The sequence below is a fragment of the Carya illinoinensis genome, chromosome 7 (assembly GCF_018687715.1).
Source record: "Carya illinoinensis cultivar Pawnee chromosome 7, C.illinoinensisPawnee_v1, whole genome shotgun sequence".
NCBI lineage: Eukaryota > Viridiplantae > Streptophyta > Magnoliopsida > Fagales > Juglandaceae > Carya > Carya illinoinensis.
Window position 1 is genome coordinate 32,797,229 of NC_056758.1, and position 66,601 is coordinate 32,863,829.

The window sequence follows — 66,601 nt, forward strand, 5'->3', positions numbered from 1 at the left end:
GAGGGGTGTAGTTGGGTTTGGCGATGGTGGGCCTGGGCCAAGGAGTAAAGTAGATGAATGAGATGAGTGTGGTGGAGGGCCCAAAATTGAGGGTAGGATAGGTAAAAAGGCAAACTATGAGTTGGATGGAATATTGGTGGGTTTGGGCCGAGACTTGGACATGGGAAAGGAATACTCATTAAATTGGACATCTCTAGAAATATACAGCCGATTGGTTTGAATATCTAAGCATTTGTATCCTTTGTGGGCTAGGTTGTATCCAATGAAAAGGCAATGTGTTGACCGAAATTGAAGTTTATGAGAATTGCAAGTAAATTGGTCCAGTACTCACACTCAAAGACTTTGAAAAAGTTGTAATCGAGTTCTTTTTGATAGACTAAATTGTTTGGTGATTTGTTGCCAAGAACCGATGTTAGTAAAATATTAATAAGGAAAATGGCCATTTCAAAGGCTTCGACCCAATATGAGAAAGGAAGGGAAGAGTGGGCCAAGAGTGCGAGGCTCATTTCGACTATATGAAGGTGTTTTCGTTCAATTAACCTGTTTTGTTGGTGAGTGTGAGGGCATAAGAAATGATGGAAAATATCAAGTTGTTTGCATATAGTGGTGATGTGTTTAAACTCACCACCACTGTTTGTTTGAAGAGTAAGTAACTTTGTATTAAAAAGGCGTTCAATAAAGGGTAAAAATGATGAAAATATTTCAATGACATCAGATTTTAATTTAATGGGAAATAACTAAGTGAAACGAGTGTAAGCAGCTATGAAGGGATTGTAGCATTTGTAACCATTTCTTGAAATATGATGGGCTAGACTCCATAAGTTTGCACATAACAATTGTAAAGGTCGTGTATAGTGGACCTGTTTTGAAGAAAAATGAAATTGGTGTGACTTAGCTAAAGGACACTGAGAATACTTAAAGTCGACTCAGTGGGGGAAAGGGGCAAGCACTTGGTGTGCAGTACATGGGAGACTAAGGAAAGTGAGGGATGTCCAAGTCGTACGGTGCCACTGATCGATGGTGGTTCTTTCACCAATGTGAGCTGAGGGAGAAGATGAAGAGGAAATGGTGAAGGGAACATGTAATAGATTTTGAAGGAGAAAAGAAGAAGATTTAAGAGTAATAGAAGAGTCACTGAAGGACTGAATGGGAAGACCAGTCCCGTTGCCCACTCTAATTGTCTCTACACTTGCATATGCTTCAGAAGACATATTCAAATTAGAGAAATCATTAGTGAAGTGGTGAATTGCCGTAGAATCAAGATAGCAAACCGAATCAAGTGACAGAGCTTGAGCTGAGTAATTTGCAGAGAAGGTCCTAGGGGTTTCATATTGATAGGAGTGGTTGAATCGCTGGCAGCATTGCAATAAAACATGACCTACCTTGTTGCATACTTGGCATATTGAGTGCTGCTCATTGTACAGTTGTGATGAGTTTGAAGCAGAGGGTGGTTGACCACCATGACCATTATAGGGGTAACAACCACGACCATGCCCTTGTCTTCCTCCTAGTGAGTAACCACGACCACGTTGGTCACGGGTCAAGAAAGTGAAATTAGTAGATGGCTCAAAGGGGGTTGGGGAAGATCTGGTGTTATGAGCAAGTCTGGTTTCGTGAATAAGAAGGAGTTGGTAAAACTATAAAAGGAGAGTGGGTTGAATCTCGTAGAAATGGAAGTGACAACGGATTCATACAAGGGACCTAGTCCATTGAGTACGTTACTAATCAAGTATTTGTCTGTGACAGGAGAGCTACTGGTGGCGAGAGAATTAGCGAGTTGGTGGCGAGAGAATTAGCGAGTAGTCTAACTTTGTCAAAATAATTGGAGATGTTTTGGTCACCTCATGTGAGGTTGGTGATTTGAATTTTGACCTGGAATTCTTTGGCTTGTGAGTGAGAGGAAAACATGGAGGAAATTGAGGACCATAGTTGATGGGTTGAGGTGGAAGATAAGACATGATTGAGAATAGATTTAGAGATGGAAGAGAAGAGTATACTTAGGACAAATTGGTCAGTTCGACGCTATTTTTGGAATTCAAGATTGAGTTTGGGAGCAATGGAGGTGGAATCTGGAAGAAATTTGGATGGAGGGGGGGAAGAGCTATCGACGAAAGAGAAAAGGTCCAAACCACTTAGTTAGGTACTAATTTGAACCTTTCATAGCAAATAGTTATATGCAGGGAGTTTTCTAGTGACAAGATGAGAGAAAGAAGAACGAAGGTTTGAGGGAGAGGAGGAAGCTATGGATCAGACGTTAATTGAGATGCTCTAATACCATGTTGAATGAAACAAAATTTGAGAAAATTCTTCTTTAATTTTCATTGAATAGTGTTGTCCTTATATAGATGAAAGAATTGAATAAATAAAGAATAATAGTTTGTTACAATACTGTAGAGAACAATAAAAAGTCATCTAGAACATTTTGTCTATGGTTCCTCTCCAATATACATATTAACCGTTTGATCATTTGTTTGCTTATCATGCTGCTTGGGTATGCTGCTAGATGGCTCTGAGTTGTGTAGCTTGATATTACTTATCATGTATACACCATATACTTGTTATAAAAAAAAAATATTAATAAAATAAGTATAGTGTGTGGTGTGTGGAGATGATATGTAAAATTATTTAGCAACTATGTATCGTACGAGATGTGTGCTAAGCCATGGTATTGCTGTTTTCCGGTAGGTTTTTATTAGTTATTGCTTAACTCATTTAAGAAAGAGAAGAAGTTGGCGAAAAGGCCATAAAGGGAAGGAAAATGTGCAAAGGCCATATGACTCCATTGTTGTCCTTGATCATGCAACTCCAACATTAGTCTCTCCACTCGTTATCTTCAGGTCACCGATTTCCATATTTCATTTTCTTTGTTATACTTATCTTCCGTACTCGAGATGACCTTCCGGATGCTGAGGATCAAAAACTTATCTTTCGTAGTCTGTCCATTGTCTATATTTGGACTTGCTATATTCCATTACTAAAATAATAAACAAAAAATTATTTTAAAATATTTTATATAATTATATTTTTAAATGAGAAATATGTTTATAAAATACCATAAAAAAGTATGATATTTTACCCAAAAAATTTATTACAAACGTGAAAAAATTACATAAAGTAAAGTTATTATGTATACTTTATAATAAATATAACTTTATAATATGACGTATCACATCAATTTATGAATTTATTTTTATATAATTTTTTTGTGGCTAAAGTATTTTCCTTTACAAAAATACATCTTATTTAAAAGTATTATTTTTAAATGTATTGTGAAAAGTATTTAATGGATATCATTACTCGCCTTCATCGACAAGGACCTTATGAACAAATATATGTTCTGTTTTATTTTGGAAAAATTACTGATAAATAGTCATCTTGTTTTGAGTATTCTTATATATATTCAACTAAGAACTACCAGGTGATAATAATGTGATTAAAGTAAATTTATTAGAAAATATATCCACCATTATGGTGGGTGATAAAAAAACGGTTGACCCAATACAAATCTCAATGATCTAATCACGACTAATGACTCAAATCCAACCAACACATTTAGTTAGTTGGGTTAGACTAAGCTTAGTTCATTATGTCACAAAATAAAACCCAAATGATTCCAAAGGAATTATGAACCCATAACAGTGGTCCAAACCAAGCCTCTTCTCATACCAAATCACAGCTGGCTCCAAGCAAGCAAGGTGGCATATGAAATTTGTAACTTTTCCAAAGTGTGGGGATGAAGATACATAACGGATTATTACTCTAAAAATGGGAATAAAACAATAGGGAGATAGTGATCACATACCTTTTTCTTGACTATTGTAGTAGAATACGCGCTAATTCTCATCTCATTTCACTTTCCAAACGAGTCATAAGAAGAATGTAGAATGCTAGTAGTTTTTTCTTCCCTCTTGGTCAGGATCAAGAAATAATGACCAGACAATATCATCATCCTTCTGTGTGAGATGATTAGGCATAACTCTCTTTTTGGGCTTAATGTTTCCAAGGTCTGTACGAACCTAAGTAGGATATTGGGTCAAACCCATATAAAGAAATCCTTTTAACTGGAATCTCAATAGTACTTGAGTTCGTCGAGTTAACTCAACAGCTTTTTAGGTAAGATGGATTGGGCACGAATTTACGATGTTTTATATTCTATTTTCTGGGCCTAATGTTTCCAAGGCCCGTATAAATTAAGTAGGACGCTAGGCCCAAACCCGAATGGAGAAATCGTCTTAACTGGAGTCTTGATATTATTTGGAGAAGGAATGTAGCAGCTGGCAAGCAGCTGGCAATTGGCAAAATCTATCATAGCGTGAAGGGTTCGTTCTCTCTCCAAGCTCAAGCAATAGAGAAGAAGCAAACCTCTGTCGTAGCATCCTGATCTGTAATAACTATTCTTAACCCTAGTCCTCGTTCTCGTTTTCCTCTGAAGATTAGTAGATCTAAGAGATCGGATAAACTCTTTAATCTCTCTCAAATTTCTTAAATTTAAAGCCGGTAATTAGGGTTTCGTGGTAGATTAGAATCGGGATTGGCTTGTTTAGGGTCTCCTGTCCTCACTTCCTCTCGGTGCAGGTTATTTCCTGAGAACATGGTTTCCTCAAGAGCCCTTCTTCATGAACTCGACCCTAATTTTGTCTTCAGAAAACGGCAGAAGGTTTCGGATTTCGAATACCAAGATCAAGATGCACATACATGTTTAGGAAATCATGTTGATACTGCCTCGTCTATGCAGCCTGCTGCTGAAGGATGCTCTTCTCATGGGTATTATATGAATTACGTGATGATTTCGTATTCCTACTTGTCATGCTTCTTTTGTATTCGATTCTATTGTTGTTATCATATTAACGAAGCTTCTTCAGGTGTGTGGACCTCAACCACGTTTCTTCATCTTGCTGCAATTTGGATGAAAAATTTACTTCATGTTCTGCAACGGAGATGAGCGGCCAATCTAATGGCAATGGTGGCGAGATTCCGCAGTCATGTAATAGTGGGGGTACTTCATACCAGGAGAAGAGTTACTCTGCGTATGGTACAACTGCTTTTGTGAGTGGTTGGATGTATGTTAATGAACAAGGGCAAATGTGTGGTCCTTATATTAAGGAACAGTTATATGAGGGTTTATCAACTGGTTTCTTGCCTGACGAGCTTCATGTGTATCCTGTGGTAAATGGGACATTGATAAACCCTGTACCGTTGAAGTATTTCAAGCAGTTTCCTGACCATATCGCCACTGGTTTTGCGTATCTGAGCATGGGCATCCCAAGCACAACCACTCCAACGAATTGTATTACCTCTGGCCCTACTGTTTATTCGGAGTTGCAGTCAGTTTTCCAATTACCTGCCAACAGCAGTTATAACTCAAATCAGCTGACGTTAAACCTTGATGCAGTTAATTCTACATATCAGCTACCGGTAACACCCCCCCTCTCCCCCCCACACACACACAAGGCATTTGATTTGGGTTCTCCTTTATGAAGCACCTTTCGGAAAGTTGCCTACATAGTTTAATTTTTTTTTTGTTTTCTAATTTTAATTTTCTATTCCAGTCAGGAGATGAATCTTGTTGGTTGTATGCGGACGATGAGGGGAGGAAACATGGACCACATTCTCTTTCAGAACTACATTCTTGGCATCGCTATGGATATCTCCAAGACTCATTAATGGTAGACTGAATTTGTTTCATTATTTCAATAAAAAAAAAATAATAATTTGTGATGAGAAAGGGGGAATGTATTCAGTTTAGAGGCCGTTTTTACAATATGTGGTGTTCTCTCTATTTGAATGGTTAATTATATTAACTAACTTGTTTGCGTGCATGATAGTAATACCTATAAAGTGAATTTGAATCTCTCAGTATTATACTTGTATTTTATTTGGAATAAAAGAAGCATATTAAGATAAAGAGAAGCATGCTGGACCTCTCTGCCCAATTTGGGTTACAGGAATTTTCATTGAATATTGTCACCTGATTGCCTTGACTATTGGACAAAGATAAACGTGCTAGAGCGCTTGGGAACAAATATCCATTAACCCCTCCTATTTCAGTAAAGGAAATCACACTCTACCCCTTCCCTCAAACTGCAGAAGTTGCAATTATCCTCAATTATAACTGTTAAGATGATGAAAAATAGGTGATGAGGCATGATCTAAACATTAGATCTTAAAGGAGGCAAATTGCAAACAGAGCAATAGGTTTTTTTTGGGGCAGGGGTGTTAAAATGAAAACTTGGGTAGTTTCGTGGTCATATCGAATCAGTGGTAGTTTGAGGTGCAAAGGGAAATTTTCACTAAAGAAACTTCCTGCTCAGCTTAGGGGGTTTTGGGTCAGAAAATATGTTTGGACACATTACTCTGAAAATTCACTGATTGAAAAAAATAAAATAAAATAAAAATTGGACACATCATTTTGTCAATGATTTCTATTATGTGGTCAGTTATTGCCCATTGGGAAAATCTTTTTGTTGCTTGGATCTATTTCCCACTACCTGTAATCTTTGCTGCTTCTCACTATGGTACTTTGGTCAATTTCATTTTGCAGATTTATCATATTGAAAATAAGTTTAAACCCTTAACATTGCTATCTATTATGAACGCATGGAATACTGGTGGCTATGATATTGTCTCCACAGCTGTTTCCGAAAGCAACGAGACTGGCTCGTTGCAATGCTTCATTTCTGAAATTTCTGAAGGAGTATCTTCCCAACTGCACTCAAGCATTATGAAAGCGGCTCGTAGAGTTGTGTTAGACGAAATCATCAGCAATATTATTGGAGAGTTTGTTCCTACAAGGAAAGCTGAAAGAAGACTGAAGCATGAATCAGTTAATCATGCTGCCCAAAGTTTCCCTTTGAAAGGCACAACGGTAATTTATTCAATTGCTGAAGAAGATACTGATGCTACATATTTTTTTTCTTGCCCGATAATTTATTATGTTCTGCTTTGACAGTATGAAATTTCTGGGGAAAGGAAGGATTTTACTGCCTTTGCTTGTGAGGCTTCGGCCTCCACTACTATTGCTGACCAGACATGTATTAGTAAAATTTCAGCACAACCTCTCGCAAAAACTAGATCTGTTGGGAGCGTTGAAAATTTTTGGGGTTCTTACACAGTTGTTTGTGGAATGCTCTTAAATTATTGCATGGAAGTCATGTGGAATGCTGTGTTTTATGATACTGTAGCAGAACACTCCTCTGCCTGGAGAAAGAGAAAACTTTGGTCAGGCTATCCAAAATTTAAGATACCTGGTAGTGAACTTAGGGATCGTGGAGAGAAGCCCGAAAGACTACCTGATGAAAAGGTAAGTTATTAGCATACTTGAGGTTCCTTTTCTTATTTTCTTTGCACTGTTTTTGTTGTATATATTACAATTTTTAATGGTTTTACAGTTACTGCCCTGGAAAGAATCTGCTTATGATGTTGATTGCCCTCCTGGTTTTGAAGTGGTGGCAATGGTTACAGATGATCATGCCCAGTCATCATCTATCATGTCCTCATTGGCTCTTGTGGGGGGAAAGTCATTGGCAGAGAATAAGCTGCTATACACTGACCATATGCATGCAAACGTGACATCCGTTTTAGAATGTGTGGAACGTGAGCTTCATTTTTCTGCAAAGGAATCTCTGGAGGAGTATCTTGAAAGCATTGTTGTTGAGGAATTGAGGGACTACTTCAACCCTGTTGAGAATGACAATCTGAATGAGGTAATTCGGAATCTATTTTTTTTCCTTATATTATTTGAAACAATAAAATTCCCCCCACCCCCCCAAAAATCCAAAGAAAAAAAAAAAAAACAACGCTATTACAATTTTAGTTTCCAGTCATCTTCCTTATGTATATTCTGGTCATGAGAGTTGAGAGTCTGGTCATTTTCCCTTATGTGGAACAAACATGCTGTTGCTGCAGAATGCTGTTGCTTCTCCTATTCAGTGCCCTCATCCAAGTGAGTATGATTCTTCACACATGGGTGATGAACTAAGAACTAGTGCAAATGAAACATCTAGCAATGATCCATCGCAAGCAGCTAAACCCATGAATCAGCGTTTGTCTGAAAGTTGTATGTCTAATTTGTTGGCTAGTGTGTTTAAGGATTTGTGCACGGACGTTGACCATATAGTTGATTATGAAGAAATGAATGAGCCACCAACCCCTGGATTTGAAGATAATCCAAAGATTCCTGCTCCATTGACTACTTGTAAGTTTCGACCCTCAAGGTCAGATGAGTTTACCCCTATGATTGGAGATTATGTTGCAATGGCAATGTGCCGGCAGAAGTTGCATGGTGACGTTCTTAGAGAATGGAAATCCTTGTTCCTTGATGTTTGTCTTCATCAGTTTATTACATCGTGGCGTGCTTCAAAGAAACCCTATGAACCTGATGCCAATAAGGTACACAAATGTTGATCTAATATGTGTGTGCTGGAAGATCCATTTTTTCCAAACTAATGCTTATACTTTGTTTTAGGAAAGAGAATTTAATGCAAGTAAAGAACGTTCTGGAAATCCTCCTACTTTAGTTGGCAAGCACATTCATGATGCAGGCACTCTGAATGTATCCCAGGCGGTTGGTAACTATACATATTACCGCAAGAAAAAGTTGTTGAAGAAAAAATTGGGATCTGCTTCTTTCTGTCTGACTCCAACTAATGTTGGAACAAGCAATCAATCTGTGGAAAAGTCTAGGAAACATGCTGCTGGCGATGTATCTAAGACTGTGGAAGTCCAAACTGCTACCATTAGTCCTAAAAGACTGGTACCAAATAAAAGACGGACTAAGTCAGTCCTTGTTAAGAGTAGTTTGCCCGGTGATCGGTCATTGAACAAGAATGCAAGTAGCCAGAAAGGACTGAAGGTTGCTCATACAATTCAGAGTATGTCGCTCTGTTTATTAGTTATTTGGTAGTCTCAATTTTCTAACTGTTATGAATATATCTGATATCCGCACTGTTAACGTTTTGTCAGATAACAAGGTCTCGAAAGATGCTGCTGTTAAACGTAGCAGGGATAGAGCTTTGTCCTTATCGAAGAATCATAATGATATTGAGAAGGTCGTTGAGAGCAATATCCATGATGTTGCAATTCGAAAAGAATGTAATGGTAATTGCTAAAAAAGGCTGAAGTGTTAAAAGAGTTTTTTTTTTTTTCAATTATTCCTATTCAGTTTTATCTATACAAGCATTTCTCTTTTTAATAATATTGTTTGAAACGCATGCATAATGCTTGATCATATATGGATTTCTCTTCATGTGTGCAGCAACTAAAGTGTTAAATATAAAAAGAAAGCATATAACGGACAATGTGCCATCGTCACGTCCGACTAAGGTTTCAAAAGTAGCTGATGGTCCTTCCAAACAAGCAGCATGTGGAAAGGTTGCTGTGAAAAAGATGAAGTCCACTAAATCAAGGGCATTAAAGACCTACCCTAGATCTGATGGTTGTGCTCGGTCATCAATCAATGGCTGGGAATGGCATAGATGGTCCCTGAGTGCAAGCCCTGCTGAAAGAGCTCGTGTGAGAGGTGTTCCGTTTAATCATTCCAAGTATGTTGGTTCTGAGATAAATGCTTCTCAGTGGTCAAATGTCAAGGGTCTTTCAGCAAGAACAAACAGGGTGAAGCTTCGCAGTCTTCTCGCTGCTGTGGAGGGTGCTGACCTTTTGAAAGCTACTCAATTAAAGGTGATTGGGGACTTAATTGTCTTGGAATTTATTCTTTTGCTTTCTATTAGCAATATAAAGTATCCATTGTTACTTTGCAGGCAAGGAAGAAGCGCCTACGTTTCCAACGGAGCAATATACATGATTGGGGCCTTGTTGCCTTGGAGCCAATTGAGGCAGATGACTTTGTCATTGAATATGTTGGAGAGCTAATTCGTCCCAGGGTAAATTTGACTTTATGTTTTCTGTACCAATTGTCGTTTTGTCTTTTCTCTATGGCATGTCTTGTGCAATTCTTAGATTATTTAGTTGTTAAACCGAGTTTCTTGGTTTTGCAGATATCTGATATACGGGAACGCCATTACGAGAAGATGGGAATTGGCAGCAGTTATCTTTTTAGACTTGACGATGGTTATGTGGTTAGTAGAGCAACATTTAGTCTCTGTAGATCTTGCAAATTTGTTGCTTTATGGCCTTGTTTAGGGTAATATATATATATAGATTGTGGTAAATGTAATTCCTCTGCATGTTTCTGAAACTATTAAGCTTTTAATTCCCCCCCCCCCCCCCCCCCCCCCCCAAACAAGGGAAAAAAAAAAGGCAAACCACTTCCAGAACAGATGCAAAGATATACAGATAAAAATTTAAAGACAAAAAAAGGCACACACTACCCTTTTCTTTTCTTCTCTTCAAAAGCTTCAAGAAATACACTCCTCAATGGCGGGGGCACATCATGTTCTGTTGGTATGTTTTAATAGTCTGGTTCATTGGTAGCCTTTTTCCAATACCTTTTCTTTGAAATCTGTGTAGGTCGATGCTACAAAGCGTGGCGGAATTGCTAGATTTATAAACCATTCGTGTGAGGTAGCTATATAAAATATATGCGAGTTAGTTTTATCAGACATTATGTGATTTCTTGCAGAAAAATATAATATGTGATTTCTTTGCCCTCATATTTTAAGTTATATATACTTTTCAGCCAAACTGCTACACCAAGGTTATAACTGTTGAAGGACAAAAAAAGATCTTCATTTATGCAAAACGGCATATAGCTGCTGGTGAAGAAATTACTTACAATTACAAGTTTCCGTTGGAGGAGAAAAAGATCCCCTGCCACTGTGGTTCTAGGAAGTATGATTAATGTTTCACTTTCATTACTCTGCCTCATTCTTGAAGGTCTTGGTTGCTACTGAGCAAGAGTTATTATAACTCAATGAAATCCTTGTTTTACTGATAAAAAAAAGAGTTACTATAACCTTTTTTTTTTTTTTTTGCAAAATAGATCTTGCAAGCTATAGTTGCTGATTGTAGCAAGACTTTAAGAGTATCTAAGAGTTGAAATTACTTCGGCTTACAATTCGAAGTTTTATCATTTTTGCCATGCTGCATTAAAAAATATTCTCATTGTACAGGTGTCGTGGATCATTGAATTAAGTTGTTTGAGTTGCCAATCCTGGTATGTTCTGTGGATAATAGTTTCAATTGAGTTGTACTTATAAAAAAAAAATAGTTTCGATTGAGTTTTGTGCTAAAATCACTTTATAACACATCCATTTCTCAATGCTTTTGTAGGCCATTCTTGAGCTTTGCTTCTCATATTGTTGAGTTGGCCATGATCTTTGCCATGGGTATGCTATTTTAGTCTTCAATTCATAATCCTTTTAATTGCATCTCCCTTTATTCTGTGCTGCTGCTTGCCATTCTAATGATTGGGCTTATCTTTAGTTGAGAGTGTTTAGCACTGAAGATACAGCTTTTATTCCAATGTTTAGCGCTTTTGATGCGGATGTATTTAGGCCTCTGGAGAACTCTTGATACTTATAATAATCGGACCATGTGCTGATTGATGGCTGAATGCTCGATTGAGGGCATATCCCAAGGCAGAGTTGTACTGTTGGTTTCATTTCAAGTCTTATGACATACACTTAATGGAACTGGCTGGAATATTATCTTCGATAATGGGCAGAAGGTTTCCACGGCCATGTAGGCATCATGCAATATACTCTGGAGGGTCTGTTGGAATTTTATTGCTATAGAGGCCTAGAAGGTGTTTCTTGTGATGTTGAAAAGTTGCTTTGGCCGCAAATTTTGGTTGACCCGACCATCTCTCGAGTCCTTTTTCAGATAAAATAGTTCTTAATGAAATTTCGAAGTGAAATTAGCATTGAAAAGTGAACTAAAATAAAAGATAAGAACACTACTCATTCACGATGATTAAAATAGAACCACTTTGGGCCTTTGGATGAACAGTGTGCAACCCATTTGAAAATGTAGTATATTTCTTGTGTTTTTTTTATGGTATTGAAATGAGTGATGATTGCAATGGTCGAAATTCTTAAGTCATTTTTGCCAATCAAAAAAAAAAAAAAAAATTCTTTAGCCATTTTTTTTGTACAGGCAGTTGCATTTTCTCGATTCTTTGGGATGCAATTTTGTCAGTGCATGTCTAGAAATTTCTTTTTAGTTTTTTACATGAAATATAGGGATCTATAGGGGAAAACCAGCTAATCTCCTTCCATATAGGCCTGAAAAATGTTGTGGTTGCAGGAGAGATTGTGTTGACTGTTATTGTTTTTTGTTGTGTTTATGTCCAAGACATATTCTTGTGTTTAATCTTCTTTATTTATCTTTTCTTTATGTTTAGTTGGATATGAGCGAATGTGGAATCAATGGGCATGCAATTTTTTCATTACTGTAGCTTGGCAGTCTTGGAGGTGTTTCGATATTAGCTTGTCGTCAGTAGTTTCAAAATAACAAGATGATGATTTGGAGCGGGGTCCTTTGGTAGGGTTTATCATCGGTTGTATGTTTCCAATCACCACGCAGTTTAACTGAAGGTGAATATTATAATTTTTTTTCAAATTGCCTGTTTTTTATAAGATGTACAATCTTTACAATATGGGGTTATAATTAGCGTACATTCTGTTTCTTATTTTACAATCGGGTTTTAGTGTTCATATAAACTTGTCTGTCCACATAAGTAAGTGCTTCCCTTGTCTGTATGTTTACTCCTAGTAGCAGGCCTTCCCCTTGTCTTCGTACTCTTTTTGTTTATCCCAATTAATTTATTGATTTCATAAACCCCAAGGGGTTGGCCTAAGTGATGAAGGCCTTGGTCTTGGGGTATCATGCCCTTCAAGGTCCAAGGTTCAACACTCTATGGGTGCAAACAATCTTTTGGTACCACACCTCCTGGTGAAAAGCCAGTAATTTAATCAGTTCCGTGTAGGGAAACTTTCGAGGGTGCGCTGCACGGGACCAGAGTTTACTCTGCAAGGGTGTGTCTGAAGGGCCCTCACTTGGAGAGGCTCCCCGACATTAAAATTTTTTTTTTTATCGATTTACATTGAGCGGTTTGGGCACAATATTGTTTAATCTGCTATGTGCAATAGTTCTCATCTGAATGAAGAACATGCTGGGTTGTGCCCAATACTTTCAGTGCATTGTGTCATATGCTTTGTCTGCGACAATAAGTCCATTGCCGCTAGTATGCTATAGTTGCGAGAGCGCTGCACCAATTTTGCAACAAGACTGGAAGGCTGACATTGTTAAATCTGCCCACCTCCTAAACCTAGTTATTATTATTATTATTATTATTATTATTATTATTATTATTATTATTATTTTTAATTTAATTTAATTTTATTTATAACATCGAGGAACCTTTCCAAGGCAGGGCCCTTCGGACCCATCCCTGTAGAGTAAACCAAGGTCCCATGCACCACACCTTCGGAGGTTTCCCTACACAATATTGGTTAAATTGTTGGCTTTTCACTAGGGGGTGTGGCCCCAAAGTATTGTTTGTAGCCATGAGGTGTCGAACCTTGGATTTTGAGGGGAGTGATACCTCAAGACCAAGGCATTCACCAATTGGGCCAACCTAGTTTTCGACACCTTTATCAGCTTACTTGCCATCTCTACCACACAATTGCACCAGAAGCCAATGAGTGGTTTTTATTTTCTAGTGGCATTTTGCAATAATCTCTATAGTTTATTCTTCTTTGGCTTGCCATTGAGATTTGAGACATTATTTAAGATGACCACTTAGCTTCTGTTGTCTATTGAAAACAATACCAATCCCCCCGATTGGGTGTCAATTCAATAATTGGCTTTGACATCCAACATTTTCTTTTGTCTGAAATGGGTATTACTGATGTGCGTTTAAAAATATCAACTGCATGAATCGGCATTGATGCAAAGGTTATGTTTTTTCAGGCTAAAAAGCTTATAGGTGTCAACAAAAGCTGGATAATGCGATTATGGTGACCACTATGGTTTAGACTTCTGCCTACTTGCGAAGATGAATTACTGACCCAATGTGCATTCTTGTAGATATCTCTCTGTTGCAGATGAGTTTCTTCCCTTAGAAACTGTAAATCAGTCTTTTGTTTCTTTACCACATGACATTTTGGAATATGGATTTTTTGTACAAACATGCATTATTCTTTGTTTTCCAATATAAAGAAAATAAATTTATTTGGCAAATACTGGAAATGATACCAACGTCTCTGTTGGTGATTTATAGTTGTAAGAATCTGTTCCCAGCAACTTAAAACCCTGTTTCAGAATTTCTTCCTTGTGTTGTATGATGAATAAGAAACCAAAAAAGAAAAATAAAAGTAAACTGGAATTCGTTTTCCTCTGTCCAATAGCTAGAGTGTTAAAAGGAAGGCCTCTGGGGCAAGCCACCAATTATTTAATTTATCTGACGGTTTGCATTTTGAGCAGCTAATTGATTGCTGGAATTAGTCGTAATCTGTATGGTGGACCCGATTCAAGTCTAGCATTTGTTGAGATGATTTCCTATTAATGCCCTTCAATAAATTCCCATTTATGAAGCATGTTTGTAGATGAAAAATTAAAAAAATGAAAACTAGAGAAATTCGTTTTAACTTTTTACTGCTAGTTTCATGGGCTATAGTCTATACTCGATACTCGTACTATATGCCAGGTCCTTTTTGTTATTTATTGAAAGAGTGGGTGGCTGAATTCAAGTGGAAAGAGATGGCTTATTTTTTTATTTTTTATTTTATAAGTGGAAAGAGATAGTTTAGTTATATTTTGCAAAAACAACTCAATAATATTTGATTGTTGTTGAAAAAATCATGTAACTCCGAATCGCCAGTTGTGTTAAAAGTGGTCAATTGATCATGCAACTCTAAACCCTTACTGGGATGTAGGGTTAGTCTAGAGAAGCTACTTGGGAAAATATTTTTTCATGTGCTCTTTTTTCCATGCAAATTCTATAGATCCATGCGAGTACCCAGACTTGCCCTTCTTTTTTTTTTTTTTTTTTTTTAAAGTCCTAGTTGGTTTCTCTTTTCATTAGTTCTTATGGTTGCAGGAGTAGATCAACTAGGAACGCCACCTTAGCTGCTGGTCGGAGGTTTATTTATGTCCTCTGGTATGTTTCCTCCCCCCTTTATCTTCACTGGTACTATATTTCTTGAAACACCCAATTTTCTTGACTTGTATAAACAGTGAAGGTGGGGTCCGTAATGGGTATTCAACTGGGCAATTTTCAAGCAAGATACTACGTTTGATGAGTTTAAACCAAGTAACAAACAAAACAAAAAAGATTGGCCATCTTATACATTGAACAGTATTTATTATGCCTTTGAACCACTGGTCAGGCGTGGCTTATCTCAGACCAGCTCATGAAGAACATAATTTTTGTAAAAGGATAAAATAAAAAAGAACTAGCTTTGATGTGATCCAAAATATTAGTCATGCTTAGGGGAACGGATGATTTTTGTTTTTCTTTTTCTTTTTATGGGTACTTAGTGAAAATCCCGAATGTATTTTCTAATTTTTAAATTATTATTCATGCTTTTAAATATACAAAACATATTTGTAATATTTTATAATTTTTATTAAAATACTAATTAAGATTCAAACTACACGGACCTTAACAAATATTCCAAGTAAATGAAAACAAAGTTGGAAATGGTGTCAATTTGGTTCGGCTCTTATCTTTGGACCACTCTTTAAGGTTGTTTTAGGAACTATTCTGTAATTGGACTGTTTAGTTGCCCGCCACAACCATTAGAAAACTAGGAGGCTGCAATAAGGAGATGCCCACTATAGAATATTGAAGGGAAGCATTCGTTGATGAGCTGTCATCTTTGTTGGTGAAGCATGAAGCTCTTGGACTGCAATAATACTGCATTTGGTAATGGCGTGTAAGATCCATGTGTGCCTTAGACGGCACGTGTGGTTCACGGGCTGGTTTGCAGGTCGAGGGTTGGTGGGATAGGAGGAGCATGACGGGAAGGAGCTTTCTTGGGGGCTGACTGAGGGCTGTTGGACAAGATAGCCCTCTTCAACAAGAAGAAGAAAAAACGAAGCTATATTTTTCCCCTTTCAATTGGTTGGACGGGCTCCACAGCGTGCACAAGATGGCTGTTTTATGCCCCTTTTTCGGTTCTTAGTATATTTCACACCATTGTCTTACACCTTCCTTTACGTATCACATTAGGCGTGACTTTTCTCGCATTGACTGAGCTTAAAGGTGAGTTTGAGTCAAAAAGTAAACAATTCGACAAGCCCAAAAAATACTATCATGTTTTGGCCTATAAATGATTAGATTTCAGGCCATTTCCACGTACATATGTTACTTTGAACAGCATGCTGCATGCTGGTCGTGCTAATTACTTCACTCGTAATTGTTTCTGGCTGAGTTGATTGGGTGAAATGGCTGCACTATGCAGGTTCTTAATCCTTGTACCATTCAATCCGTAAATTCCTTTTGTTCAAAGTGAGCATATCCATGTGATGTTCCTCACAATTTTTCTTTGGCTCATTATAAGTAACTCCGCCTGTGTTCTCTATAACCTGTTGCAATCACACAGCCGGTCCCAAGCCCGGATAAAGGAGGAGGGTTGTGAATTGTGATAGGTGGCGATCCATAAGAAAATTGTGATAGATTTCATAATACATGCTGAAGTATTTATATTTTGTTCGTACAAGAGGAGGAATTGAAAGTATCCATTTAGTTTAAATGTGAGGTAGTCTGGTCATTTCATTTGTCAAATATAGTGTGAGTGATCAAAATAATCCGTGTTTTACACTAAATATATACACAATTCATTTCACTAGAAGTGGGTAAGATCCTATTTTATGTTGTACGGAATATCCATAAGGATAGTAATAAATGCTATGAGATTCAGACAAAAAAAAAAAAAAATGAGATAGATGATGAATTGAGTGTGTACTTCCAATGAAAGGAAGGGGTTTTAATTTCTGTGTGGAATTATCTAGAGTCAATGAAAGTGGGAGGAAAGAAAAACAAAATATCCCTAACTTTTTTAGAAGATGTACATTCGAAGGAGTAATTCCATGGTTTGAACTAAAATTCCTTGAATAAGGACTGGCTAATGTCGTGTTCCTTGATGATTATTATTTCAGGCAATAATAAAAATGCACGCATTGCTTTCTCGTCCCTGTTCCTATCCTCGGTGGTGACGAAACGATGCTGACCCCCCTCCCCCCCCCCTCTCTCTCTCTCTCGTACACATACACGTGGGTTGCTAGAGATCTAAATGGCTGTCATCTTGAGCAATATCGAGTGGGCGAGCTTGATTTTGAAGTTTCTTATATAAAATTATGTGGGTTTAATTCCAATAGATGTCCCTATTTTTGGTTAAAGATGGAAGTGCTCCTGTATTAAACACGTAGCAAGCAGGGATGGGGAGGAAGAGACCGAGGCTTTGAAGCTTCGTGAAGAGCGAGTTAATGTGGCAAAGGCAGTGAATTATCTTTGTCTTGCATGCTGTCTTTATGTGGGTGTAATATCACGAGAGAGAGAGAGAGAGAGAGAGAGAGAGAGTTCACGGCTTGAGGTAGTAGTGCTCGACTTGTGTTGTCTTGCAACTAATTCCAAGATATGATAAAAGAGGCATGGTTAGAGCAAAGAGACATCATTCGACTATAAATAGACTTTTAAAAACTGAAATCATGGATTAATGTTGTGTTATGATGTTATCAAGATGTTTTGCACTTCTTTTCCCCCAAGTTTTGCAAACGAATCGATCATTTGTATCATGAAATTGTGTTTGAATCTTTAGGCATGCATTTTGCAAACTCAAAATACCCAATTCTCTTTATGTACATTTTGAATCTTGATGAAATTAATTAATAGAAGGTTGGATGGACAGTCACCCAAAGAAAGGGATTCCAGGGCTAGATGAAATTAAGAGGAAAGATGAGGGATCCAAGTGTAAACATTGTTTTTCTTTTCTTCTTTCCGGACGTGTCTTTATTTGTATGATCAAAAGCAGCCCAATCTTCATGCACGAGGTCTGACCGAAATAAAACGGGGGAAGATAAAGAAAAGGGTAAAAGGGCAAAAAATTAAAAAAAAAAAAAAGGAAAAAGAAAAGAAAAAAAATTAAAAATGCTTCTTGCCACCATGCAACAGCTTGATAAGAACAAATACAAGCTGTTTAAACTGAGAATAATTTGTTAATATGAATGTAGGAAGAATGATAACGTAAACATGTCCAATTATTTGTCAAAATCGCAATTTCAAATAAATCTTATTGAATTATATTATGTATTTATAACTTGTAATTTCATATTTTAAGGATGTTTATGGAGATTCAAGTTCGACTTATTTGTATCATCCAAGAATGTTGTCATGATCTATAATGTATTAATGAGTTAAAAATGTCAAATCTAAAGATAATATGCCGATCCATAAATCTTAGATGTGATACCCTAAAAAGTACAAACAGCTTGGAGATTTGGATTTAGGAGGATGGGGTCTTTGAGTTGGGCAAGGTAATCCTTTTTTTTTTTTTTTTAGCAGTACGTATGAGTGAATAGCAGCAGGAAGAACATATAATAAAGGAGCATATCATCATCTTTCATGTTTCATCTTTCAGCTATCCAGCCGGTCCCACGAGCAGGCCACCACCTCCACCACCACCTCCCTAAAAGCTCTAACTTTAATGTAATGCAATGCAATGGTGTTTCTTTTCCCATTTTCTCTAACCCCCTCTCTCCCTTTCTTGCTTATAAATAAAGTAATCAAATTTCTCCATTTCCAGTTTTTCCAAACCCCTTAAATGCATATCGCCATGTTTCTGCATTATTTCAGATGAATAAATCTCACGATTTTGAGGGTAAAAATTAGGAAGAATTGCTTGCAGAGAGCATTGAGATTTCAGATTGTATTGTGTGTGTGTGTGTGTGTGTGACAGTGTGTATGGGGTTGTCTCTCTGTCTCTCCTAACAGTAACCCCTAACACGCTGGGGTCACTTTCTTTTCTTATCTCTCCCATCTCTATCACTTGAATCCTTTTCGCTTTTGTCTTTCCTTGTCCTGTAATTAGGACTACTTGGGAGTAATTAAGTAATTTATTTAGCATCGTTTTCCTTTTTTTATTACTAGTACTATCATATCACTTATATAAATATATATTTTGATCCATCTTTCTCTCCCTCTTTTCTTTTCTATTCTTTTCGTTTCTTCTTCTCTCTCCCTCCCCCCCTCTCTCTGTCTCTCTCTCTCTCTCTCTCGCAAAATCTAAAATGGTGTCAGCTTCTGCTTAAGGAATGTGAGGATGGTTTCTAGGTGTAAGTTGCTGGACCCTAACTGAAAACAGTAGCATATGAGACCCATTATTAACTGTTAACCGAAGAAGAAGAAGAAGAAGAAGAGAAAGAAGAAGAAGATACTTTCTTACTGCGCTCTCTATATATAATATATGGGTTCGGAGCAGAATAGATTCCCTCAGCAGGAACGGGTAATGTCTCTCTCTCGATTTCCTTTCGGTCTTGGGTTTTTGTTCGTTCCTTTTTTTTTTTTTGTTAGTATTGGACCCTCCGGGAGCTTGATTTGGTATCAGATCTGGGTCGTTCTGAGCACAATTCCACACATTTTCGATTTCGTTTATGCATTCGCAAGTTCTTGCTCAGATCTGGGGTGGTAGCCATTTGAGTAATTAGAAAGGAAAAAAACCTCTAACTCCACTAATTGCTTATGTAATACTTTCAATTTGCTAGTATTAGCTGAAGAACAAATGTATCAGTTACCCAAAGACTTTCAGGAACTGGATTACCCTTTGAAAGGATTTACCTTTGCTCATTTTAGTTTATCATGCGAATGAATGCATAGGTTTCTCAGACTGGCTGTCAGATCTGACGAAAACTCTTATTGGTTTTTACCCACGGTTGTACTCTGAAAAAGTCAAGATCAGGTCATCCTGGGTAACTTTGATTTCGTTTTTGTATTTTTACAAAAGTTAATTAGTTTCTTTCTCTCAGTTCGATCTCCAAATTATACTCAGAACGTTTCATCTTCGAAAGGATGAATACAGCTGGCTGAATTGTGAAAACCATGATCCCAGCTCTTAAGTGCGAGCATATTTTAAGTCAATTATTAACTATTACAAAGCGTATTTTTTCTTTTTTCCATTACAATTTTAGCATGAAAATTATTGCCCATCGATAGCTATGATATTGTTTTACAAGTTCTTTTCTTCTTCGTTTGATTGGGTTCTGGTTTTTAAACTGCTGATTGTGGCATCAGTTTCCATTTCGGCTTGATGACTGGGATGAAGTTGGTGAAAATTATTCCTCCATTTCAAATCAATAGTTTTCGAAATATTCCTTACATAGGTTGATACACACTCACGCACGCAATACAAACACATGATTGATTGAAGCCAAGCTTTTTCTGTGAGGATGGCCTGATGAACAAAATGAATGCATGTAGTTATGCTGGCTGATTATTTAGCGAAATAGGAACCATTTATTTAGATGGAAAAAAGTATTAATATCTTGTGCAAGCTAAATTCAGACACAAGCTCACATCAAGACCAAAGGCTTTTCCACTACAAATGTTAACATGATTTTGACACGATTCTTCTGTCTGTTCACAGCGAAAGAGATGGGGAGGATGTTTGGGTGCATTATCTTGTTTTGGCATGCAGAAAGGTGGAAAGCGCATTGTACCTGCATCTCGGATTCCTGAGGGGAATGCAGCAGCTACCCAGACAAATGGACCTCAAGTAGTTGGGTTGACCAATCAAGCTACTGCACTAGCTCCGTCTCTTCTTGCTCCGCCTTCATCACCTGCATCCTTTACAAATTCCGCACTCCCTTCAACGGCTCAATCGCCAAGCTGTTTCTTGTCATTATCTGCCAACTCACCTGGAGGTCCTTCATCCACAATGTTTGCCACTGGGCCATATGCTCATGAAACTCAGCTTGTTTCTCCTCCTGTTTTTTCAACCTTTACAACTGAGCCATCTACTGCTCCCCTCACTCCTCCTCCAGAGGCACACCTTACTACTCCCTCATCCCCAGATGTGCCTTATGCTCAGATCCACATGGATCTGAAAGGCACTGAAAAAACTAAATACATCGCTGCGAATGATCTTCAAGCAACATATTCGCTCTATCCAGGAAGTCCAGCTAGTAGTCTCAGGTCACCAATTTCAAGGACCTCAGGTGAATGTTTATCATCTTCTTTTCCTGAGCGGGACTTTGCCTCACAATGGGATCCTTCAATTTCTCCCCAAAATGGAAAATATTCAAGGAATGGTTCCAACAGGCAATTTGGGCATGAAACAAATGGTGTCTCCATGGCATCTCAAGATTCTAATTTCTTCTGCCCTGCTACTTTTGCTCAATTCTACCTGGATCATAATCCACCGTTTCCTCATACTGGTGGGAGGTTAAGTGTGTCCAAGGAGTCGGATGTTTACTCCTCTAGTGGAAATGGACATCAGAACAGGCACAATAAAAGTCCCAAGCAAGATGTGGAAGAATTAGAAGCATACAGAGCATCCTTTGGGTTTAGTGCAGATGAAATTATAACTACCACTCAGTATGTGGAGATTTCTGACGTAATGGAGGACTCATTTACCATGACTCCTTTTACCTCTAATAATCCACCCATGGAAGAAGATATAGAACCTGCATCAGTAATTGAAGGACTGAAGGCTCAGAAAACGCAGACAAACTTGCTGAGTCCGAAAGGCCTTAAATCAGGATCAAATACCGTTAATGAGGGTGGATGCCGAGATGTGCCTGCTTACTGCAATGGTCATGGAGGTAAAGTTTCTGTGCTTAATTCAAACTTACGCTATTGCTCCAGTGCTTGTCAAGAAATCATGGGAAGGAAAAAAAATACTTATAGAAAAACCAAGTTTAATCAGAAATAATAATAATAATAATAATAATAATAATAATAATAATAATCTGTCCTAAGCTTTCACTCCTATGATTTCTTAGATGTCAAGTACCTGTTTTATGCTGTTATTATGTTTACCTGAATTTATTTCTCATGCCTGAGTCCCCCCTTCCTCCCTACTCCCAAAAAAACAAAACATTTATCATGCGTTAGGCTTCATGCAAGAACTTTAAGCATTTTTTTTTTTTTTTTGCACCTTCTCTGCAAATGATACAAACTTTTTAATACTCCATCAAACCCACAGTCTTTGTCATGCTGGGAACTTATACCTATTAAGATATAACATAAATCTAAAATCTACTTCATTCCATGAGCTTAACTTTTGGGATAAGTGGTGATTAAAATGACCACTTGTCCCAAAAGGTTAAGCTTATGGGAAGAGGTAGATTTTATTATTTATATTATATTTTAACAATACCTTGCTTAGAAACTCCAGCAATATATGTTCTGTAACTGTTCAATTGTATCTGTGCATGTAGATCACTTTTCTCATTAGGTGTCTTTGGCTCATTGGCCCCATCTTATCGTACTATCCCTTCCTTGGTCTCCCTGTCATATTGGCAATAATGTTCCTTTTATATATGACAGATAACATATCGTGGAGAAAATCTGGGAATGTCTCTGGATCCAGCACGCCTGGTAATGATACTCTGACTGATGAAGAGGACATTTTTTCAAAGATGGAGTTATCCAAAAGCAATAGGAAGTACCATCTGGGTTTGTCTTGCTCTGATGCAGAAGTTGACTATAGGAGAGGAAGAAGCTTAAGAGAAGGCAGAGGAGATTTTGCATGGCGTGACTAAGAATTAGTGCAAAAGTAGATTGTCAGTTGGTTTCCCATGTGAATTAGTTTGCAGGTTTCTTTCGTCAAACACTATTGTTTCCCATGTGAATTAGATTTGTCAGTTGCTTCCCAGGTGATTGATCTCTTTCTGGTTGATGAATGTATATCTACGTTCCTATTTCCTGCTAAGGTACATAGGTGATGCATCTAATTATATGTATTGGGCGAATGCTACTGCTTTATACTATGGAACAACTATTGCAACATCGGTTTTGATGTTTTCTGAAGCATTTTCTGTTCCATCTCCTGGGGATGTTTACCTCGGTCTCGGTCTGTTTTTATTCAGATGGAGATGGGGAAGCTTGAATGTGTATATCTGGTGGTTGCTTACCCGAGTGTCTTTATACATCATGGTCATGTCCACATCATGATGCAATGCTTGGATTCAATTGCTCCACCTAAATTCACGTGAGCTATCAATTTGTCGTCATTTTTTATTTGATCCCTTACTTTTGCCATTTACATGCAGTGGTCGGTGGTGGCTGCTGTAAAGATGTAAGAATGGTGCCTTTTTGGTGCCAAATCTATGTTTATTTTGGAGGGAAAGTGATAAACGATGTTGTCTTGCCATACACCCCCCCCCCTTCTCTTCCCTGTCTGTCTGTCTGTCTGTCTCTCTCTCTCTCTCTCTCTCTCTCTCTCTCTCTCCAGCTACTCGACACCACCTGCCCAGAAAGAGCCAACTACTTCTAACTGCCATGTTTGTGCAATGCAAGTTTAGTCAATAGAATTCTGTTTTATAGTCATTTTTTAGTACTTTTTGTGCACTACAATCATGTAATTGATCAAAGCAATTATTTTATATTAAAAAAAAGAAATGCAGTTAATTATATGAATGAAGTGTACAAAAAGTACACAAAAATGACTGCATATAAAAATTTTGTTATTTTGTTAGTTTCAGTGTGCACGTGCCGAAAGGGGTTGATGGTAGACCACAAAAGCATATTACATGATATGCGAAGATGACAAACACAAGAATAATTGTTCAAAGAGGGGAAAATGCAAGCGCTCCGACATAATGTATGTATCATGGTAGACTTATCATCAACAATATCATGGTCTATCCATTAAATACTACCCAAAACTGCTATAATGTACTGCTGCTACTCAAACTTTACAATCGTTGAAATATGCACAAAGATGGCAAGAACTAATAGCTCGTGCTTCCAATGGACCATTTCACGCTCATTCATAAATAAGTTTTCAAACACCCACATCATAGAAGCAGTGTAACAATGCCTTGAGTAAATCCACTATAACTACAAGTGAACATATATTGCACGTCAGTGAGGAATGCTGGACATCCTTGGTCACGAGTTCATCTCAACGTGTTGATCGGATGGTTTGTTTGAGTTATTCTGCTCCACTTTGATGCGTGGCTCATCTATTGCCATCATATTAGTTGCCTGAAAGTGAAAAGCAGTTAATTATTGCCATAAAGGGGGTGTTGACTCAAAGGACTTCCAAAGTAAAGACATTACATTGAAGCATGCATGCAACGTAACAATGAATTATGAGAAAAAAATTTGGTAATTACAGCGCAAAAAGATGATAGAGCTGGACATACTGAGTCAGTGCGTCCAGGTTCGATGTATTCTTTCTTCACTTGACTTGGCAAAGGCTTACTGTATGACAGAGAAAGACAGTTGTTAGCATCCTCGAGTCAGAGGAGGAGGAGAAGATGATGATGAACAAGAAGAAACTGAATACCAGTCGTCATCAGACTCCATGTCAGAATCAGGATCCCATCTTTTATCTCTGTCGTTTTGATCTTCATCCACCTGAATACAAAACACTTCCGGCCATTAACTTACATGCAAACTCTACATATGCAGCAGTGAAGCCACCATACACCAGGGTGGCCATGAACTCAAAGTTTGAAAAATTTCAACTACACGTCATATTCTTGTTAGGGTATAAACAGCCCAATTACTTCCCCCATCTACCTCCGAACAAAAAAAAAAAAATAATAATAATAATAATAAAACAAGCACAACAGTTATCAAAATAAAAACTCAGTACAATGAAGGAAAAGAAAAAAAAAATAAGAAAGACTTCAAAGCAATGTAATGATTATATGAGATGCAAAGACAAACCTCTGGAAGCTCTGTATCAGGTGGTCGCTCTTGAAACTGGACACTTGGGGCATGTTGCAACGTTGATAGATAATCAAGAAGTTTTACCCTAATATCTTCCAGTAAGTGACGAGAGTTTTTGTTTTCCATGTTACTTGGAGCTACATGAAGATTATATTCTGGGCCAAAGTACTCATAATATTCATGCTGCGGCATCTTATCATCAAGTTCCATCCCAAGTGCAACACCTGTCTGCTCAACAGATAATATGATATATATATATATATATAAGTGGAGAGGAGGTAAACAAAATACAAGCAAAAAGTCTTATACAGCAAGCACATGACTTATTAATGTGGGTTGGAGACATCAATATAAAATTTCTGCCTCTCGTTCATTCAAATGTCAAGAATCTACATATTGAACTTCCACCCAGAGAGATCTGGAATGCAACAGCAGCAAGACCACCTTACGGAATAGAACTGCCTATTCAAGAATGAAGCTTAAGGACAATCAAACCCCAAAAGTACGATTAATGCAACACTCATAAAATAAAATAAAATTTGTACAAATTCAAATATTCAAATTTTCATTATATTTTCCAATACGCTCCTCAGTGTTAGGATACTTGTAAATCATACTGCACGTATTTCGTAACATTAGAATTAGAATAGTGTTTCCAAAATTATATGTCATACTGCACCATTTTACGAAGTATCAGTTAAATGTGTTTATCATGCAGCAACCAAAACTAGACATCCAAAATTAAGCTGCTTCCATCAATCAGGTATAAAGGTTCATCTAAAGGACATTTAATAATTGCATCAAAACATAGATTACCTCATAACACCAGCATCGAGCAACATTTCGTATCGTATAACCACCTCCACCCAGCAATAGGAGCGGAACATTGAAAGATCTCATAAATCTGACACAGTCCGCATGGCCCTTAATTGATAGATTGAAACACCCTAATCTGTCACCAGATAGAGAGTCAGCACCACATTGTAGAACCACAGCACCAGGCCGAAAAACTTCCATCACTTTCCCAATTATTGGCCGAAACAAGGAATGGTAGCTCTCATCATCAATGCCATCGTCAAGGGGTACATTGAGAGAATAATATTTCCCTTTGCCATATCCAATATCACGAATATCACCCGTACCAGGGAAATAGTCTCCAAATTTGTGAAATGAAACCGTCATGACCCTATCAGTTGTGTAAAAAGCCTCCTCCACACCGTCACCATGGTGGATATCAATGTCCACATATAAAACACGCTGCATTGATATGAGAATGTGGAATTATATTCCAGACTACTTGGCAGAAATCAGTAGATAATATTTTGCATGCTAAGAGAAAAATAAGTCATTGTTTGCATTACAAATATGCAAAGGCCTTTTCAACTAGCTAAAACCTTAGAGCAGAATCCAAGCTGCCAAATAAAGACAGCAAAACTAAAGGTGATCGAGACAATTAAAATGATTGGTTTCAGCAGTCAATGGAAGTCACACAAGCTTACATATAAGCAGCATTTTATACCTTGTTCAGTGAAACCACTTGTCAGTAATCAATTAGTTCAAGAACTACTTCATCTCAAACATAGCCGAAACAGAAATTTTGTAATTGGAATGACTGGTTATGCAAAAGAAACCTCATGATTGATTAGGTCCTATAACTGATTTCACACTACGACTCCATGTCCAAAAGCAACTATAAGAATTGAGAATTTTGGTTTTTTTTTTTTTTTTAACACTTGGAGGACATCCTAGAAGAGAGAAGAAAGAAAGAAAAATATGCAGTACAACAACTCAAATATCATTGTGAAGGCTCATAGGGAATTGATTAACTTGGTAAAAAAAACTGATCGCTCCACACCATGTAAACACACACTAGTGGACGGCACCTCAAGCATTCAGTCTCCTAATTATTATTATCATTATTATTACTATCGCTATTGTCATTAGTATTATTACAGTGATAATGATGATACTAGCAATGCTATCATTTTTGTTAATGGATCATAGTTAACAAATGCAATATGGTTGATAAATTCCTAAAAAAGGCACATGATTGTTGATTTTTTTCTTTTACAAAAGTGGTACTGAAGGCCAAAGTAGATGGAGAGCAACTTAAAATTCTAGCAAAGCAATGGAAGAACACTGCACCATCATTAGTTGCATATTAAGTGTGTAGCACACAATATTATATCAATTTACTCAGGCTTGATGACTAGGTTATAACATTCAACCCGGGAAAAAAAAGTTGCTCACTCATCTGAAAATAGAAAAACAAAAAGGAATAGAAAGTACGACAAGAAAGCTCCTACAGGAAAAGAGCTCTGCAACTCTTCTAAAGTTATAATAACAATTGTGCTTTCAACCATGAATAACAACAATGACATGGATCAACAACAAACACAACTTAGATTAAAAAAAAAAAATTCTATGTGTGCTACAGAAAAGCTACAAATCTCAAAACATAACATAGAAGGCAACCTTCTTCCAGTTCTGTAGATAGAAACAGAAACAATGATAATAGTGACATGAGTTTTAGCCCCGATTATTTATGATTTCGCATCCAGATATTCAACAATTAATGCCAATGAGTAGCAGCTCAGACAAAATTTATCGAGTTTGTGAATTCAAGCCCCCACAAGGTGCCAAAGTAACTCACCAGTGAAAAAAATAAAGACTTGGTCCCATTCTCATGCACCAAACTAAACAATACTCTGTTAAGCAGGAAAGTAGACCAACCTCATTTACTTTGAGAAGCTCCAGAATTGCCAAGACGATATCGTTCACATAACAAAATCCAGAAGCCTCGCACTTCTTGGCATGATGCAGCCCACCAGACCAGTTTATGGCAATATCAGAACCTCCTTGGTTCAGTTTGACAGCACCAGCAACTGAACCCCCAGCATAAGTTTGACAGAACGAGTAAAGACCATCAAAGACAGGACAGTCTTCACCAACATTAAACCTCTTCAGCTGCCTCAGCTGATCTTGCTGAGTTTCTGGGGTGATAGCCCTAAGAAAGCTAACATAATCATCAGCATGGAACTTGCAAAGATCCCTATCTTTGGCAGGAGTGGGTTTCAGGACCTGCATATGCTGAAGCAAACCGTAGTGGGCTAAGAGAGCATGTGTCATTCGAATCCTATGCGGCTTCATTGGGTGACCCTGTCCATAGTAATAATTTCCAACTTCTGGGTCATAAAAATATGAAACTTTTCTCTTCACACTGTCTGGCCCAGAAGGAAGGGAATTGCCTCCACTTTCCATGATCTGAGAAGAGGTGAGTGATGAAGTCTAATCAAACGATGTGTATATAATAGAGAAAGTCCAAAGAAATAAACCAGAAAAAACACGGATTCCAACCCTCCACTTAAGAAAACTAGCCGCAATCGGTTCCACTCAGAACCCTTCTTTTGGAATTGAGATGAATAGATGACTGAAAATAGATAGATTAAACAGATTTTAAAAGTAAAGAGTAGGTCAGGCATTGAAGGTACGAAGCCAAGATCTGGAGTACATATTCCCCGACTCGCCTGATTATGAGAAACAGAATAAAGGCCTACAATACATCCTCATATGACATAAGGTTGGCAATTACTCCGTGAAAGCGCATTCATGATTCATCACCTAATTAAGACTGAGACCTACAACCTAATAACTCGGATAGAAGACGAAGAAGAACACAAGTCGGTCTCAATGCACAAATAAAGCAGAAAACATGAGAAGATGTATGCTCAGAGTAAGATAAATTCACACAGAGAAGGAAAGTAGCACAATAATCTATAATCTACAGAGGAAATAAATAAGAAAAAAAAAACCCAAAGTGTGTTACATTAAATAAAAGGCGGAAGTGTTTATCGAACGCTTGAACGAAAAAGCGATTCTCGAGAAGACTGCAAAATAAAAATCAAGGACACTAGAGATTCAAAAACAAAAACAGCTTAAATGTAGTGGAGAATAAAACTCGTATACATACGAGCGCACGCAGAGAGAAACCCTTTGCGCTGCCGAAAAGGAAAGCGAAGACTCGAGAGATGCGTTCGACTTCGACCGCCTCCCCTCTCCTGCTCACTACTTTACTGCTGAGACAGAACGGTGGGAGACACTGGAATTCCTTGTTTTAACACTTTTTTTTTTTTTACCAAGACTTTATATTATTCAAAAATTCTATATTATTTGGACTCTTTTCTCTGTGTTTTTTTTTTCCCAAAAAACTTAATTATATCCTATATAATAAATAAAATATCAATTATTATTTTTAACTTAAATAATTATAATTTTATCACATCTGTCATCAGCCTTTACCCTTCATTTTTAAGTTTTTTTTATAAATATACTAAGGTTGCGTTTAGATATTGAACTGAATTTAGTTTTTTATAAATAATAATGAGTTAAGATGATGCCATGAATTCTATGAGATCCCATCTAAAATGAGTTTATATATATTTAGATGTTAAGATAGATTTAGTATTATTTATAAAAAGTTTAAAAAAGTTATAGATCTCACATGTAAAAAAAATTTTAAATTAAGATGAATTGTGATTTGAAAATTATATATTTGAATGTTAAATTCAGTTTAAAATTAGACAAAATTGAGTTAATCTCAATGCAATCCAAGAACTAAACAGGGTTTTAGTATTTTACCAAATTTTGAAATTCCAATTTGTTTTGTCACTAATAGCTCAAGCGGTTGAAATGTCTAAACTGCTAATTTTGTTTGTTATTCATATATTTCTTAAAAAACGCAATAATTAAAATATTTCATATTTTGCATTATTCATATAATGTAAAATTGAGACAATGGTATGAATATAACACAGTGGGAGAAAAAATAGATTGTTATATATATTAATACACAATTATACTTACAATTAGATTTTTTTAAAGATTAATAATTTGTACAAATCTCACGCAGTCTTTTAATTAAAAAAAAAAAACTGTACCCTACCATTAAAAGTGCACTTTCTTTTCTTGCTAGATCTACTTAAATTAAAATAAGTGTGGTGTGTGAAGTATGAGGATGACAAGAAGATTTTTCCTTTTTTTTAAATGACTCCATGAGATTTATCTATTTAAAATTTGTACTTAACATTATTCTTAAATAGATATCTAATAAAAAACCCAAAGAGTTTTACAGATCAAAGATTTATGGGAAAACATCATGGTAGCTGATGTTTAGAGAGAGAGAGAGAGAGAGAGAGAGAGTTGTCTCGAGTCTTCTCCGCCATTGATCTAGCCAAAAAATTGACAACACCAATCAATTACAATAACACAAAAAGCCTACGCTGATTCCTTTTCTGATAACTACATAATATCACTAATATTGGATCAACATCAAATAGCTCTGAACTGATAATAATAAATTTATAGTACTAGAATAGAACTTGATGACTTAGGTTATCACTTTGGACTGTTTGAATGCCCGATGTCCGAAGGCAATGAATTAATTAGGTTATCATAGGTTCCCTCCATGCCCATCTGAATGTTTTTTTTCTGGGAAGTAAATCTGAAAAATGCCAAAAATGTGTTTGCCTCTAATTACCCAGCTCAAAAGGGTATTTAATGCTGTAATTGAGCTTGCAAAGGTTTGTCGATCTGTTCCTTCATCACGTCAAGATGCTGCAAAAAGACTAAGCACGTACAGCTGTCTATGAATACATTATTTTGTTACTGAGACCTTATTCACAGCATCTCATACTCTGTAAGGAATCTCCAGTGCTCATCATAATCATCATCTTGTCTTTTGCTTCAGGTCACAAGATGCCATTAAGGAAGGAAGACCATTGGGATGTCAGGTTTTAGTGATCAGCATAAATGGACGATACCCCCCGATCGATCATGGCCTACAAAATGGGCAAGCACTTCCTCATAAACATAAGTGTACGTACTGCTTCATGGGGTTATGATTATGATATATATAAAGAGAACTATAGGATTTGGGAGCTTAAAGCTAGTTATTGAAGATATAGAAATGCATTTTACACACAACTAAAAGTCATACGACCTTCCATGTTCAATATATATTCCCCACAAGACAGTGATCTAGGAAGCTCATGCGGTAGGCCAGGACATTGTAGATAAAACATGTCCCATGGGAATAACTCCAGGAAAGCCTTCATGCGATTCATCCTCACTGGTAATTTCGTTACCAGCCTGAGCCCCAGGAATCCCAACACATGAATATAAAGAATTCTCATCTACTTTCAACTGATCATAAGCAAGGTCTTCGATGTTGAGAGCTTCATATTGTGATAATATAAGATCTTTGATGCATGATATGTCCTGAGCAAACATCGTCATAAAAGGTGAATTCTAATTTCCATTGCGAAAAAAAAAAAAAATATTATTTTCTTTCAACAGCAAAGTATATGCTTAAGATCTATAGTTTATTTTTAGATGGGGGATAGGGGACTGAATGTCAGATGTTTCCACTTCACCTTCCTTGGAACAAAAGCCGCATGTAAGTGGCCCAACAATCCAAGCCAATATATAGGCATTTGACTAATTTCAGCTTCATATCTAAGAATGATTCATTTTGCCTGTAAATACAAAAGGAATTTAAGCAAAAATAATATACTTTGCTATTCCCAGGACATTCTCGAGGACATATGATGTTAATGCCCAAATGACTAACACAAGAGAATGGTGAATTGGGTTTGTTTTAAAAAATTAACAATTATAAATCAAATACATAAAATAAAATATGAATATAATATGAAGCAACAATATATATAAAGAGCAAAGTTAAGAGAGATGCAAACTCAGTATTTTAACGAGATCCAAGCATTGAGAATTCCCAAATTCACCATTTAACCTCATTCAAATGAATATAGAAACCTATTACACTCTTGGGCAGTATTGTTTCAAAGAATTCGAGTAGAACATTTTCTACACTTACAATCACCTTATGAGTGGTGATTCAGTTATGCCATGTATAGAACTCTTACTACATTCACAAGGGTTATACACATTCTTTTACTGTTTATACAAGAGTTAATAGATTATCATAATAAACTCCTTATTGGGTGAAATGCAAACAATATAATGTAAACTATATCTCTCAAAATGAACAAATGTTAAGGCATATAAGATTTCATTTTCAAATTTAAAAATATTCAAATGTCAAAAAAGAACATTCTTCACTTTTCAAAAATTTTAAACAAAAGTTTCTCATTTTGTAATTGTGAAAGACTGTTCATTTTTCAAAATTTTCAAATAAAATATTCTATCTTTTGCATATGTCAAAAGAGAATCATTCATCTTTTGAAATTTTCATCCAAAAACTCCTACCTTTGGCAAATGTCAAAAAGAGCATCAATCACTTTACAAAATTTTCAAACAAAAATTTCTGCTTTTTGCATATACCAAAAAGAGTATAAATAATTTTTCAAACTTTCAAACATATCATGCACATATGAAAAAGGCAAATTGATGTTTCATGAGAAAAGATTATTTTTGAGCATTAAACCTTTTTTGAATTTTGAAAGAGATGTATAAAAATACTCTAGGAGCTTCACTTGTAAGCCTGTTCCTTGCTTACCCATGCTTGATTTGTTGATGTCCTTAAATCCATTTTGTGGATAGCAACTTGAGACTCCTTAATACTTGAACTCCTTTGTTATAATCAAAATCCATGAGTAGATATAGAATAATTATATGTTATATGATGCTTGAAACCTTGTGTTCAACACATGATCACAACAGTTTTGGGTTTTTGTTTTTGTTTTTTTTTTTTGGGAGGGGTGGGGGGGGGGGGGGGGGGGGATGGACGGACTAATATAGGAACCACCAAGACAACCTTGGGAAGGGTGAAATTGTGAATATGTTTTAAAAGTTGAAAAGGTTCAGCATGACTGGAAATAGTCACGTTTCTTCAATTGGAGTCTCTTACCTAAATAAAGTAGTCAAATTAAGCAATATGAAGATTTCCAATAGTAACTAACCCTATCCAACTTTCTTTGGGTGATATTGTTGCTGTGCAAACCTCTGAGAAATCTTGCATGCATCAACAACTTTATGTATCTGGATATTTAGTGTAGCCAAACTAATAAACCGGTTGAAATGACAAAAAATATTTTGTGCAACTCCATTGAAATTGAACTCACACCTTGCCTAGAGTTGATGTTATTGATATTACATACCACCCCAATGTTAGTCTATCAAACAGATTCATCTCAAAGGACACATCATATATCAGTCCAAGAGAATCCCAAACATTTGTAAAAAGCCTGTATAAAGCAGACGGCTTCAAACTTTCAGTAATTATAACTAGAAAAGTTCTAACAATCAATAAGGGTTTGAAACATCTTCAATCATCACAGAAATCTAAATTGGATGATATTCTGATAAATAAACAGAAATTTTAATGAAAATGTGTGCTTCTGAAGGAAGAACTACCTTGAATTGATGATCTCAGCCAGCAGCCCCATAGTGATGCCAAAGAAAAGCAAATGACCACGAAGTTTTCTTTGCAGATTGCTCTGGATATCGTTATCCTCCATGTGCATTTCCTCCAATTTTGACTGTGCCAATAAATAAAGCATTAGTTTACCAAATCAAGTGAGCCCCATGTCAAACTTCTGCTCATCAAAATTAGGTATTATATTATCCTGCCCTATCTTTACATGTAATCCTTTTAGGTCTGAATAGACCATACGGTCCGTACCTATTTTGTGGTGCCTTAGTTGGTAAAATGGGATAACACAATCCATTTTTCAGCTTTCGTCGATACAACTTTGGGTGAAGTGGAAGTTCAAGACTTAAGACTACCTTTGCTCGTTTTATTTTAGACCAACAATTGCTTGTGGAAAATGACCATGCTTCACCAAAAAATAAAAGGAGTAAAAGAAGTTAGACTAAGTCCTGAGAGCACCACCGCCAAGGGGGTGGTTCAATGATCCTCGGGTTACTCCCAAGTGGTTGGGTTTGAATCCAACTATGGACTCACCGTAGATGATTAGTATTAGCCGCCTAACAATTTATTAAATTCTTTAGTGGAGCTGCGGTCTAAGCTATGGCTCAATCCTAACTTCAGGGAGCACCTGCAACTTCCCTCCATCTAGGCCCTTCTATCTGGTTTTCAGTGAGTAGGGTGCTACTATGCTTACATCCAGGTAAGGAAGCCACCTTTATTTAACACCCCCCCCTCCCCCCCACCCCCCCCCCCCCCCCCCCCTCCTCTTCTTCTCCTTCCTTAAAAAAAGTCTTGAGAGCACTGGGAAAGAAAATTGAATTTCATGAGACAATCATCTTATATACAAGCCTTTCTGGTTTATTAGTAAGTTACACACAACCTCATCCAAAGTGCTGTTCTTAGAAGGGAGAAGGTGCCATTTGACAATACCCTATCTTACACAAGCCTTTTAAAATACAACAGATAAAAGAGTTAATATATGATTAAACGTGAAAAAGTTTTTGTTCTAGAAGAAGTTCGATGACCCATGAAACCCCTTGAAACCATTATAAACAACAAGATCTTTTCTCTGCTAGGAAATGTGGGATCTCTAGATAATATGTGATACCTTGGACTAGGTATAGAAGGGTGTCGAAAGAGGCTTGAGCCATGTCCACCCACCTTAGTAATGACCTGACAAGGACGTTAGGAATCTAAGGGGAGAGATTTTAATAACTTGGATAAATAACTAAAAGGTGGTGAATGAGATCCCACGTAAGCAGGACGAGAAAGTTCTAGTAATTTATAATGATTTCCAGGGGTTCTAATTGTAACATTGATCGGTCTTTACAAGCCTATATATAACTTGGGCTTTCCCCCCCCCCCCCAAAACCCCCACAGCAACAAAAAAAATTGTAAGATAACTAAAAGAATGATCCTTGTGATTCTTGCAGATATGTCAACAGACCTGGAAAAGAACCATGCAATAAAAACCATACTTCAAGCTTCAGATTGTTCGTAAATAATGGTAAAGATGGAGGATTAATCGCGACAACAAGAACAAGTAATCGGCCCAAGACTAAGCAAAAGGCATATGTCATACCATCAAATTACAGGTTATAGTGTTACACAGCTTTTTTCCAGACAACAAAATGAGACTACTTTAACTTTACAAGCCGAACTAGAAAGGTTTCTTTTGAGTGAATCAGTGATTGTAGGTTTAAGGAAAAAAATCTATATTTAGTCGTCAATGCACTATCAAACTGGTATTCATGATATCTACTCTATAAAATCCTTTCTAAAAGAATAATTATTTTCTCAAGTTAATATTATGTGATGCATAATTAATAAAACCAGAAGCTCCCTCATCGATTACATGTGGAAGTTCATAAAAACCAGGGGAGAGTGGGGGAAGAAAACACTTGATTGCGCATGCTCACATACCAATATCAGATGAGAAGTGGATGATGTATGTATTACGACAAAAGGAACTTGATGCGGCATACTTACAGAACTGCTACCGACACCACGCTTGGATATATGAAAAGTAAATTTGTGAAGAAAGGCCCTTGGCATACATATTTCGATTGTGGGACGAGGGACCCTGCGTTTGGGAGAGCAAGAAAGGGAGGATTCTGTTTAGAAAAATGTGCCCCGATCTCTAGTTCACATTATAGACGTATGTTGTTTCCAAGTGTTATGCTTCTTTCTGCGAAATCCAAATCTTCCATTACCAAGCTCATAGGGTTCCTTTTCCTCCGGAACAGAAAGGAAAAAGAAAATAGAAAATGAATTATTATTTTAAGCAGTAATATAAGTGGATTAATGCACAACAAAAGCAATAATTGCCAATTACATAAGTTTATGATGGCTAGCTACAAAATCAGTTTGTATAATGGGGATTTAACAACGCTGAAAAGTAACATGAGAGTGAAGCGGATGAACCCTGATGAACTCAAATTAAACAAACCGAAAGAGAGTTTCAAGAACAAAATATATAATATTGGCTTATTCTGGTGGGAGGAAATACTGAAAGATGATGGCTCTGAAGGAGTCCGGAAAAGGAGAAGAACAGCGAGGCAGAGAGAGGACTGAATTATTACCTCGTCTTTTGCTCTCTTTTGAAGGCCACCACAGATGTATTAGGGGTACGCTACTTTGCCATTGCCAGACTGAACGAGGCTGCAAGCTTTGAAACTTGATTTTATGAAAAAATGAGTAGAAGAACTCTTTTGGGTATATGGTTTCTAGATGCTTTTAGGTGAAAATATAGCCGTTGCGCACAAAAAGGATTGGATGGTTAATTGCATCGAGATAGATCAGGACTAGGAAAATGATAAGCTTATAATTAGTCTACGATTCTATTCAAAATAAAGCATAGTTATGTAAAATTGAAATCGTCACAATTATATTGACTGATTTATATTGAAGAATAAAATAATTATAACATAAATATTGTAGGTGTATTATAATTTATTACCTGATGAGTAATCTGCACGAGAAATCTTTATCGAAAATACTATCTCATAAAGCCAAAAGTTAAAAATCAATAGTTATGGTATCTAATATTATAATATATATATATATATATAAAGAAGATTTACAATTTTTGAGATTCATTTTTATAATATTTCTTTGTAAATCTAGCATTTCTTAGTTTGTATATATGATTAAGAAAATTAGAAATATAAAAGAAATTTTATAAAAATCAATTCGTTGAATCTGGCTATCAATGATATTGTTAATTGGGAAATGAATCTTCCAATATCAATAGGGAAAAAGGAAAAAGAAGAAAAAAACTAAAACATATGCAATACATTTCAATCTTTTAAAATAATATACAAATTATTTTAAAACATATACAATACGGAATCTCCAGATTCTATGACTATCTCCAGATTCAACACGGAATCTGAATACAGAATGATTGCCCATTCAACAACTGAAATTCAATAGATAACCTCACTTCTTCATGAAATTGGTGCCTCGACATCTTTCGACTCCAACACTTCCATGTGATAAAATAGGTGTTAATAATGAAAAATTATACGACAAGCCGAAACGGGAGAAAGAGTCATTTTCGACCAGTTGAGGCAAACTAAAACTAGATTAGGCGGTCCGGAGTGATGAGATAGTCTACTATAATATGAGTATTTTATACTTTCTCATAGTCTCTCATTTCTCTCTATACAATGAAAGTCAGAAAAAGATGTTCTCTTAGAGCTCTTGTTATGAAGTTGAAGATAGTGCTCATGTTCTCGTTCAATCCCCCCAGTCTCATTTCTAAGATCTCTTTTATTATTGTCTTTGAGAGTGATGCTGTCACGTCTCATCTCGTGTGTCTAACATATTTTTCCCTCATTTTTTATTTTTCTCCTTTTTGCCTCACACTTGCCTTGCTTATTGTCTTGTCCCTTATGCATATATGTCATTTCTTTCCCTTTCTACTCATCTTTTTCCTATCATCTGATATTTACTTTTTCTTGTCTCTTTACACTTGTCTCCTAATAGTAGCTCAATGGATTGGGTCTGATATGAGCATATTATTTTTACTCACTTCAATGGGAAGTGCATATACGTACCTTACCGTAAACTCCATTTTTCCTTACATGTACAAAATACATTGAAATCAATCGATGTTCGTGTCGTTCGTGATCCAAGATGCTTCTCGTGCATTGAATGTGAAGTTCATTTCACAAAGCAACTATCTGCTGGTTTCGTGACAATCTCAATGTCTGTAAACTACCATTGAGATTGCGGGGGACCTATTGATCACCAGACAATTGAAGGTAGATTATACGATAAGAATAAACACAATAATAATGACACTCAATGCAGAGTTACAGATGAGCAGAATATATATCTTCACAGCAAATTATATAATAAGAAAGATCAAAGTGATCAAGAAAATGAAAGTATAGCTGAAGCTATGACTAGAGTCCTAGTCATCTCTTTGTAAAAACTATTTCACATTATAAATACAATTGCAACGGTCCAAAACAAACGTACGGAAAGCATTACATTCCAAGAAGTCTCTTCGTTCAAAGATCCCACCGAGGAGTCAAGTTCTAGTACATTTTTACGCGTTGTGATTATTACCCATTCTTTTTTCCATTATCTCCCTCTCACCAGAATGTGATCTCTCAATCATGTCATATCTCACTCTTACGCACCAGACACAGCCGTACGGAACCAACCCTGTGTTTCTGATGGTTTTCAGCAAAGATATTTTAACACAAAGTGCGTACAGTGTACTGATTGAGCAGTCGAATGGACATCCACTTGTAGCGAGGTGGCAACGTTGTTGTCAAAAAGATCTCTCCGGGCCTCCACGACGTTGAATTGCGAATAATACTAAAGTAAAATGGTCGCCACGTCTATAAATATGATAAAGTCGTCCCATATCGAACAAGTCAAAAGGAAGGATTGAGACAGGAAACTCCGAAATGCCAAGAGAGAAATTAAAAAGGTACTTCTTTTCCTCCGTGAGCAGGCCGAAGCTTCCCTCACGCGCTCCACCGCTGGATATTAAAAAATAATTGGCAAGTCGGCCGAAAATCACGACATAGGGGTAGGGCGGCAATTCGATCTAATTAAAACCGCGTTCTCATCATGATCTGACAGCCATATCCCTCCCATCACTCGTTAAGACATCCACGTACGTTACACAGCATCATTTTCATGCTGAATCAGGATTCCTTGGACTTTCCGCTTTCGTCTTGCGTTCCCAACTTCCCATTCTCTCTCTCTATATATAGCAAGGCCAACTTTCATTCATTCAACTAAATTTTACAAGTTCAGGTGTACATACAGTTTACAAACTACAAAGTACAGAAAGTCGAGAGTTATCTAGTTTGTTCTAGCAAAATAGCATTTGAAGGTTCATCATGAAAACTAAACACGATGCAGCTTCTGCTTCTGCTTCTCCTTCTCCTTCTTCCCCTTTTCCTTCGATGGAAGAGAAGTCTTCGAAATCAGTTTTGGGAAGCTTACGTCGCAAACTATCTTCAAGAAAGACGGATAAACGTGCTCTTTCATTAACTGATTCCGAGACGAGCAAATACTGCAGCGAGCTTCAAAGGGTCTTCGAGTACTTTGACGAGGATGGGGATGGTAAAATATCTCCTGCCGAGTTGCAAACCTGCGTGAGCACCGTGGGGGGGAATATGTCCATGGATGAGGCAGAAGCAGCAGTGACTTCGTCTGATTTGAACGGGGATGGGCAGCTGGACTTCGAGGAATTCCAGAAGCTAATGGAGGCAAGCGGAGAAGAGGAGAAGAACGACATGCTTAAAGGGGCTTTCGCCATTTATGACATGGAAGGGTCCGGGTGCATCACTCCCACGAGCTTGAAAAGGATGCTAAGCCGACTTGGTGACTCCAAGTCCGTTGACGATTGCAAAACTATGATCCGAAAGTTTGATCTCAATGGCGACGGTGTTCTCAACTTTGAAGAGTTCAGAATTATGATGCGCTAAATCCAACCTCGTCGATCTTGATCAGCAAGAATATTTTATTTTTCCTTTTGACTGTTTTCATTTCATTCATTCTTTTGTACACATTTGTCGATGCCTCCGGACTTCCTCTCGGTCTTGTAAAATAATCTGCTCATGTTGGTTTGAATTCGTTAATGAAATGTGTGATCATCAGTACCGTTTCTTTATATATAATCTCTCTTTTTCCTCTGATCTTTAAAAATATCGAACAACACTTTTCAACCGTGCATGAAGGCTGAGAAGTATATAAATTTCTAGCTCATGCATGTACATAAACTTTACCATCTATCTTCATACTTATCGTCCGCTAGAAAGGAAAATTAAATTAATATACTTGGATATAAAGAAACAGAAATCTCTGAAGTTTAGAGCCTTATATTCCATAATAGTCTGAATCACTTGCATTACTCAGATGTCATATTCACTGAGCTTTATCACTTTAAAACCAAGTAACAGGGTAGGCACATCGCTAATTCGATCCTATTACCAACATGTCAGACGGACATGCGGTAATGAAAACACAATTATGGACATTATTGTTTACATGCTCATGAGGAAAAGTAAAGAAACAGGAATCTCTTCAGTTTTGAGGCTTATATCCCGTTGAGGGTAACCACAACCTTGCGAGGAGTAGCGTTGTCGCGGTGCTCACATAGCCATATCCCCTGAAGCATAATAGCAGAAGGAACTATAACTTACTCTGATATAGTTATATATATAATATTGAGGGAAAAAATCGAATGGCTTATGGAGCTAATAATAGATGCTTTAGACATAATCTCAAGCAAGTACTTATGCACGCGCTATATGATCTATGTGAGGATATGCGGGATTGAAACATAAGCTCACTCTACAGCTCTTGGTTACTTGGGGGGAGGGGGTGGTGGTGCCAGATAGTCCAAGGGGTCGAAGACTATTGGCATGACCTGGCAGACCTGCAGTATTTTGGTGATATTTTATCCCTGCCCACATTTTTATGATCTTTCTAATATATTTTTCCAATAGACTGAAAAACAACTCGCATCTTTACACTTATCAAGTAATTAAGTCCTACAAAACTTCACTTACTGGGAAAACAAAATCCCTACAAAACTTAGGTCCAGAAAAAGGCCAACTCTAACATTACACCATCAGAGCCATTTATCTTCTGTGCGTATGTGAGGAATTTTTTTTTTTTTTAATATTCATATAAAATAAAAAATAAAAAAAAATCAGTTTTTTCATCTATATCTTAGACTGTGTTATGCTTATAGAAACTCCCCTATAGCAATAAGATTTTAACTGAGTTTAAAAGACTACGGCTTGTGCATGGGGGGTCTCGCTACAATTCTCTTTCTAACCTTATTTTATCATTAGCCAAGCATGAGAGGATTGGAACTGATTCCCCAATCACGTCTCTTTATTATTTTCAATTCACTTTTTCTTCTTTCCTTTGGCTTTACCTAATAAAAATCAAACTCGTGTGTTCTAGAGCAACTAATTTTCCAGAAACATACTGTTAGATTCAAATCATCAAAAGCATCCATATGAAATTTCTCCTGATCATTTATAACTTCCATAATAGTCTGAATCACTTGCATTACTCAGATTTCATATTCACTGAGCTTTATCACTTTAAAACCAAGTAACAGGGTAGGCACATCGCTAAGTCGATCCTATTACCAACATGTCAGACGGACATGCACTAATGAAAACACAAATTATGGACATTATTGTTTACATGCTCATGAGGAAAAGTAAAGAAACAGGAATCTCTTCAGTTTTGAGGCTTATATCCCGTTGAGGGTAACCACAACCTTGCGAGGAGTAGCGTTGTCGCGGTGCTCACATAGCCATATCCCCTGAAGCAAAATAGCAGAAGGAACTATAACTTACTCTGATGTAGTTATATATAATATTGCAGAAAAAATCGAATGGCTTATGGAGCTAATAATAGATGCTTTAGACATGATCTAAAGCAAGTACTTATGCACGCGCTATACTATCTATGTGAGGATATGCGGGATTGAAACATAAGTTCACTCTACAGCTCTTGGTTACTTGGGGGGAGGGGGTGGTGGTGCCAGATAGTCCAAGGGGTCGAAGACTATTGGCATGACCTGCAGTATTTTGGTGATATTTTATCCCTGCCCACATTTTTATGATCTTTCTAATATATATTTTTCCAATAGACTGAAAAACAACTCGCATCTTTACACTTGATAAAGTAATTAAGTCCTACAAAACTTCACTTACTGGGAAAACAAAAGCCCTGCAAAACTAGGTCCAGAAAAAGGCCAACTCACATTACACCATCAGATCCATTTATCTTCTGTGCGTATGTGAGGAATTTTTTATTTTATTTTTAATATTCATATAAAAAATAAAAATAAAAAAAATCAGTTTTTTCATCTATATCTTAGACTGTGTTATCCTTATAGAAACTCACCTAGAGCAATAAGATAGTTAACTGAGTTTAAAAGACTACGGCTTGTGCATGGGGGGTCTCGCTACAATTCTCTTTCTAACCTTCTTTTATCATTAGCCAAGCATGAGAGAATTGGAACTGATTCCCCAATCATGTCTCTTTAATATTTTCAATTCACTTTTTCTTCTTTCCTTTGGCTTTACCTAATAAATATCAAACTCGTGTGTCCTAGAGCAACTAATTTTCCAGAAACATACTGTTAGATTCAAATCATCAAAAGCATCCACATGAAATTTCTCCTGATCATTTATAACTTCCATAGAAATTTTAGTGACTACTGTCATATACCTGCCAGGTTCCCATGTTAAGCTGTCCATTTGTGATTGGAACCCTGCATAAGAATTAAGACCGATTGATTAGAAAGCAGACCATAAAACTTCAGAGAAAATGAACAGTTCTAACTACAAATCTAAAATCATCGCACGTCAGGGTACAGCCAAACATTGACGATTTGATATGTGCCGGCATGTCGTCCGGGCCTGCAGAAGTTACAAAACTCAAAATTAACAGGGAGAAGTGAAAGAAAAAGACAGTATTCATGGAATTAGAAATCAGAGCCAAAATAACACAAATAAAAGCTACTAACCTTCAATGGTATGCCTCCAAGGTGCAGATCTTCCCTAAAAAAACATACCCAAAACCACGTAAGGCCTCATCAGATGACATAGGATGCTTGCATGAAATACTAAACCACACAAACAGACCTCCGGGACTATCATGTTGAGAAATGTCTCAGTATCAACTTGAACATCAGAGTCGTAATTCTCATTGATGGTAAGAGAAGCGCTTGTATGCTGTACTGAAAATTTTAAAATAAAAGACAATTCCAATAAACAAATCCACACTGAACAAGAAGGGACAATTATGAGATGGTTCTCGTATTACTTACAGAAGAAATGAGCAAGGCCACACTTAAATTCTGACAGATCTTGAGCAATTTCCTTCTTTATCTGATATTTCAATAAAAATCGTCACCAGTATTGGAATTAATATAAAAGATAAATGATTAAATCATCCAGTCTGAGTAGGAAGATGGGGTGATGTTTTATGATTTTCCCTCTGGAGGGCTGCTTTCAATTTGAGCTAGAAACTGTGACAAGCGTGTTTGATGGTTGTAGAATTCAAAAAAAAAAGATTTGAATTTTGAAAATCTCTGTCTCGGATAAATTTCACATCTAGTGATGATTGGCTGTTCGATTATCTTGAGGTTTCCAGGTCGAGGTAACAAATTCAGCGATACTAAACTCCAATACGTTCGACTAGTGCCGAAATTCAGTCCCCAGCAGCAGAAGAAATGAAATGCATAAACAGAAATTGGATGCAAGGTGGTTATGCTCATTGGGTATTTAATGCTTGCTTCCATATACCAAAACACAGACAGACCCTCCTCAAAACGACAAAAAGAACCGGCGGAGTATCAAAGATTATTCACTGCTACATATACAAAATTGCCAAGATAAATATGGGGGGCGAATCTGGATGGTGATATGATTATGGTACCTTAGGAGTGATAAGATGACAGCCCCTCTTCTGGGGAGGTAGAGTTATGGTCTTCTGAGCCCACTTAGGAGAAGCCCCAGCCGCCGCCGCCGCCATCGAACTGGGATCGTTTGCAGTGCTCGGTGTCGGACTTGTGTACAGAGACCTCACGCGAAGTGGAGCAAAGGTAGGCTTCGCAGGCGAGAACAGGGAGGATGTTTGCATGGTTGCAAGCCCACCCAACTCCAACCAAGCCCAAGAATGTTCCAGACGTGGGGTGCGGATCAGGATTACAAGGGGGCAAAAAGCATTCTACGCCTACTATTATTTGCTTTCGTTGTGTGGTTTACCTCTTGCGGACATTCCAACCTTGCATTTATTTTAGGGGATTAAGATTTTTTATGACTTTATGATATAAATACTTATTATAATTTAGAGATATATAAATGTAAATTTGTAATATGCATATTTCAGCAGCTTGGGAGCCTGTGAATTTAGTGGTACAACGTGTCTGTGCTGCCAGAAGATGTTCAAAATGTAATACATCTATCATTATCTACTGCAATAGAAAAACACAGAAGAAAACATTACAAAAATCGTGTTAAGCTCTAAAAGGGTAAGTTGACGCAAAAATGGGCCGGAGTTGATATTTTGGATTTAGAGAGAGGAGAAAAAAAAAAAATAGTAGTTTTGTTTGGCGGAGAATTTAGAATATGAGAAATGCTTATTTTTTATTTTTTTAGGAAAATTGTTATCATTCGTTAATCAATAAACTTGCATTCATGATTAAATATAATATATAATGTCTCCACATCAAACATGACATCATAAACTCTTAGTACACTATTTTTTTTTATGACTAGTCTAGTCTTCACTACCGCTAATACTCTCTACAGACAAACGTTCAAGATGTAACACTCTCTATTTAAACAGAGACTCAATCTCTACAGACAAAAGTCTAAGAGACAAACTCTTTTTTTAAAAAAAAAAAAAAAAACTAGATATAAGAAAACCAAAAAGAAAATTAGTAAGATAGATATGAAAAATAATGGAATATTACAGTTTGAATAAACTCTGGCAGACTTCAGAATTTGGGATGGCGTATGAAGATAATACGCTTGTCTCTTTTCAATCACAAAGGTCAAACCTAAAAGATTTGGTGGTGGTGAGTCCAGTGATCTGACTCGTGTGATGAGAAGAGCTATCGAAATGGGTGCTCGTGAGGACCACGAACAAATATAGGTGGCATGTAAAGACCACACGCAGTGATTTTTGCAAAATCGTCACTTTCCTTCAAACGATTTTGTGTTGCACATGTCTCTTAGAAGTTGCCGGAAAGCTATAAATCTATCTTTTTTTTTGGCCTTGGAGGAAGCAAAATAAAACTAACTAAAAAGAACTACTTTAATAGACAAGGTGGGTAAGTGGAGGAATGAGAGAAACGAGAGGGAGAAGGAGGATGATCTTCATCTGGTGAAAATCAAATCTGTAGTCCTTGGTTTCTTATGAGAGAGAGAGAGGGAAGGAATAGAAATCTCAAAAACCTATTTTAGTAGTGAGTGTTAAATATGGTAGGATACTCTAGAATACGAGTAATGCTAGCTAGATATAGTCTTACAGCATCCACATTAATTTCATCAAAATTATCTTTAAAATTTGATAAAAAATACATGTTTTCCATCAATCCAAAACCTTCCTATCCATAACCCTACATTGAATAGCCATTGGATTCATCAAAATAATAATATAATATTATTTTTGTAATAATAATATTTTTAATTTATTTTTCATATTTTACAATTACACTAACCATATGTACATTAATAATTTAATTTGATTCTTAAACTATTGATTCCCAAATTGAAACATTTCTTTCAATTTATGCAAATTAATCCTCTGGTATTATTTTGCACGTCTAGGGCACTATTATATGTGCAAAAACATGATAATCGTAGTCCCTATTATGATCATCTAACACTGACAAGAAAGCACATTCACAAAAGCTAGTTAAAAAAACATTAATCTCTCACAATGTACCTCGAACATAACCAAAGCCCTCTACAAAGTATCAACCTTCAACTAAATGTAGCTTTTATTTTTTCTATCCTGTAACATTTAAACTAAGGTAAAAGAAATAACTGATTTTTGTTGTAAAAACACTTGAAAAGGACCAAGAAAATCCACTAAAAAGGATTTGCTTGATTAAAATTGAATAAACAACACATTTGCTTGATGGACATAGCCCTTCAAATTTGAAGGAACCACAAGTTTTACTGTAGCTCATATCTTTCCATTCATCCTTTTAGCTAATATAATGTACTTCTAATTTGATGAAATTCATCATATTTTACATTGGGCTAGGCTTTTGATGAAGCCAATACCAATGCTCTTAGGGAGCGCAAGCCACACACTCTATTTAAAAAAAATAGAGTTTATTATTAAAATATAATTTTTTCATATGAGTCCTAAATTTACCTAATTTTTTTAAATTGAGTGCGTAGAATTTGTATACTCTAAGATTACAAATATAATTCTTTTAGAATAAGGAGATGGGGATAGGATTATATGGATTGAAAAACAAATAAACGCATGAAATGAATTGCTCGATATTTATAGTTGTTTTAGTGAATTGCTCGGACAACATTAATGTTGTCCTCACGAGACTCACTGCACATGTCTATCTCTAGATCTTAAAATTTAATTAAGAACTTAATCAATGGATTTTGGTGCGGATTATATAAACTGATCCCATCATCAATCATATGCAATTTATAAATTACACTACAAAATATTTATAGCTTAAATAACATGATAAGAATACTTAATTTTTTTTCTTAATAACGTTTCTCAAAGTAAATGTTTGAGAAATTGTCTTATTCAAAATACTTGTGATCAACGCCTCATTGCATTTAATATAATTGTACGTTTGGCATAAAAGAAAAACTTGGGAACTTAATTTGATATTGTTAAAATAAACAAAGTATCCTATCTTTGTTTGCATAAATTAGCCACAATGTAAAGTTTTTATTTTTTTCTGAAAAAAATGCAAAATTAAGGTCCCGTTTGGTTTTACAGATAGCCTCAATCCATTTAATCTCATCTTAACATTTAAATACCATTAAAATATAAATACTTTTCAATTTCAAATTTTTAAAATTTTCAATCATTATCTAATCGTTACAACTTTTCTAAGCTTATAAACAAAACACAAAAAATTATTCAACTTTTTAAATCTAAAAACAAAAAAAAATATTCAAAAATTATATTATAATGATATTTTAACTTTATAATATTTTTAAACAAATTTTTCTCTCACATTTTTCAAAAACTCATAAAACGTTTTAACTAAAACTATTTCATTATTATTTATAAACTATCTCACTATTATTAATAGATTTATCATCCCATCCCATCTTATTGTGTAACCAAACAAGATTAAGTACTGCAAACTTTTTATGGATCAAGTTAGATTCTATTAGATGTTATTTGAATAGTGAGATAAGATAAAATGATTTTAGATGGAAGTGGAATAAAATATTGTTAGAATATTATTTTTTAATATTATTATTATTTTGAGATTTGAAAAAGTTAAATTGTTTATTATATTTTGTATAAGAATTAAAAAAATTATAATTATGAGAAGCAATAAAATGAGATGAGATGAAACAATTTCCATCTTAGTTTTTTAAAAATAATTAGATGATATGAGATAAAATTTGAATAATATATTATTAGAATATTATTTTTTTAATATTATTATTATTATTTTAAGAATTGAAAAAGTTAAATTTTTTATTATATTTTGTGTTAAAATTTAAATAAATTATAATAATTAAATGAGATGTGTTGCGAGAGGAGTTTGAAATCCAAAAGGTTCGCATCAAGATTTCTCATCTCAAACATAAAATTCTTATCTCATCATTATAATTTTTTTAAATTTTCATACAAAATATAATAAACAATTTAATTTTTTCTTAACATTTTCAAATCTCAAAATAATAATAATATTAAAATATAATATTTTAATATTTAATCTTAAAATTTAAAATTCTCATATAAGAAATCTCAGTGATCAAATAAAATTTAACTAATAAATATTTTTGAATTTTTTTCAAGAGAGTTGAGCTAATTTCTTTCTCATATACTACAAGGACAAAATAAAAATAAAAACAAAATCTCACTTTTTTTGTCGGTGTGAAAGTGACAACCTTTAGTTTCTCAAGTACTTTATTAGAATGATCAGCTATATGATTTAAATCGAATTTAATCTGCTAGTCTCTAATTTAAAATTAAATAATCATAATTACTTAAAAAATCAATATTATGATTTTAAGCTTTTTTTTAATCATAATTAAAATATCTAAATTTTGAAAAAAATATATAAAAATATGATATAATAACTATCGAGTGACAAATCAGAGGTAGAGAGATCGGATAAAGTGTAATTAAGCAATAAGAGTAATATAAATGGATGGTAATGAAAAATGAAGGTAGTTGGCGTACATCTCACGTAAAAAGCAGGAAATTGATGGCAATGGAAAGTGATCCGAGCAGCCAGTGCTCTCGCTTCTAGAGAAGAATTTCATCTCGGGACATTGAAATTATTAGAGGTCATCCTCGTCGGCATGGCGATAGGGAAAGCATAAGTGAAATTTGAAAGAGAAGCGTGTGTGGTAAGGAGGCTTCAGAACTGTACAGTCCTTTACCAGAGCTGTGGTTCTTTTTGACTTTGTGAGAATATTCTTATTTTGAAAGGCATCGATGGGCAATGGAGGGTGGTGGTGGTGGTGGTGGGGTTTGATGATCATAGGAGCGGTGGTGGCGGTAGCGAGCAGCGGTTCGCAAAGGAAAGAAGACCTTCGGGTTTCTCGTATTGCCTTCGGGTCATGCTCCGACCAAAGCGATCCTCAGGTTTTCTTTTCTTTCCACTTTCCTTGCGTAATGAAGCCTTTTTATTTACCAGTATAGCGTGTTTTGTTTTTCCCGTCGTGAACATATTTGTCCGATTGCTAATCGTTTTCTGAGCCCGATTCTATTCCGTACGCCATACCTGCAAAAAGTACATTTCCCCAAACGCAAGGTGGACAAATAGGGTCCCCAACAAGGCTGAAAAGCAGTCCTACAGTTTACTGTCCGCAAATAATATGCCTGTGCCTATTTTTTTGCATTATTTGGTAACTTTAAATTTATTCATCTGTAGATAAGGCCTATGCGTCCCTCGGAACTATTTGTCAGAATAAGTCATATTGCTGCTTACTGTTGCTTGTATTGAGGCGCCATTAGAATAAATGTTTCATCCTTTAGGTTGTGCTTCTTGGATTAAAGATAGAGTTGTTGGCACAGATTAGATAATTTAACCACGGAAACGATTTGTCCATGCTAGGTGTGAAACAGCGACTATTTTGCAATTGGATTTTCAACTGTGACAAACTCGAGTCTTGTGTTTTTGAATGCAGCCTATCTGGGATGCAATAATCAAATATGATCCCCAAGTCTTTATTTGGCTTGGCGATAACATTTATGGAGACAATAAGCGCCCTTTTAAACTGTTTGGAAAGGAAAGAACAATCGGACCCTGGAAGAATGCTCCAAGGTTTGTTCCTAACTCCAGGCAGGAAATGGAGTTAAGATTCAAGAAAGCTAAGACTAATCCTGGCTATTCTCGTCTTCGGGAGAAAACTAAGGTGTCTCAGTCAACCCATTCTCATAATTAATATTGTGTCATAAGCTTGGTCATTAAGTATAATCATATCCTTGACAAGTTTCTGCATGAACTTTGCAGAACTTGTGCTCTATTAATAATTCTATTCTTTCATATTATTCTGCCTAAGTGATAATATTTTCATATTGTAGATAATCGGCACATGGGATGACCATGATTATGGATTAAATGATGCAGGAAAAGAGTTTTCTGCGAAAATATCCAACCAAGAACTTCTCCTTGATTTTTTAGAAGAACCTCAGGATAGTCCACGGTGAGGATATTTCTGTTCGTTTGATCATCTTTAGCTTTGTATATTATTATACTTAGTCAATGCAAAAAAGAAAAAAGGAATAAAACAATAGCTTTTCTCCTCAATGTACTGGTTAAGATTTTGGTTCTCTACTTAATGAAATTTTATCAAAATTAGATTAACTTGAACTCAGTCTAAGAAGCAGTTTTAATGTTGATTCAAATGGACAATTTAAGTCCATTAGTTGGAGGGTTGGTGCTATTAGGAAAACTCACCATGCCTTCAATGTTACAGGCGCAAGCAGGCTGGTGTGTATGCATCATATACATTTGGCCCTTTGGGTAGACAAATAAAGGTACCAAAGTGAATGCTTTCAATTACTTCTATAATACTTTCTTTTACATATAATTTGAATAGTCTGCTGGATCAGATTTGTTAATTTTCTCAATTGATATTCTTTTTGGTACCATCAATAAATAATCAGCATGGCTTTTTGTGCGTGACTTCTATTCACTGACCGTACCCACCAATAGGATAATAACCAACTTATAATGTAACCCAATTCTTTCAGTAATCTTGTTCTGATTCTCATGTGAGACTTGTCAGGTTATCCTCTTAGATACTAGATACCACAGAGATCCTCTGTCAAGTGATGGTACCATTTTGGGGAATTTGCAGTGGACATGGCTAGAAAAAGAGCTGAATGGTCCAGCATCAGCCATTACTATAATTGGATCTTCTATTCAGGTATATCTGAATTTGATTCCCTACATATTATGAGGTTTTATATCTAAGTGGTTACATGTCAACTGTTTATTTTTTTAAGTGGTGCTGTTGGTCATCAAGTCATATGACTTGTGTTTTCTCGTTTTCAATGTTTGGATTGATTAAGAAATTATTAAGGTCGCTTTACAATGTATTCTTGTAATGCTCGAATATTCTTGTGCCCATTCTGTCGAATGCAGAAGTCAAAGGAAACTTTGGCCTCTCAATATAAATTTGTGTAACACGGTGATAGTTGAGTCTGATATTTTATAAGCTATCCTCTGCTATATCCTGCTTGGCATTGTTATGCCCCCATTTCTGGTACAAATGGTAGAAGTGGTTTTATTCCTGCTGCTTCTATTATTTCTTCCTCCCTGTTCTGTACCACTATTTTTTTTATGAGTAATAAATTTTCATTAAAAATCACAAAAGGCGCAAACCCCTATTTTGTACCTCTATTTGAGTATGTTTATGAGCTTTTCTCTTCTGCTTTACGCTTTATCCCCTTTTGAACCATTTTTGGAGGATGATTTTTTGGAGAATAATTTGTGCCTGGCAATGCCATTTTTACAAAGGATCTCTTCTTGGATAAGTCATTCTACTTTTTTGGATCTGTCAACTTCGTTTCTGTTAGCAAGGTATTTACTTTGTTAGACCTGGCATCATCTTTTCCATACAATTCAGGTTATATCAAATCTTTCAGCAACCACTGGCCCATTGATTTCTTCCGAGTCTTGGGGACGTTTCCCAAAGGAGAGGGATCGCCTTTTCAAATTGATAGCAGACAGTAAGGTGATAATCTTTAATCCATGCTCATCCATCTGAACTGAACTACATGTAATTGTGTTCTTATGTTATTCAGCAATATCAGCCTATGTGTTTGACAAGGTTTTCTCTTTCTATCTTCTTTGTTGCTCTAAATTTTTACTTGCCTTGTGTTTTATCTCTTCCTATTGGTATGATAATGGAGGATGCTTAACTGCACACTAACCCTCCATTTCACAAACCCTTCTTCTGTAGAGAGATCAAGTCTTCTTCATTAGTGGTGATGTTCATTTTGGAGAAATTGCACGGTATGACTGTGCCACTGGATATCCCCTATATGACATTACATCAAGTGGGCTCACAAAATCAATAGAGGAGGCAGTCCCACCACCGTTTCATTTCATAGTGAGGTTTGTGGCAAGCTTGACACCCACTACAATGAGAGTCATGAATCAGAATTGCAGATTTAGTTCATGCACATATGGTATGCAACTACAATGCGAATCATTTGCATTAAATATGAATATGGCTTTTCTGTTGTGGAAATATGATTAGCTCTTTGAAAGTTCAACCTTTAAACTGTGGATTATTTTTAGGTCAACCAAATTTTGGTGCAATTGAGATAGACTGGGATGCAACTCCAGTGACCTTGAAACTTGAAGTTAAGGATATCAATGGGTTAACCGTGACTGGTGTCAAGATGTCATTATTGGAACTGCAAGCTGGAAGTATAAACAACGTTGTCACCATGAAAACAGGGGAATATTGGAGGCATTGTTCCCCCGAAGTTACTCTACCGTGGCTTGTCAGATATCGCCTGGCTATTGTTTTCTACAGTGCTGTTGCTAGTACGTCATTTCTGTTAATGTCATCATCTTTTTTAATGCCTACTTCATGTAAAATGCTTACCAACACCATCTCATTGCTGCATGAAGGCCCTTTTAATGCTTATTACATGGGATGCTTGCAAAGTCTCTTCACAGTAGTTAACTATGACGTGAAGCACTTGTTAGTTCTCAATAAATATTTTCATTAAGAAAGGAAATGAAGGACCATAGTACACAAGAGATATACAAAAGAGCTAATTATGTATGAAAGCACCACTTATAGGCACCATCCAGTAGTGCGCAAGTTAGTTCATTTGAATCAAATCAGGTACATTTGCCGCTCTTTGATATATCCTTAAAATGAGCAGCCCAGTTAAAGAAGTTATAGAGAATTGTAAGTTAGGAAAGACCTCCTGGTGGATCAAGAACTTGTAAAGTAATTTTTAGGGAAATTCTACTTGTCCCTCAAATCCTAAGCATTGTGTTCAACATAAATGGCTCTCAAGTTTTGTGAACTTAGCATTTATCACTTGTGATTCTGTGAGACACTAAGATGTAACTTTGAAAATGATTTTGTTACTTGCTCAATTGATTCAATTAGTTCGAATATATTATTTTTCTTAAATTCATTGACTAACATTTATAATAAAACTTAAAGTTACAAAATCTGAACTTTTATAACTTGAAAATAAAAGTTTGGATTTAAGCAAGTGTCTGGAGGATCTATATTCCCTCGTTATGACATTATACAATGAAGAAATTAATGTTTCCTGTTCCTGGCAAGTGTTCACTAGGTTTATCTTTGAGGTGGCATGGAATTCAGCTCATAATATTCAATTACATCTTATGATTCTTGTACTGATGTTTTTAGGTTTTTGATTTTTGTTGCAGTCTTGCTTCTAGCTTTGATAGTATTCACATATGCAGCTGTATTAATCAGCAGGCGATGTCTGGGCAAATGCAAGTTTGATTGACTGTCTGTCTGTCAGGGTATTTGTTTAGTTATAAGTTTACACAGTTTCGCACCCCAGAAACAAGTTTCCACTTACTGAAAGGTCTCTTTGAACTTTGAAGGCTTTTCTGCTAGATTTATAAACTTGTGTTTTATTGGATGTATTATTTTCTGGGCTGGTCGATGGAAACCAAACCACTGTAAAAACTAAAAAGTGCTTTCAGATAGACGCGATTTGTACAGCAGCAGTGGCAGTAAATGGGCAAAATTCTGTCATCAATTCATTTTCATCTTAATTCACGCACTTGGGTATGTAAATTGTAATATATTTATTCATTAAAAAAAGAATAAAAGTTTGAGGCAGGCCCTGCGACCCAAACTCTTTGACGGGCTGCGAAGACTACACGCAGTCAAGATGGGAAATGAGAGTTTCCCCAAATCATACGTAAAAGTTACGTGCCTCTTTCGTCTACGTATTTTTTTATAAAATAAACTTTATAAAATAAGGATAAGCTTCGTATTCCCTTACCACTTATTTATGATTTTTTTATTATTTATTATTTTTAATTTTAATTAATGGTTAAAAAATAAATATTAATAAAATTATATATTATTTTAAACGATTAAAGATATTAAAGAAACAAAAATTTTAAATATAGGCAAAAAAAATGATAAAATGGTAGCAAGCCTATCATTATTATTATTATTTATTTTTTAATTTTTATACGGTTGACGGAGGATTTGATTCATTCTTTTACTTTCATAACCCCTGGTTGAGAGTGGCAGGACTGGAAATTGGACAGAACGTGTCGATCCAACTAATCACGCGTTGAATTCCTCTTCTTCTTCTTCTTAAATATCTTTTTATTTTTGAAAAGATAGGACTGACTGATAGGGACGGTACGAGAGGCCAAAAGTCCAACTTCGTTGCCTTCCTTCCCAGTCCCGACCCCCCCCCCCCCCCCCCCCCCCCCCCCCCTTCTCTCTCTCTCTCTCTCTCTCTCTCTCTCTCTATGTTATGTTCATCCCACATCAAGCAACCAGAACAGGATCGTAATCCTTTCCGGAGTTATCTGAATGGGGAACTCTAAATTAATTTACTTAATTTGTTCCCTTTTCGTGGTTGTGTTTCTCCGGACATCCCACATCTGTGTGGAAGCCCAACAAACGTATCTGGACAACAAGCAGCTCAATTGCTCCAACGACGTAAACTTCACGGATGGCTACTCTTGCAACAGCGTCCAATCCTCCTGCGAAGCCTACCTCACCTTCCGATCCAATCCTCCTCAGAATTCGCCGGCCGCCATCGGCTTGCTCTTAAGCTCCGATCCCTCCCTCATTGCCGAGGCCAACAACATCTCTAACTTTGACACAATTCCCACCGAAACCCAGATACTAATCCCGGTCAATTGCTCTTGTTCGGGTCCTTACTACCAGTATAACACCTCTTATAAGTTGAGCGGGCGGGGCGAGACCTACCTCACCGTTGCCAACAACACCTACCAGGGGCTGACTACCTGCCAGGCCATGATGGCCCAGAACTCATACGGCGAGCGCAATCTCACGGTGGGCTTGAATCTAGAGGTGCCGCTCAGGTGTGCTTGCCCGACTTCCAATCAGACGGCGGCTGGGATCAAGTACTTGCTCACTTATATGGTCACCTGGGGCGATAGCGTTTCTGCTATTGCTGAACTTTTCGGGGTGGATATGCAGAGCGTACTGCACGCGAACGACCTTTCTGAGGAGAGCGTTATATTCCCCTTCACACCCCTTCTTATTCCTCTTAAGAGCAAGCCCAGTAGAATTCAGAGCACAGCCTCTCCATCCCCTGCACCGGCCCCCCCGTCGCCCACCGCTGATTCTGGGAAATCCAACAAACGGTGGATATTCGTGGGTGTTGGCATTGGAGCTGCTGCGTTGCTTGTCCTCTCCGCTTTTCTGCTTTGGTTCTTCTGTGGCGGTCAGTTTCACAAGAAGCCACCCCAGCCACTCCCAACTTTGGCACCACCTCTGAAGAAGCCCCCACAGTCTTCCCATGAAAATTCATGGTCTATTTCTACAGAAGGTGTTCGTTATGCTATCGAATCCTTAACCGTATACAAGTTTGATGAATTAGAAAAGGCCACTGGGTTCTTCGGGGAAGCTAACAGAATCAAGGGCTCTGTCTACCGGGGATCCTTCAAGGGTGATGATGCTGCTGTTAAGGTCATGAAAGGGGACGTTTCGAGCGAGATCAACTTGTTGACGCGCATCAACCACAATAACATCATCAGGCTATCTGGTTTCTGCGTACACGGAGGGAACACTTACCTTGTTTACGAGCATGCAGAAAATGGGTCTCTCAGCGATTGGCTTCAATCAAACAAGCTTCAAAATAATACCCCTTTAACATGGAAGCAGAGGGTTCAGGTTGCCTATGATGTGGCCGATGCTCTCAACTACCTCCATAACTATGCCAACCCTCCCTACATCCACAAGAACTTGAAGACCAGTAACATTCTTTTGGTTTCCAATTTCAGAGGCAAAGTTTCCAATTTTGGACTGGCAAGAACAATGGAGAATGAAGACAACGGAGGACTCCAACTGACCAGACATGTGGTCGGTACTCAGGGTTACATGGCGCCGGAGTACATCGAGAACGGAGTGATTACTCCTAAGCTAGATGTGTTCGCGTTTGGGGTTGTCGTATTGGAGCTCTTATCCGGAAGAGAAGCCGCTGCTGCCGGCAAGGATGGAGGAGATCGTGAGGAATTACTATTTACATCCATAAGACTGGTTCTTGAAGGAGACAATGTCAGAGATAAACTGCGAGAATTTGTGGATCCTTCTCTTGGGCATGAGTACCCTCTGGATTTAGCCTTCTCCATAGCCCAGCTTGCTAAAAACTGTGTTGCGCATGACCTCAACTCTCGCCCGGCCATGGCAGAAGTTTTCATGACTCTGTCCAAGATTCTGTCGTCGTCATTGGACTGGGATCCATCTGACGAGCTCGAACGTTCCACATCAATTGGTCAAACTCATTCCAGATAGATGGCAATTGGAATGGCATATGCTCTTGCGCTCCAGATTGAGATGCATAAAGCCCTGCTGTAATCCTGTCGGGTAATCCCATGATTAATTTACTGATCATGATGCAAACATAATAATGGAACGTAGTAATTGTTCTCTCTCCCTGGTTTCCAGCTTAGGATGCGGTTCTACTCAAGTATTTATATGAATATGAATATCATGTTCTTAACGCTTTCAAAAAAATTTTAATCAGATTATTGTATTTTATGTCTCATGTCCCTCCTTGTCCTTCTAAAATAGTTCAGTGAGATGCAACTGGGTAGACAATTGTATTATGCAGAGACAATTTTTATTTTTTATTTATCCTTTTTTGATGCATGCTCATGCTCCAGCCATTTACACAACCTCGTATTCACGGAACAAGAGAGCATCAATTTGCATCTTCTCCATTTCAGATTTTTGAGTTTTGAAAATCTACGGCCCCGCTTTAGATTATTTTCATACGCTATGTAAGTAAAAACTTCAAAATAAATAAGGTTTGGCTGCTTCAGGCCGGATTCACGTTTGCATAGGAATTTCAAGAACCAAGAAATAACTTTTTTTTTTTTGAATTATGATCAGCATGGCCAGACAAAAATCAGATAAGAAAGCGGTAGCTAAGAAGATTTTATCATAATATATATATATAACTAACAATTATAGTAGCGCAAAAATACAAGACGTCCAACACCAAATTCTTGAGAACAGCAACATATGCACTCCGAATCTAAATGGGTAACTTAATAAAGCAACTGAGTAAATGTTACAAATGCCCAATATTTCAGCAATGACAAAATCTAACTCTGAGACAGCTGGTGCTACAGTAGAATACCATTACATAATTTACAGTATGATTACATAATCTACAGATATTAGACCTAAGCGCCCTCTGTTTCATGCAAAGGTAGACAATCAAGAGAGTTTCAATCAGAGGGTGAATTGGGTAAGTTAGTACCCCAACATTTCCAAATCATGTTATAAACTTCTGCAAAGCCTTCCAATATCTGATAGAAGAAGGGATTGTATGGATTGCCGAAGAATCCATCTCTCAGTGCTCTGACAGGACTCAATGTTGGATGAAGAGTTGGACGCAGATTTCGATTGTCTTGCAAGCAAATGCACGCGTGAGAAGAGCCCTGAAGGTCTCATCACTGTGAAAACACAAAGCATACCAGAAAATTAAATTACAAAATATCTATTGACGGCAGGGATTATTGGATCTTCCATTCAGGTATATCTGAAATATTATTTCCTATATATTATGAGGTTTGGTGTCTGAGTGGTTACATGTCATCTGTTCCTTTTTTTAATGCAGCTGTTGGTTATTAAAATATATGATGTGTGTTGTTTGTTTTCCATGTTATGATAAAATATGATTGATTGAGGAATTATTGAGATGAGTTTACAATGTATTTTTCTAATGATTGGATATTCTTGTTTTCATTCCGTAGAATGCAGAAGTCAAAGGAAACTTAGGCCCTAATCCCTCTCTCTCAAGCATTGTAAATCATATGCATCAACCATGTTCTTACCACTTCCCCTTTTAGTTAGATTTGTTGGTCACCAAGGTTGGTCTGAGAGCATTGTCTGTTTTCAATCAATAGAAGTTAAAAGGTTTTTATTAAATAGTAGGATTGATGCCATCTTTTGCTGCCAATTAAGATTTTAAGGGTTATGTTTGGAGAAGAGTTACGGTATTGCATGAGCATGTATAGATTTAGTAGGTGTCTTTAGGATGCAGTAGTTTGATGGTTATTTGGAGTCAAACTTCATTCAGGTGTTGGTCTCTTTTGAGTCCAATGCGGTGTGCGAGAGTCCTATTTATAGTCAATCTCTGTTCTACTGGGTCTCTATCCCATTCAAAGCTAGCAAGATTTCAATAAAATCATGAATGGTTATTATTAGCATTTTGCTATTTCGGAAGTAAATGATTCCTTAAAAATGAGAGCGAGAGTCTCTCGAATGCCCTATTACAGTACCCGTTGCTTGTTCAATTGCCAAGACACGTAACAATAAGCTTTGATTTTCTTGGTCCAGCAGCCTTTAATCTTCTTGAAATATAACTTCAATTTTCGGTAGTGACTTGACCAAAACCTCATTCAATAGGACAGTCTGTTCTTACTCGAGAGGAAACTTTTTCAATAATGGTGAATGTAAATTTTGTATATAAAACATGGTGATAGTTCGGGCCTGGCAATCTGTTCTTTGTATAATGTTTTAATAAGCTATTCCCTGCTACTTTCTGCTTGACCTTGTTATGATCCCATTTCGATTTTTGCCTGTTTCTCCTGTTATTTTCTCCTCCCTGTTTTGTACCACTATTCAAGTATAATTACAGACTTTGCTCTGCTTTTTTACACTTCATCTCTATTTGACACCATTCTTGGTGCACAACCCATTCTAGCAACATTGTAATGACACATAACTAGTGCTTGGTGATGCCAAATAGCAAATTAGTGCATGTTCGGGACTGCAGTAGAAAATAGAACCTGTGATGCCATTTTTACAAAAGATATCTTCTAGGATTAGTCATTCTACTTTTTCTTCCCCTTTATCTGTCAACCACATTTCCGTTAGCAAAGTATTTTTCTCTTTTGGACTGGGAATATTTGTAGCACAGTGACATGATAATGTTTAATCTATGCTCGTTCTGGTCTGAGCAACACGTTACTTGACAATAGCAGCCGGTTTCTTTGACAGGATTTTCTATTTTAATCTTTCATTGTTTGCTTTAAATTTCTGCTTGTCTTTCGTTTTATCCCTCCCAATTGGTCTGAGAATAGAGGACGTTGACTAAATAATGACGTTCCCTGTTGCAAATCGTTGCTTCGATTGTAGAGAGATCGAGTCTTCTTCATCGGTGGTGATGTTAATTTCTTGAAAAATCTCACCATATGACTGCTACCGGATATCCACTATATCACAAAATCAATAGCGGAGGCAGTACCGCCCACCATTAACTTTAGTAGGGAGGTTTGTGGCGTGCTTGGTGCCCACTGCAACAAGAGTCCTGGACCAGAATTGCAGATTCCATTCTTGCATCTCGGAGATGTATGCACTCAATAATTTTCTATTGAGGAAATATGATTAGCTCTTCAAAAGTTTAAACTTTAAAACTGGGGATTATTTTCAGGTGAACCAAATTTTGGAGCAACTGAGATAGACTGGGATGCAACTCCCGTGGGCCGTGGCCTTGAGAATTGAAGTTAAGAATATCCACGGGTTAACTGAGACTGGTGTCAAGATGTCATTATTGGAACTGCAAGCTGGAAGTATAAACAATGTTGCCACCATCATAGCTGGAAGTAATTATTTGCTTGATCTGGTCAGTGGCCTGGAATCAAGTCAAGTGGCCTGGAATCATTTTTTCCATACTCATCAAGTTGGCATGGAATCACTTTCTCCAGTCCTTTTTTTCATTAGTTTTTTATGAGATCAATTATTTAGTCTGTTCCATACTCATTATTTCTCGTCTTTAGTCATGTAATTCATCAAGTCAATGGTTTGAAATTTGCAACACTACATTCTTGCCAGGTAGAAGTCTTTCCCATACTCATTGTCTTAGGTATTTGGTGGATAATTAAAACATTTATATGAAATATTAGGTGAGTTCAATTAAAAAATTAAAAAAAAAAATTGTAGCTGTTAACGGTGAATGACCATTGAATATATGATTGTTTAAATAATAATTTGATTATTAATTAACATATTATCAGTAGAATTATAAAATATGAGAAAAATAAATTAGATAAAAATAATAATAAATTAATAATTTATTCTTATTATTTTATTTAATAGATGAATAATTCATTATGAAAAGCAAAACATGCATGAGACATGCAAGGAGAGATGCAATCGAAGAGTCAGACCTCACAGGCAGAGAAAAGGTACCGTCCGACACCGAAAAGTCCAACTTTGTTGCCTCCCCTGACCCTTATTGGGACCCTAATTGGGATCCCCACCCATCCGCTCATTCGTTCACCATGCACTGCGCTCGTCAGTGCTCCCCCTCCCTCTCTCTCTCTCTGTTATGTTTATCTCTAGTCAAGCCATCGGTCAAAATAAGATCATAATCCCCATGATTGGAGTTACCATAATGGAAACCTCTAAAACTAATCTTGATTTGTGCCCTTTTTCTGGTTGCATTACTGCGGTGGACACCCAATCTCTCCTTAGTAGAAGCCCAACAAAGATAAAAGGAAAACAAGCAGCTCAATTGGGACAATGACCTCAACTACAAGGATGGCTATATGTGAAATCCAAGTCTTTCTGTTGGGCTTTGTGTTTTCTCCTTTGGGGAAGGGGGGGTGTATTTTTATATGAGGAGTTTTGGGCCTAGTTGAGTCAAATCGGGTGTGCATGGAGAGCCCAGCCGTGTGCTGGAGCCCAGTCCCTTAACCCACCCATCCACTCCCAACTTTGGCACCACCTATAAAGAAGCCCCAGTCTTCCTATGAAAATTCATGGTCTATTTCTACAGAAGGTTTTCATCATGCTATCGAATCCTTGACCGTATACAAGTTTGATGAAAAGGCCACTGGGTTCTTCAGGGAAGCTAACAGAATCAAGGGCTCTGTCTACCGGGGATCCTTTAAGGGTGATACTGCTGCTGTTAAGGTCATGAAAGGGGACGTTTCGAGCGAGATCAACTTGCTGACGCGCATCAACCACAGTAACATCATCAGGCTATCTGGTTTCTGCGTACACGGAGGGAGCACTTACCTTGTTTACGAGCATGCAAAAAATGGGTCCCTCAACGATTGGCTTCAATCAAACAAGCTTCAAAATAATTCCCCTTTAACATGGAAGCAGAGGTTCAGGTTGCCTATTGTGGCCGATGCTCTCAACTACCTCCATAACTATGCCAACCAGGGGCGGTATCAGAAGGAAGAAAAATGCAGAACACATATTGTTCTCCGTAAAAATGATTTCCTCACATTATATATTCAGTATCAAGTATGCCTTTATATAGGCAGTCGGTTACAAGCAGAGCATAATAGTAATTACACAGGAAAGAATAAAAGTTTGTTACAATAGGCTGTACAACAAACACGTATAACAGATTATTCTTTTACTGGAGTATTCCTAAAGATTCTGCCGTGGAGCTTTTCATTTTATTTCCTTCTTGTGCTGTATTTTTGGCACTTAGGTTAATAGGTGGAACTATGTTGTAGGTTGGGGGGCGGTAAATTTTAAAAATTAGTCTTATATAATTATATAATTATAATTTTAAGTGTAAATATTCTTAAAATATTTAAGATTCTCCCCAACACTCAAAAACACAATATGTCACTCAAATATCTTTAAATCTATTAATATAATAGTTTTGATTTGACATCTCTATCTTTCTTTATTTGTTTTTGATGTGCATTGTGTGATTTATTTAATTTCATTATTTTATATCAATGATATCATATCAAATTTTTTTTTTTTTTTTTTTTTTTTTTTTTTTTTTTTTTTTTTTTTTTATCGTTTTGAGCTTATATATATAGTTATATGATTTTTTTTTCTCATTTGGGTCATTCTCGACTTCACTGAATTTCTTGCCTATCACATGTACATAATCTTCATTTACAATCTTTGAAATGTTCTTAACCACATATTAATCAGTTAACTAGCTAGAAGTTTTAAGAGAGTTTATCTAATAGTTAAAACAAATCTGGAAGATTCTTGCAAGGCAGCAAATTTATCTAGTTAGATGATTGGTGAGACGTTTCTAGAGAGAGTATGTGAAGAATTTATTTTCTTTTGTGAAGAATTTATTAGTTATTTACATGTTTTTTTTTGTTCACTTATTAACAGTAATATAATTTTACAATAAAAAATCTAACGACTTTTATATTATTAGATATTTTTTCATGTTTATTCTTGATTTATAAATTTTTTTAAAAACTTTAAAAAATATGAATATATTAAAAAAATTATATAATTTTATGATGTATGATTATTATTTTTTATATAATTATGTGCAAAAAGTATATATTACTTATCCTAACACATACCGCATACTTTGCTGATCGCCCCCAGACACTAAATCCTAGGCCTGATGCCAACCCTCCCTACATCACAATAACTCGAAGACCAGTAACATTCTTTTGGTTTCCAATTTCAGAGCCAAAGTTTGCAATTTTGGACTGGCAAGAACAATGGAGAATCAAAGACGACAGAGGACTCCAACTGACCAGACATGTGGTCGGTACTCAAGGTTACATGGCGCCGAAGTACATCGAGAACGGAGTGATTACTCCTAAGCTAGATGTGTTCTATTAAAGATCAGTTAGTGTGATGTTTATTTCCTAAGAACTTTTCATTTATGTTTTACTATATTAAGCTTTTCTATTATTAGCTTGTGTTTGGAAGTTGTATCTCTGCTTTTAATAAAATTTGTGAGTCTCTATGTAAGCATATATATCAGACTAATGAGAAATGAAATGGTAGAACAATCAGAATCAATCTTCACGTTGAAGATTGAAGTTTCTCTCAAAATACTCTGTTTTTTTCTTGTTTTGCCTCTTTGGTTAAAACTAACAATTGGCATTAGAGCGAACCAGGTTCATCTAAGGGTAAAAAATGGCTACCTTTGGAGCAACAACTTCAGTTCCTATTTTCAATGGTGAAAGCTATGATTATTGGAGCATCAAAATGAAGACTTTTTTCCTATCTCAAGATCTATGGGATGTAGTGGAAAATGGAGTGACAGTTTCAGCAGTAGGAGCTTCAGATTCAACTCAATCTAAGCAAGAAATTACCAAAGATGCAAAGGCTTTGTTCATCCTACAGCAGGCTATGTCTGAATCAATCTTTCCAAGGTTGATGAGGGCTAGCACTTCAAAGGGAGCATGGGAGATTCTACAGTCAGAATTTCAAGGAAATGCTAAGGTAAAACTCATCAAACTTCAAGGCTTTAGAAGGGAGTTTGAAAATTTAAAAATGAAAGAATCTGAAGTAGTAAAAGAATATGGTTCCAGATTAATTGAATTAGTTAATCAGATGCGTGCCCATGGTGAAGAGGTGACTGATCAAAGGATTGTTCAAAAAATTTTGATTAGTTTACCCGAGAAGTATGATCATGTAGTGGCAGCAATAGAGGAGTCTAAAGACCTACAAACACTGTCAGTTACTGAGTTGATGGGATCACTTCAAGCTCATGAACAAAGGCTAGCAAGAAGGGGTGATGGTTCCTTGGAGCATGCTTTCCAATCCAAGGTGAATCTGAAAAGTAAGAAAACAAAAGATTATAAAAAAAAGCCTCAAAAGGATTACAAGAATTCTGATCAAGCGTAAAATGAAAGTAAGATGAAAGGGAAAATGGGTGAATTTCCACCATGTGGCATCTGCAAGAAAACAAATCATTTAGAAAAAAATTGTTATCATGCTGGGAAGCCACAATGTTGGAATTGTAAAAAATTTGGGCATATGGAAAAGGATTGTAGATACAAGAACAATCAACAAGCCAACTATTCAGAAGAAAAAGAGGAGAATGAGCATTTATTTTTTGCAAGTCAAGCTCTTACTCAATAAGAGAAGATTTGGTTTATTGACAGTGGATGTAGCAACCATATGGCTTCTGATGAAACAATTTTCACTGATCTGGACACTTTTATCAAAATCCAAGTTAAGATGGGTAATGGTGAACTTGTTGAAGCTAGAGGCAAAGGCACAGTGGCCATCTCGATCAAGAAGGGTACAAAACTCATCAAGGATGTATTGCTGGTTCCATCCCTTGATCAAAACCTGGTGAGTGTAGGACAAATGATGGAAAATGGTTACTCCTTGTGCTTTGAAAATAATATGTGCACAATTTATGATGAGAAGAATAAGGTGGAGCTAGCTGAAATAAAAATGGGGAGAAGTAGGAATTTTTCCATTCAATGAAACTTTCCTAAGGCTATGGTGGCAACTGTGGATGAGACAATGTTATGCACCAAAGATTTGGGCATTACAATCTCAATTCTTTGAGATTATTGCATCAGAAGGAGATGGTGAAGGATCTACCTCTCTTAGAAAAAGAGACACCAGTTTGTGAAGGGTGCTTGATTGGAAAACATCACAAATTTCCATTTCCATCAGAAAGTAGATGGAGAGCCAAGGAAAAACTGCAACTGGTTCACACTGATTTATGTGGTCCAATGAGAACTTTAACTCACAATCAAAGCAGATACTTTATTCTCTTCATAGATGATTTTACTAGAATATGTGGGTTTATTTCCTTCATGAAAAATCTGAAGTTTTTGGAGTTTTCAAGAAGTTTAAACTGCTGGTTGAAAAGCAGTCGGCCATAAAATCAAATCTTTAAGGAGTGATAGAGGTAGTGAATATAACACCAAAGAATTTGAAAAATTTTGTGAAGCTGGGGGGATTGAGCATCAATTATCAGTGGCCTATTCTCCACAACAGAATGGAGTGTCCGAGAGAAAGAATAGGACAGTCATGGAAATGGCTAGAAGTATGTTGCATGAGAAGAGACTACCCAAGGAGTTTTGGGGTGAAGCAGTAAACACTGCTGTGTTTTTACTGAATAGATTACCAACTAAAGTTGTGGAGAAACAGACTCCTTATGAAGCTTGGAGTGGAATAAAACCCTTTGCAAGTTTCTTAAGGGTGTTTGGGTGTATATGTTATGTTCATGTTCCATCTCAGAAAAGAACCAAACTTGAAGAGAAGGCTGAAAGAGGTGTATTTGTGGGTTATAGTTCAGTTTCAAAGGGTTTTTGAATTTTTAATTTGGAAACGAGAAAGCTGGTTGTGAGTAGAGATGTGAGGTTTAATGAGAATGCTTCTTGGGATTGGGAAGCTGAGAAGGTTGTTCAACCAAGAGTTGAGATATCAGTTCAACCATCAACTGAGATGGAAGAAGAAAAAGCTGAAGTTGAAACAAGTGATATTCAGCAAATTCATACAGAAAGTCCCATTGCTACTCAAGTATTCTCTAATGATAGTGAAGAAGAGTCAACTCCTGAATCTCCAATAAGAAGAATAAGACTTATTAGTGAAGTATATGAGCATTGTAATTATGCTACACTTGAACCAAATAGTTTTGCAACAGCTTCAAAGGAGGAAGTTTGGTTAAAGCTATGAGAGAAGAAATCAAGATGATAGAGAAGAATGAAACTTGGGAGTTGGTTTCTTTACCAGCAAATAAAGAAGTTATTGGAGTAAAATAGATTTATAAGACTAAATTAAATCCGGATGGCTCTATCTTGAAGCATAAAGCAAGGTTGGTTGTTAAGGGGTATGTGCAGCAACATGGAATAGATTATAATGAAACTTTTGCTCAAGTTGCAAGGATGGATACCATTAGAGCCTTAGTCTCACTTGCTGCTCAAAAGGGCTGGAAAGTATTACAACTAGATGTGAAATCAGCATTCCTAAATGGGGTGTTGGAAGAAAAGGTTTATGTGGATCAACCCGAGGGGTTTGAAAAGGAAGAAAGTAAAGTTTATAAACTGAAAAAGGCTTTGTATGGATTAAAACAGGCACCAAGGGCCTAGTATGGGAGAATTGATCAATATTTCTCTGAGCAAGGCTTCAGGAGGAGCAAAAGTGAGCCTACTTTGTATGTAAAATCTCAAAACAGTAATGACTTGATTATAGTAACTCTTTATGTGGATGATCTAATTTTTACAGGAAGTAATGTTGGAATGATTGAAAAATTTAAAAGGGATATGATGGCAAGTTTTGAGATGAGTGACTTAGGAGATATGCATTATTTCCTAGGCATGGAAGTGAGTTAAGAGGTTGAAGGAATTTTCTGTTTTCAGAGGAAGTATACTGAAGATCTTTTAAGAAGATTCAACATGACAGGTTGCAAATCAGTGGCTACTCCATTAATTCGTAATGAGAAGTTGAAGAAGGATGATGGTGGAAAGAAAGTGGATGCATCGATCTATAGAAGTCTTGTGGGAAGCTTGTTGTATCTGTGTAACACCAGACCTGATATATTGTATGCAACTAGTTTACATTCAAGATTCATGCAATGTCCTAGCCAAATTCATCTTGGAACAGCCAAGAGAGTTATGAGATACCTGCAGGGAACTATCAGCTTTGGTATTTGGTATAAGAAAACTTCAAATACAAAGCTAGTGGGATTTACAGATAGTGATTGGGTAGGTTCTTGTGATGATCTAAGAAGCACTTCAGGCTACTGTTTCAGTTTAGGATCTGCTATGTTTTCTTAGAGTTCAAAAAAGCAAGGCAATGTGGCACAATCAACTGCTAAAGCCAAGTATGTGGCAGCTGCAAGTTGTGCGAACCAAGCCATTTGGTTGAGAAGAATACTTGAAGATATGGGGGAGAAACAGTTGGGATCTACTAAAATTTTTTGTGATAATAAATCAGCTATAGCAATTGCCAAAAATCCAGTCCAGCATTGTAGAACTAAACATATTGCAATCAAATATCATTTTTTACGTGAAGTTGAATCAAATGGTGAAATTGTTTTGAAGTTCTGTAGATCTGAAGAGCAACTTGCTGATATATTTACCAAAGCACTCCGAAGAGACAAGTTTCAGTTTCTCAGGTTACAACTTGGTGTAACTGGAAATCACATCAAGGAGGAGTATTAAAGATCAGTTAGTGTGATGTTTATTTCCTAAGAACTTTTCATTTATGTTTTACTATATTAAGCTTTTCTATTATTAGCTTGTGTTTGGAAGTTGTATCTCTACTTTTAATGAAATTTGTGAGTCTCTATGTAAGCATATATATCAGACTAATAAAAAATGAAAGGGTAGAACAATCAGAATCAATCTTCACGTTGAAGATTGAAGTTTCTCTCAAAATACTCAGTTTTTTTCTCCGTTTTGCCTCTTTGGTTAAAACTAACAGTTCGCGTTTGGGGTTGTCGTATTGGAGCTCTTATCCGGAAGAGAAGCCGCTGCTGCCGGCAAGGATGGAGGAGATCGTGAGGAATTACCATTTGCATCCATAAGACTGGTTCTTGAAGGAGACAATGTCAGAGATAAACTGCGAGAATTTGTTGATCCTTCTCTTGGGCATGAGTACCCTCTGGATTTAGCCTTCTCCATAGCCCAGCTTGCTAAAAACTGTGCTGCGCATGACCTCAACTCTCGCCAGGCCATGGCAGAAGTTTTCATGACTCTGTCCAAGATTTTGTCGTCGTCATTGGACTGGGATCCATCTGATGAGCTCAAACGTTCCACA

At 36.6% G+C, this 66,601-nt stretch overlaps 10 protein-coding genes across 23 annotated transcripts in view; 7 read left to right on the forward strand and 3 right to left on the reverse strand.

The window, feature by feature from the left end:
• The first annotated feature begins 4,264 nt into the window (after positions 1–4,264).
• Positions 4,265–16,655, forward strand: LOC122315872 (histone-lysine N-methyltransferase ATXR7). Of its 6 annotated transcripts, none has more exons than XM_043132148.1 (20): positions 4,265–4,384; positions 4,576–4,764; positions 4,863–5,415; positions 5,550–5,666; positions 6,542–6,865; positions 6,950–7,300; positions 7,389–7,703; positions 7,906–8,388; positions 8,465–8,870; positions 8,962–9,096; positions 9,254–9,675; positions 9,756–9,878; positions 9,993–10,073; positions 10,465–10,518; positions 10,634–10,785; positions 11,067–11,110; positions 11,227–11,282; positions 12,299–12,491; positions 13,870–15,058; positions 16,365–16,655. In XM_043132148.1, the coding sequence occupies exons 2-16, from the start codon at positions 4,592–4,594 to the stop codon at positions 11,086–11,088; spliced, it is 3,711 nt and encodes a 1,236-aa protein (XP_042988082.1). In that variant the 5' UTR covers positions 4,265–4,384; positions 4,576–4,591; the 3' UTR covers positions 11,089–11,110; positions 11,227–11,282; positions 12,299–12,491; positions 13,870–15,058; positions 16,365–16,655. The 6 variants fall into 6 exon arrangements, with proteins under 6 accessions (XP_042988082.1, XP_042988081.1, XP_042988083.1 ...); XM_043132147.1 differs by lacking the exon at positions 16,365–16,655 and adding an exon at positions 15,136–15,375; XM_043132149.1 differs by lacking the exon at positions 16,365–16,655 and having other exon boundaries at positions 12,353–12,491; positions 13,870–15,375.
• A 2,443-nt stretch (positions 16,656–19,098) lies between these two features.
• LOC122315874 (uncharacterized protein At1g76660) lies at positions 19,099–22,930 on the forward strand. Its single transcript, XM_043132156.1, has 3 exons — positions 19,099–19,403; positions 20,541–21,717; positions 22,445–22,930. Exons 1-3 carry the CDS (start codon positions 19,365–19,367, stop codon positions 22,657–22,659), a joined length of 1,431 nt encoding a protein of 476 aa, XP_042988090.1. The 5' UTR covers positions 19,099–19,364; the 3' UTR covers positions 22,660–22,930.
• A 770-nt stretch (positions 22,931–23,700) lies between these two features.
• Positions 23,701–28,918, reverse strand: LOC122315873 (histone deacetylase 19-like). Of its 3 annotated transcripts, none has more exons than XM_043132155.1 (7): positions 28,770–28,918; positions 27,533–28,063; positions 25,616–26,056; positions 24,797–25,027; positions 24,411–24,481; positions 24,268–24,325; positions 23,701–24,106 (listed from the first exon to the last, which is right to left on the reverse strand). In XM_043132155.1, exons 2-7 carry the CDS (start codon positions 28,058–28,060, stop codon positions 24,011–24,013), a joined length of 1,425 nt encoding a protein of 474 aa, XP_042988089.1. In that variant the 5' UTR covers positions 28,061–28,063; positions 28,770–28,918; the 3' UTR covers positions 23,701–24,010. The 3 variants fall into 3 exon arrangements, with proteins under 3 accessions (XP_042988089.1, XP_042988087.1, XP_042988088.1); XM_043132153.1 differs by having other exon boundaries at positions 24,238–24,325; XM_043132154.1 differs by having other exon boundaries at positions 24,238–24,325; positions 27,533–28,686; positions 28,770–28,902.
• Positions 28,919–30,010: 1,092 nt separating this feature from the next.
• On the reverse strand, positions 30,011–35,941 carry LOC122317211. 7 transcript variants are annotated; one of them, XR_006244395.1, is made up of 5 exons: positions 35,789–35,938; positions 35,196–35,435; positions 33,191–33,315; positions 30,798–31,332; positions 30,011–30,636 (listed from the first exon to the last, which is right to left on the reverse strand). XR_006244395.1 is itself a non-coding variant. In XM_043134175.1 (5 exons), the coding sequence occupies exons 2-5, from the start codon at positions 35,259–35,261 to the stop codon at positions 30,997–30,999; spliced, it is 372 nt and encodes a 123-aa protein (XP_042990109.1). In that variant the 5' UTR covers positions 35,262–35,289; positions 35,789–35,941; the 3' UTR covers positions 30,011–30,996. The 7 variants fall into 7 exon arrangements, 4 of the variants coding, with proteins under 4 accessions (XP_042990109.1, XP_042990110.1, XP_042990107.1 ...); XR_006244396.1 differs by adding an exon at positions 34,315–34,379 and having other exon boundaries at positions 30,011–31,332; XM_043134175.1 differs by having other exon boundaries at positions 30,011–31,075; positions 31,231–31,332; positions 35,196–35,289; positions 35,789–35,941.
• A 2,512-nt stretch (positions 35,942–38,453) lies between these two features.
• Positions 38,454–39,348, forward strand: LOC122316858 (putative calcium-binding protein CML19). The gene has a single exon (XM_043133680.1). It carries the CDS (start codon positions 38,573–38,575, stop codon positions 39,161–39,163), a length of 591 nt encoding a protein of 196 aa, XP_042989614.1. The 5' UTR covers positions 38,454–38,572; the 3' UTR covers positions 39,164–39,348.
• Positions 39,349–40,706: 1,358 nt separating this feature from the next.
• Positions 40,707–43,510, reverse strand: LOC122316859 (UPF0047 protein YjbQ-like). Its single transcript, XM_043133681.1, has 7 exons — positions 43,149–43,510; positions 42,538–42,598; positions 42,353–42,447; positions 42,235–42,268; positions 42,073–42,127; positions 41,937–41,979; positions 40,707–41,022 (listed from the first exon to the last, which is right to left on the reverse strand). Exons 1-7 carry the CDS (start codon positions 43,350–43,352, stop codon positions 40,951–40,953), a joined length of 564 nt encoding a protein of 187 aa, XP_042989615.1. The 5' UTR covers positions 43,353–43,510; the 3' UTR covers positions 40,707–40,950.
• Positions 43,511–47,561: 4,051 nt separating this feature from the next.
• Positions 47,562–52,670, forward strand: LOC122317544 (alkaline phosphatase D). Its single transcript, XM_043134678.1, has 9 exons — positions 47,562–48,038; positions 48,584–48,811; positions 48,981–49,102; positions 49,376–49,436; positions 49,688–49,828; positions 50,531–50,638; positions 50,867–51,095; positions 51,208–51,459; positions 52,330–52,670. The coding sequence occupies exons 1-9, from the start codon at positions 47,889–47,891 to the stop codon at positions 52,410–52,412; spliced, it is 1,374 nt and encodes a 457-aa protein (XP_042990612.1). The 5' UTR covers positions 47,562–47,888; the 3' UTR covers positions 52,413–52,670.
• A 698-nt stretch (positions 52,671–53,368) lies between these two features.
• LOC122316092 (protein LYK5-like) lies at positions 53,369–55,777 on the forward strand. Its single transcript, XM_043132627.1, has one exon. It carries the CDS (start codon positions 53,468–53,470, stop codon positions 55,418–55,420), a length of 1,953 nt encoding a protein of 650 aa, XP_042988561.1. The 5' UTR covers positions 53,369–53,467; the 3' UTR covers positions 55,421–55,777.
• Positions 55,778–59,836: 4,059 nt separating this feature from the next.
• On the forward strand, positions 59,837–60,650 carry LOC122316094 (protein LYK5-like; the record flags this gene model as incomplete). Its single annotated transcript, XM_043132629.1, has 1 exon — positions 59,837–60,650. A coding segment is annotated over one exon (639 nt), but the record flags the coding sequence as incomplete, so codon positions are not given.
• Positions 60,651–61,520: 870 nt separating this feature from the next.
• The window catches only part of LOC122316093 (protein LYK5-like), a 5,460-nt gene continuing 379 nt past the window's right edge, over positions 61,521–66,601 (forward strand). The window contains exons 1-2 of the mRNA XM_043132628.1: positions 61,521–61,699; positions 66,266–66,601. The exon at positions 66,266–66,601 is cut by the window's right edge and continues 379 nt beyond it. Of these exons, the coding sequence (XP_042988562.1) occupies positions 61,649–61,699; positions 66,266–66,601 (387 nt within the window). The 5' untranslated portion in view covers positions 61,521–61,648. The remainder of the gene's footprint in view (positions 61,700–66,265) is intronic.

Coding starts and splice junctions, on each gene's coding strand:
- LOC122316858 (XM_043133680.1), top strand. CDS start 38,573: ATGAAAACTAAACACGATGCAGCTTCTGCTTCTGCTTCTCCTTCTCCT.
- LOC122315874 (XM_043132156.1), top strand. CDS start 19,365: ATGGGTTCGGAGCAGAATAGATTCCCTCAGCAGGAACGG. Junction 19,404..20,540: donor GATTCCCTCAGCAGGAACGG/GTAATGTCTCTC, acceptor GTCTGTTCACAG/CGAAAGAGATGGGGAGGATG. Junction 21,718..22,444: donor TTACTGCAATGGTCATGGAG/GTAAAGTTTCTG, acceptor TATATATGACAG/ATAACATATCGTGGAGAAAA.
- LOC122317211 (XM_043134175.1), bottom strand. CDS start 35,261: ATGCCAAGGGCCTTTCTTCACAAATTTACTTTTCATATATCCAAGCGT. Junction 33,316..35,195: donor GTGGTGTCGGTAGCAGTTCT/GTAAGTATGCCG, acceptor TTATTGGCACAG/TCAAAATTGGAGGAAATGCA. Junction 31,333..33,190: donor GCTGAGATCATCAATTCAAG/GTAGTTCTTCCT, acceptor TTGTATTTACAG/GCAAAATGAATCATTCTTAG.
- LOC122315873 (XM_043132153.1), bottom strand. CDS start 28,060: ATGGAAAGTGGAGGCAATTCCCTTCCTTCTGGGCCAGACAGTGTGAAG. Junction 24,482..24,796: donor CTGATACAGAGCTTCCAGAG/GTTTGTCTTTGC, acceptor TTTTGTATTCAG/GTGGATGAAGATCAAAACGA. Junction 24,107..24,237: donor CTCTATCATCTTTTTGCGCT/GTAATTACCAAA, acceptor TTTCACTTTCAG/GCAACTAATATGATGGCAAT.
- LOC122316859 (XM_043133681.1), bottom strand. CDS start 43,352: ATGCAAACATCCTCCCTGTTCTCGCCTGCGAAGCCTACCTTTGCTCCA. Junction 42,448..42,537: donor TGGCCTTGCTCATTTCTTCT/GTAAGTAATACG, acceptor TAAAATTTTCAG/TACAGCATACAAGCGCTTCT. Junction 42,128..42,234: donor TTGGAGGCATACCATTGAAG/GTTAGTAGCTTT, acceptor TAACTTCTGCAG/GCCCGGACGACATGCCGGCA.
- LOC122317544 (XM_043134678.1), top strand. CDS start 47,889: ATGGGCAATGGAGGGTGGTGGTGGTGGTGGTGGGGTTTGATGATCATA. Junction 48,812..48,980: donor GTCTTCGGGAGAAAACTAAG/GTGTCTCAGTCA, acceptor TTCATATTGTAG/ATAATCGGCACATGGGATGA. Junction 51,460..52,329: donor TTTCTACAGTGCTGTTGCTA/GTACGTCATTTC, acceptor TTTTTGTTGCAG/TCTTGCTTCTAGCTTTGATA.
- LOC122315872 (XM_043132148.1), top strand. CDS start 4,592: ATGGTTTCCTCAAGAGCCCTTCTTCATGAACTCGACCCTAATTTTGTC. Junction 5,416..5,549: donor ATTCTACATATCAGCTACCG/GTAACACCCCCC, acceptor TTTCTATTCCAG/TCAGGAGATGAATCTTGTTG. Junction 9,676..9,755: donor TGAAAGCTACTCAATTAAAG/GTGATTGGGGAC, acceptor GTTACTTTGCAG/GCAAGGAAGAAGCGCCTACG.
- LOC122316092 (XM_043132627.1), top strand. CDS start 53,468: ATGGGGAACTCTAAATTAATTTACTTAATTTGTTCCCTTTTCGTGGTT.